General features: G+C 42.8%; 1 protein-coding gene across 1 annotated transcript; it reads right to left on the bottom strand.

The window, feature by feature from the left end:
• Positions 1–29,348: 29,348 nt before the first annotated feature.
• Positions 29,349–59,780, bottom strand: LOC147461714 (calmodulin-6-like). The gene is made up of 2 exons (XM_086509183.1): positions 59,586–59,780; positions 29,349–29,857 (listed from the first exon to the last, which is right to left on the bottom strand). The coding sequence occupies exons 1-2, from the start codon at positions 59,659–59,661 to the stop codon at positions 29,484–29,486; spliced, it is 450 nt and encodes a 149-aa protein (XP_086365309.1). The 5' UTR covers positions 59,662–59,780; the 3' UTR covers positions 29,349–29,483.
• Positions 59,781–72,089: the final 12,309 nt, after the last annotated feature.

Here is a 72,089-nt window from a genome sequence, read left to right as displayed (position 1 = left end):
CAGTTCATAACCGGATTTACATGGAGCCGGTCCCCGGTCCCCCCTCCAAAAGGCTTTGTATTATAGGTTTTCCCCATCAAGAGAGACATTTTACAATACAATTCTTTGTGTTCCTTCAATAACTAGCTAGTGCAATGAAGATGGAAGCTTCAAGCACTAAGCAAAACACTTATAAAACACAACATCAATTCCCTCACGGTCTCAGGCCCAAGACCTCACACACCTTCGAAGATGGTGAGAGTTAGTGGGGTATGAGAGTAGATTGAGAGGAAGAAGGAGTAGTCTTACGAGAAAGATGTACATCTCCTCACATAATCACTCATATTAGCATAGCATAGCTTAGTAATTAGCATGGTAGAGGAGATGAGCATGCATTAAAGCTTGGCTCTTGGTCGGATTTGCATCACAAAGCCAAGAGTTATTGGTGTAGGCATCCCTTCTCACAAGCTTGGACTAGGTGATAAGCTTTCCATTAAAGCTTGAGAAGGAGAGAGAGAGAGAGAGAGAGAGAGAGAGTCTTCTTGCTTCAAACATGAGCTAGTGTGAGTATGTGTGGAATAATGCCTTTGAAAATTCATCCCCCTCTCTCTCTTGGTCGACCCCTCTTCCATTTTACTCATGCACGCACCCCATTGGCCCATGCTAGGCTTAGCCAATGAAAATTGAGAGGCATAAGTGATAGCCTTCTGACATGTGTCCCCCTTTCCCCTTTTGTGAGAGCTTTAGGTAATTAATTAATGCAACTAAACTCTCATTGGACCCCTTTGTCTTCTGGCCCCAATAAAAATTAGGCAAGCCATTGGGCTGTTGAATGCTCATTGGACCCCTTGGGAGACTGTTCAATAGTCTTCTAGAGAGCTTAATTCTTATTGGTATTAAGTGTTTTCAAATGAATTAAACTAGATTTACTCTAGCCTAATTCTCATTGGTCCACCTCCATGGCCATCCAATAGGATTTGAGTGCAGCTTCTTGTGGGCATCTGGGCTAGGGAGCTGACATGTGTCCCTCATTCCCTTTGTGTAAAGGAAGCTTGTGAGTGTGTATGTGTGTGTATTTGTGTTTCTCTCTCATCCCCTACTTCTAGGGCTCGCCCCCTCCTATGTAGGATTCATGAAGATCATGAAGATTTTTTGTACACACTCAAAGCATCCAATTTTCCTAAGCTTGACCATTGGACACAACCTTTGAATTTTGGAACCTTAGCATTTTGGAAGTATTAATGGACTGAGCCTTAGGGTCTTTAAAGCCCGTTGTTGCACATTGCTCTTTTGCAGATGGCCCCCCCCCTTTGGATCCCTACTGTGGCGGTCTGCCAGCTCAACCAATATTCTAGCTTTTTCTCCCCTGGTACTTCCCCATATTAAATGATCAGTTTAACATGAGAAAATCATTTAGGAGAATTAGATATTAGTTATTATGACATTAGTCAACAAGAACGACAAGCACCTCATGCACCTTAGTTAGCAAGCACGAGAAGAACCTCAAGCTTGGGCAGGGTTCCCACCTCAAGCTCAGCCCTAGCTTGCCTAAGGTCCTAGGTCTAAGAACTTTTAACACTAACCTTTGGAGGTCTTTAATGAAGCTAACCCTAAGGTCTTTAAAGCTCCATTAGTTGGAAGTGATCTTTGCTAGACCATCTCCGATTTGGACCCATTGCCTTTGGTTGTGTTCTGAGATAAATCTAAAAGCACATGTCTATATTCTAACTCTTGTTCCCATTTATTCTCCCACATTAAATGATTAGTTTAATATGAGAAAATCATTTGGGTTAGTTAGATATTAGATTTTATGACATTGTAGATATTGCTTTGATTAGAAGACCCTCTCTTAACTTTTTGTACACATTGTCTAAGACGCATGGGCACAACTTCTGGATCCTCCTCTACATATTCTATTTAGTTTTTTATGATTGAAGGCAAAGATTTTACTAACTCTAAATATAATAAAATCTTCATTACTCCTTATGTTACAATGCCTAGTCAAACAAAACCAAAATCTTTGAGTCTTCTCAAAGACTAACAAGCTTGCAAAAGCAAATTCAAAATCTGATTGAATCCCTTCCTTCTTCCTGATCTAGCTCTTTCTTTATCATCCTCTGTACAATTATTGTACTTCTCATTCATCAAGCCCTCTTCACATTCCAAAATTGGTTAATCTACTAATTTTATTTCTTTTGAATGTTATGAAATATGATGACCTATTATCTAGCTCAGCTAACAAAGAACCAGGGTGGGAGATTGGGAAGCCACTGAGTGGCTTATGAACAAGCTATAAAAAGAGCTTGTCTCCCTCTTAGTTTGAGTCAGGGGGAGATTTTTACACAATTTCTTAATGTCACAAAAATAACAACAAACTCATCAACAACACATGCAAAGTTCCATCCAAAGTCCTAGAAGGTGTATCAATTGAATCGATTGATTATGAATGGGATGAAAATGCAGGTAAACCCATATGAGATACGGCTAATGCAAAAACCAAAGCAAGAGTCAAAGATTGGTTTGAATGCATAATGGAACTTTTCAATAACTTTACTAATTTTATGAAGACTCAATTTTATAATGGTCTCCAACTAAAATGTACTTTCACAACAACATCCCATCTCCTCCTTTTGGCTATGAAACCTAAAATGGTAATGATTCATGTGAATCAAAAACATATGAAGAACCTCAAGCTCCACTACACATGGAGAAAGATGGAGCATAGCATCAGCAGAATCGTCCTCTTCATAAGAGCATGTATACTCATTGTGTCCGGATTCATACCAATATCTCTTTCCACCACACTCAAACATGGGGCACTTCACCATAGCCACAAGAAACCACCTTTACTTGTATGTCTTAGTTTGTAGGCATGGATACTTCCACTTGGTCTATGCCCAACATATGTGCTTACACTTTCCCTTGATCATCACACATATCTACCACATCTTTATCCAAATGCAAGAGATCACACTCTTTATACCTCGAATAGGAAGAATCTATCTCCTAAATTGTATCCACATCCAAATATCTGCTATAGCCGGTCTCATCCTCCTCTTCTATCTCAAGGTCAAGAACTTCATCTACCTATACCGATTCAACCTCATCGGAAAACCTTACTTTTTGATCATGACCACCAACCAAAGGAGAGTGGCTAACCATACTTGAGCCCTACCATACATCCTCTCTCTTGTTTGGAGCTACCAACACCCCTTCAACCATTGGAATCTCTCTAGCTGGCATCTTGGACATAGGAACAACACCATCTCTCTGCAACCAACGAACCCTTGGCTCTTCATGCATTGGTAGACTCTCTTTCATTGGCTTCCACCACATCAATTGGCCTTGACACCACTGAATTTGACAAACCCCACCTTGCTTGACACTTCTTCAAAATCTTCTTAGTAGGGGTAGCAGGAAAAATTTGTAAATGGATACAAAAACCTAGAAGATTATGTTCTTCAAGAATGATCTTATCTTGGGAGGAAAGAGATGGATAAGTCAAGCCATCCTAATATGTACTCAAATTGTCCAATTCTACTATTTTAGAGACATTTGGAAATCTAGGAATCATGGTATCTTAAAAAATGACCACTCGATGGCCAGTCTCAAAGATATTATTCAAGAATGCAAAGAACCGATCATCTCTATTGGAAAAAACAAAAAATTTTAAGTGTGGGAGAAAGTAATCAAAGCCATCATGGATCTGGTATCAACCAACTCCATGTAATTATCTAAGTAACTCACTTCCATAAGGGGTTGTGCCACTGTGAAACATGTGTTTTGTCCCCTCAAGGCACCTAATGTGCTTGAGAATCATTGTACTTTACTTTTTGTGTTAATATAACACCTTCACTCACAATGGTTGACCTTTCCTGACAATAATCAACTCCTGGCAAGGCTTTTTGTGGATGATTCCCTACTCTTCTTGAAAGCTAGACCTCACATAATCAGGAATGCTCTAGAGATTGTTCAAATGTTTGTCATAGCCTTGGGGTCAAAGTGCAATATTGAGAAATCAAGACTCGTCTCACTTTAAAAAAATGACTCATTCAACCCATCTATTTAGATTGGAGAGATTGTGTCAAAAGGAAAGATTTTCCAACACTATGCATTAGGAAGAGTATGGGATCTAGGAGGGCCTCTTTATTTGGTAGTTTAAGGGATTCAAACGTCTAGAATTAAGAAAGCATTCAAAGGACAACTTTTGAATTCAAACAGCTAGTTTATTTGAATTTAATTTTCTCTCCCAAAATGAAATTTAAAATCGAGAGGGCAAAACCAAATCATGTAACATATCTACGAAAAGAGCATTGCATTTAAACTACAGATCTATAATCATCACTCAAATTGGAGATCATATGTAGGAGTTATGGAAGGACAAAAATGATAAAGTTGTCCACCCCCTTTTTAAGGGAGGGAAAGTGTATCCTTTGACCACTTTTACACCTCTCTTACACACCCACCATTCTGCACACATGGTGTGCATCTATTTGTCAAAATTCTAATCATGTCCATAATCTTATGGAAAATAGAGAGACCCTCCTAGGCCCCATCCTCTTCCTAATGGGAGTCCCACTGGGGGTTGACCTCATACACAAGCAAAGTTCCAATGAGCAAGATGCAAAGGGGGGAGTATATGTTGCTTCCCTTTGTGAGCAGGATGAAAGTGATTAATTCATTTACACTCCTATACATAGCCTTCACTTGTTTGCTCCTAAAGATAGCCAAATGCAACTAGAAAGAATTCTTGAAACTCGTCAAAATATTTTTCTAGAAAAGTCACACCAAAGACCTAGCAGTGGACCAAATGGGAGTTTGTGTTTCTGGACCAGTGGAGCATGGTGGTATCAGGATCCTCAACCCTGCTATTCATGGAGAGGCCTATTGTGCAAAATTCTTGGTCTCAATCGCAAAGTTAGACAAGACATGGGCCATGATGACAGGGATATGATTGACAAGGCAAAGATCTTTTCTCAAAGTGGCCAATGGAAAGAGTTAGGGATGCACGACAACTTGTTAGTTCCTCAGTGGGCCAACCTAAGATTAGGTGGCACAATGGGCGAGCTGGTATGTAAGTGTACCAAGGCAACAGAGGCACTAGAATGGGGAGAGACAATCATATATTTCCAAACTTTCATAACACATTGGTCCATGTGGCTCTCCAAAGCAGAAAGCAAATTATTGAACCCATTTTGGAGAGATATTACCAGAAAGATCAATAACAAAGGTCTTCAAAGATTGGCCCATTTTTGGAACAAGAACAACAACAAGAGCTAGACAAATACAAATCAATTGGATACCCGGTGTGACCTCAATGGTACTAAAAGACATTTGATTATTAATAGAGCTATAGAAGGGCTAGACAATTGCTTGATGCCTATCTATGAGTCTCCATTCCAATGGAAAGCCTAGAAATGGCCCAAGAGCAATCAGTTCTATAAACCGCAAATCAAGGATACCTACCACACTCTAATGATAAAGACAAATTGGTTCTCCCCCCTCAACAAGCAGCATAAGCAATGTCTTGAAGCAAGAGGGTGGAAATAACAAATAAATGTTAAAATTAGGGTTTCAAAGAAACGCACACAGCTTGGAGAAGACGAAGGAAGCTCAAGGCACACAATAGAGAGTGTGTTATGGAAAGATAAATAGCCCTAGAGTGATGGGCGCATATACAATGCTCGGGAGAAAAAACCTCCTAAAGAGGGAAAAAATGCCCAGGCGGTCCTAGTATGTTCACACACATCACTACCACATGTATATGGTAACAAATCCTCCCTAGAGTGATGCGGTGAACAAGAGCTAGCACATGAGTAAAGGGAAGTACCATGCCCAAAGAACATGATCAGTCCACAAAGGGGAGTAAGCCCAAAGCTTTGCGGAAAGCTTCAAGCTTCTCACGAGACAATGCTTTGTGAAAAGATATGCAAGGTTGTCCTGTGTTGGCACATAAGCTAAGCCAATCTCTCCTGCTGAGAGCCTCTCCCTGACATTGGTGGTAATGCACCTCAATGTGCTTTGTGCGAGCATGAAAAATTGGGTTCCTCGCAACTGCTCTGACTGTCAGTGTACATAGTGTTGGCAGTGTCATGTTCAACACCCAAATCAGCCATAAGGCGTCTGAGCCATACACACTCAACCATAGCTATGAAGACTGCCTTGTACTTAGCCTCACATCTTGAAGTGGCCACAGTAGGTTGCTTCTTGCTCAACCATGATATACATGAACTGCCAAGCATGAAACAAAAACAACTTGTGGACACTCATGTGTCAAAACAACCAGTCCAATCTGAGTCCGAAAAAGCATGTAAGTCTGGCGGCAATGATCCCCCTTGGGATAAAACAAGCCAAGATGTAAAGTGCCACTAAGGTAGTGGAAAATCCTCTTGACGGCCTGCCAATGCTTAGACCCTGGGCTATGCATAAATCTGCTAACCTGTGAGACTGTAAATTGAATATCCGACCTCGTGTTGCATACATAAATGAGGCAGCCAACAGCAGTTTGATAAAGAGTGACATTAGCAGGATCGTCAACATCATGTAGACTCAACTTCAAACCTGTTTCCATGGGAGTGGCAATAGGTTTGCAATCCTCAAGTCCAAACTTACATAGCAATGTCTCTACGTAAGGCAATACCACCATCACACTGCTTAAACAGTATACCCAAGCAATGATGCAACAGCCCCAGATCTTTCATCTTGAAAGTAGCATTCAAATCATCCTTAAATTCAGCAATATGTCTCTCATTTGGTCCAGTGATATGCTAGCAAATCATCGACATAAAGAACCACAATGATAAGTACATCACCCTCACGCTTTACATACACTGTGCTATCTGTTGAACTGTTACGAAAGCCTCGTTCGACCAAATGAGTGTCAGCTTTCTCATACCAAGCACGAGGAGATTGCTTTAGCCCATACAAAGCCGTCTTACATCTGCACAATTTGTCCTCTTGTCCTTTTATGACAAAACTGCGAGGCTCCGTTAAATAAACTTCCTCAAATATGTCACCATTCAAGAAAGCAGTAACAATGTTTGATTGATGTACATCCCAACCAAAATGAGCTGCCAATGCACATAGAAAATGCACAGTAGTCATACGACAAGTGGGAGCAAAAGTCTCTTCATAATCTATGCCTTTTTGTTGTGCATAACCCTTTGCAACAAGTCGAGCCTTATGGCGATCGATCTCACCATCCGGCTTGCGTTTCAACTTGTAAACCCACTTCGTACCAATGGCCTTTTTGCCAGGAGGCAAATCACATAAAGTCCATGTGTCATTTTCTATAAGTGCATCATATTCTGATTGCATGGCAGCCATCCAATTTTTTGAATTATGTGCTTCATCCAAAGACAGAGGCTCCTCAACATCATGTAAGCTAGACACAGCCAAAGCATAACAATCTGATGCATAAGATGCATGGCAAGAGCCTGAACAAGTATGACTAGACAAAGGTGCATCCAATTTACTGTCATGCAAAGTGTGCACCAGCCATTTTGGCATACCTCTAGCCTACTCATTTTCAACCCTTTCCTCATCAAGTACATCATGTACATTTGCATCAGTAATAGGCTGATCTGTAACATTTGCAGAAACCCCGATAGGCTGTACATTTGCCTCATTGGAACTTACATTCGTATTTCCACCACTGAAAAGAGGCAACAAAGTGTCATAAATGTCTTGTGAGCTTACATTATTGTCTCTAGTACATGACAGTAAGGGCTGAACAGAATCTTCCACAAACACTACATCCCGTGAAACCAGAATACGTTTTGTTTGCGGATGATACAACCTGTAACCTTTGCTTTCAGCACTGTAACCAACAAAAATACATTTGACAGCCTTATCATTCAATTTTCTGTGTTGTGTTTGTGGCACCAAAGCATATGCCAAACAACCAAAAACACGCATGTGCTCAATAGAAAGCTTTCTATCATGCCAAGCTTCATATGGAGTAATAGACTGCAAAGCTTTCGTAGGACACTTGTTTAGTACATAAGTGGCACACATGATGGCATCAAGCCAAAAAGAATGCGGCAAAGCTTGACTTTTGACCATACATCGTGCCATTTCTGTAAGTGCCTGTTTTTCCTCTCAGCAACACCATTTTGCTGAGGTGTATAAGGCACTGTACATTGGTGTTTTATCCCACGACTAGCCAGAAATGCATTGAATTCATGAGACATATACTCCCCCCCTCGATCGGAACGGAGGGTGCCCATAGTACATTTCGAGACATTTTCAGCCATAGTTAGAAATTGTTTGAAGCACATAAAAACTTCGGACTTTGCTTTAAGCAGAAATACCTATGCATGCCTGGAGTAATCATCAATGAAAGTCATGAAGTAAAGGTAATTGCCCAAGGACCCAAGGACGGAGTTTGCATGGGCCCACAAACATCACTATGCACAAGCTTCAACCTGCATGTGGCCCGAACTGAACCATCCTTTGGAAACTTAGAACGTTGCATCTTACCCAAAATACAGCCTTCACAAACATGTTTGACAGGTGCTTCAAGAGGCGACAAAGAAGCAACCATATCAGATTTTTGCAAACACAGCAAACTGGCAAAATTCAGATGACCAAAACCTGCATGCCAAAGTTTTGCATCTGAAATAGCCCTTGAATCTGCAACTGCATTTGCAAAATTTTGTCCACACTTGTCATACAAAGTGAGCTTATACAGCCCACAGCACAAAAGCCCAGATGCAACAATTTCATCACCAAAACTGAGATCATGAACTATACATCTGTCATCCCCAAATTTGACTACAAGTCCAAGTCTAGCAAGTGCAGATACAGACAAAAGATTCTTCTTGATCCCAGGTACATAAAGTGCATCAACAAGTGTGAAATAACTACCATTTGTAGCAATAAGCACAATCTTTTCAACTCCCTGAATCGGATAAGAGGCATTATTGGCACAAGTGACTGAATTCCCATGAGGGACAGACTTGAGAGAGGTGAACAATTCACGATGTGAGGTAATGTGCTTTATAGCACCACTATCGAAATACCACACATGTGAATCTACAGCAACTGACAAGCATGCATCATGTACAACAGGGATTGTAAGTGCATTATGTACCAAAAGCCCATTCTGCATCAACATCATCATTATAGTCTCCTGTTACAGAAGACTCAACAATGGCTGCATTTGTAGTGGAACCAACATTTGCAGTGGAACCACCCTCTTTCTTCTTAGCCTCTTTGGCCTTCAACTTAAGACACTGCTTGATCAAGTGATCATTAGCTTTACAATAATGGCAACGCATCTTCTTTTTGCCCTTACCACCAGAATTCCAGACGAATTGCTACCAAGAGAAGCATTAGGATCAGAAGTTTTGCCACTTGCAGCAGAACCATAAGAAGTGGCTGCATTGCTGTTACCACCCTTTCTTTGAGAAGCAATAAAAGCCTGTTCAATTGCACACTGCCTAGTCCTGTTTTTTCTAGAAAGTGACTCTTGCAACAACACTTTTCATAATGCATCAAACTTGACAACTTCAGGATTTCCTTGGGTCATCAATCTCCAAGTACTAGCAAAAGTCGGGTAGGAATCTGGTAAGGCATCAAGGACAGTCTGCACAAGGGAACTGTCTGAAATGACTTCACCCACATAAATAAGTTGCTCATTGATATCCTTGACACCAGCAAGGAAAGTGTCCCTATCATCTTCCTCATCCATAATCTTTGACTCCAGCTCTTTACGCAGCAAAGCAATTTTAGCCTCATTGCGACTTGCATAAAGACCAGCCAATTTATCCCAAGCCTTGTTTTGCAGATTTTGCTGAACGGATGTGAGGAACAATTGTGCGCTTCACAGACAACGCAATAAATGCATGAGTCTTCGCATCCTTTACATCCCAACGAGTTTGTTCTGTCCTAGGCAAAACAACTCTAATAGCAGCAATCCTTGCAGCAAGACCTGTAGCATCGTCAACATCACCTACATCCTCAGAACCACGACGTACATCAATGCCCTGCACAATATTCCAAACGCCCTTTGACACAAGAACATGTTGCATCATGTAAGCCCACATAGGGTAATTGTCTCCATCCAACCTGTCCTCAGCAACAAACATCTTGAATACATCTGTGTTGTTGTCAGCCATGGTAAATGATGCACCTGATGTGAAAACTGCCCGAAAAGAGGAGAAACGAAGCGGAAACAACACGTGCTATATAGCACAAACCATAGAAGACTGGATGGCACTTGTTATGCAGAAAATGGCATTGACAGAAATTTTGCACAAAATGACGAAATAGCCTGTGCAGACCTGCCTGTAGTGGAAATGGAGGCCAAAATGAGCCCGAATCAAAAATCTGAGCAAACGCTTGCCAAACCTCACTGTAATCGGAGAAAGTGAGAAGGCGTGTGCTGGAGCAGCTAGCGACTAAGCCCGGGAGGACGTAACCTGCTCTAATACCAACTGTTGGAATTAGGGTTGCAAAGAAACGCACACAGCTTCGAGAAGACGAAGGAAGCTCAAGGCACACAATAGAGAGTGTGTTACTTAGTGTGCAATGGAAAGATAGATAGCCCTAGAGTGATGGGCGTATATACAATGCTCGGGGGGAAAAACCTCCTAAAGAGGGAAAAAATGCCCCACGGCCCTAGTGTGTTCACACAGATCACTACCACATGTATATATGGTAACAATAAAATTTGGAATCCATAGTGGCCTCTTTCGATGAAGATTTTTTGTGAAAGATGCTATGGGGGGCTATGGTGATTGTCATCAAAATTTCAACCAAAGTTGTTGGCTCATATCAGTGCTCGGAGTGCAAATTGACAAGTTAGGATCTCCCTCACTTATTCAAGGAATGCCCAGCTATCATAGACCTTACATGTGAGAAGGAAAGGTGGTGAAAATCCAAGCACTTTTAATTTGTACCTAAATTGTTACTATTCTCCTACTTTCAACAAGTTTGGAAGGCTAGGAATTGTCACATATTCAAAAATGACCTCTCAATAGCTAGCTTCACGATCATTGCAAAGAATTGATTATTTTTGTTGGAAAAAGGAAGAACTCAAGTGAGTGGAATGGGGCAATTCTTGCCATCATAAACTCAACTCGCTAGTGGTGCATAAGGGATCGTATGAAATGGTGGGGCACGAGCTTGAGGGTACTTTGTACATTTCTTTATGGTGGAGAATCTAATAAATCCACTCACATTGTGAGTTTGAAAAAAAACACTTCCACTCACAACTGTGAGTACGACAACAAAAAAACAAAAAAAAAGTTAATGCTCAAAGGTAAGGCATAAAGGCTTTTCACGTTGAAAAGGTAAGGGGGTTTTGACACTTAATTTCTTCGAGGCGTAAGTACCGTTGATTCTTTTTTAAATGCTTGGTACCACTATTGGGAGAAAAGTTGCCATTTCTTCAAGCTCTCAACACACACCTATCATACCTCTCACTATCTCTCCTTTTCTCAAGCGCGTGCACGCACGCGCACGCGCACACAAGGAGACAATGACTATTACAGACAAATATGCATGCACATAAACATAGTAGAGATGGTGAAAGCTTGTAAGAGAAAAGATGCCATAGCCTAGACAATTCTTCTCCAAGGGAGGATCCAATCCCTTTTCCCATAGCACACATGGGTTATAGTAGTGAATCTAATAGAGAGGAAAGTGTTCCACTCACTACCCGAGTTTAGGGAGATGAAGAGCACTCCAATCCCACCAAGGGAGCAGAGGAAAGCAACAAAGATTCCAATGAGATTCGACCTCATTCCAAGGAATTAGGAAAATACCATGGCTTGTTATTATGGGAGATGTCGACAAGATGGAGTATCGACGTCAATTGAAGGTTGACACATGTGCCAAGCAGATGATCAAGTGCTCCAAGGACCCAAAATACGTAAAGTATTTGAAGAATCACCCACTTGACAAGGTTCATTTATATTGCGAGATTCCATCCATTCACCTCTTGGATGGGGATACTACCCAATGTGGGCTTATATGATGACACATGTTCTTGTGTCAAAGGGCTTTTGAAATGTTGTGCAGGGCATTGATGTACGTCCTGGTTCTGAAGCATTAGCCACTTCTCACTTTTGAAAAACCACATGTTCCTAATGCTTCTGTTGGCAGCACTTCGTCTAGGAATTCTGGTGAAAAGGAAAAAAATAAGATGTGTTGCCATTATTGCAAGGCTAATGATCACCTGATAAAGCAATGTCCCAAGTTGAAGGAAAAAGAGGCCAGGAAGAAAGAGGTTGGTTTCATTACAAGTGTAGCTATTGTAAAATCTTTTGAACATGGAGATTGTGATGTAGATGCAAAGTGGGAATTTAGTGCAAATCTCCCTCCACCACGAATGAATGCTGTTCTAGAAGCACCGGCTTGATGTCACCATTACCCCTGTCACTCGCAAACTGCGGTTGCACTGCCAAGGGTATCAAGGGCATGATGACTTCTATGTCATGTCACTAGAGGGGTGTGATCTACTCATTGGAGTGCCCTAGTTCTACAAGAAGCATGTCGTGGTTGATTCTTGGGCAAGCAAGGTTACATTGAAGAATGAGAAAGACTAAGAAATCATCCTCAATGTAAAATTAAAGGGTGTGTGTTTCCTAAACCATGCAGCCACTCTCGTCCTAACACTACATTAGCACGGTTCATGTTCATAGCTTGAAAATCAAGGGTCGTTGTATGATCTTGAACAATAAGCTCAACCCCTTGAACTACCATGTCCCATACTTCTTTATCATTTCCATACATCTATTCTACCACATACTTATCCCAACGGGGAGTCTTTGTAAGCTTCAATTTCTTGACTAGCTTATAGTTTAGTAAGGTATGAGTTGCACCATCATCCACTAAAATACGAACACGTTCTCCCTTAATAGTGTCATGCATGCAAATCAACTCGTGTGGGCCAAAGGTGGGCTGCCACATTGAAGCAGGCACACAACACTTGTGCTTTTCTTCCATACGAAGAACCTCTACAACACAATATTTAGGAGATGAGTCTAATGTGAGGTGTTGCACCTTGTGCATGGCCTCTTCTTTGCCTTGCAAAAGAGGACAATCCTTCTTGTTATGCTGGTCCAAAAGACATCTTAAACACAAATTGTGTTTCTTTGCATGCTCAAAATCGATAGTGATGAGAGACCCAAGTGGAGTATCTCATGATTCTTTAGGCTTCTTAGCCTCTTGTGAGTGCAAAGTGGTAGATTGTTTCTTGTTCCTCTTGGAACGTGTGGGAGATCTACCTCGCCATTTTCTCTTAGCAAAAGTATTCTTAGAGTAGGGAACATTTCCCTTCCTCTCCTGGTCATCATCATACCTGATCGATGGCTTCTTCCAAAGCTTTTGGATGTTGAGTCTTGACATGAAGACGATAGTCTTTGTCAAGACCCCTATTGAAACCCCGTGTCTTTTGGAATTCATCTAGACCTTGTAGTTTTAATATGATTTCTCGATACTTAGAAAGATACTGAGTAAGAGAGAGGCCAAACATGTGGCATGCATCCCATGCTAACCAATTCTTATCTTCTTCATTGGAGTCCAAAAACTCTTTGGAGAAAGAAACTTGAAACGTAGCCCAAGACTGAGGATGAGCATCTATTGGAAATGTCATCCACCACTTATAGGCCTTGACTTTAAGAGAGAGAATTTTTTCCACATCTATCTTAATATATGGGTGTGTCTCTCAGCCTATGAATATCACTCCATTTTTGTAAGAACGTATTGACCGGTAATGCATTGCTACCTTTTGCATTTTTTGAAGTACTTGCCTCATGGACTCCTTGAGTCGTGCGAGCTTGAGTTCCTTGAATCGTGTAGTTGCGGCTCCTTGAGCCATCTGTGAATAGCTCAGTAAGGTTTGTAACATTTTCATTTAGTACAGAGAGGTTGTGTTCAAGTACGCTTTGGCGATTTTCCAAAGTCTTGAAACTAGCCATATCTACAAGGCCATGATCTCCTAGATCATCATTGTCATACATATTAATGTCGGCAGCGCCCATGGGTTGTGCTCAAAATCAAAAGAGTGTGTAGGTGGGATATCCCATGGTAAACACACGCTAATGTAGAGAGAGAGAAATTTCAACTTGTACCTTGTAAATCTTGAAGATTGTTTTTTTAATGCTCAGTGACTTTTGCATTGCATGCGATCCTCGCCTTGCAAAACTTATAGTGCTTCACGTCTTGTTCTTCGTAAAAACACCTTCATTGATTCTTCACAAAAACTTGTTGTTTTTGTGAAGGCTTTTGTTCACTTGTGAAGGTTTTTCTTGAAGAAAAAGGAATTTGGGAAGAAAACTTGCATTTCTCTAAGGAGTGAAAAGTAAGGGTGAAACTACATCCTTGAAGTTTGTAGCTTTCCTTTCCTTCTAACTTTCTTTGTCAACTCAAGTATGCTACTTTTCTTGTTGATACACAACAAGGTTCAATAGCTTGAATGATAGGGTGTTGGCCTCTTACCCTCACGGAGTGGGTTCAACCCTCCATGTAAGGGTTTAGAGGGCCTTCCTACGTGCACAGCCAACGGAGCTTCGGTATCGTAGAGATGTCGTTCGAGTTTGCCTTGGTCGTGCATTATGGAGGACGTACCTGAAGTGGCTGCGGTTGTTGCTCACTATCTGTACTCTCGTGCTGTGCACAAAACCTTGTGTTTCTTTTTTTTGTTGCGTTGCGGGCCGTCGTCTTCCTCACATGTCCCCTGCAGATCATGGGAGAGGAGATGTGCGTCGCATGCACATGCAACCTGCTTTTCCCTTTCTTGAAATAGCTTTGATACCAGTGAAAGGATGAGAGTAATGTCGTGTGCTAGTCTCCACCCAACCATGCTATCTTATAGCCTCCCTCTAGCATACACACTATCCGGCCATTGCCCGTAGAACCGTGTCCTTACAAGCTACCTCTTGAAAGACCTGATGATTTGATACCCGACAGAATGCCACCGAACTAGCCACCTTCAAAGTGACCAAATCCCAAAATGAGAAAATAATGAAATAAGTAAAATAATTTCACGAAAAGGGTCTAATACAACCTACATCGCCTTTTTGTCGTGACTAGTGCTTCTAGTTTTGAACTAAGGAAGAGAGAGAAAGAGAGAGAGAGAGAGAGAGAGAGAGAGAGAGAGAGAGAGAGAGAGAGAGAGAGAGAGAGAGAGAGAGAGAGAGAATGCATGCATGCCATGCAAACTCCTCATGAATCAATGAAAACTCCATGCCTCTATCACTTCTCCCAATCTTATTTGAGCTTTGATACAACTGAAATGCCACCAGCCTTTAGGGTGCCAAAGAGCACTCCTCCCAAGCACTAACCCCCCAGCTTTGGAGCCATGGCTATAGCCCTTGGTTTAGGGAGGGCCCTCGTGTGGTTGTCTTAGGCCGTGTCCACTAGTCAAAACATGCCTCTATACCCCGCATAGGGAGGAGCGTGGGATTCATACATGAATTTCTCACGAAGGGAGTGGGTAACACATAGCCTATTGCCATGGAGAAGATAACCATCCTGCAAGGTGAATGGTTCCTCTTTCTTCCCCAAAGCAAGGGCTGACATTATGTCTTTAAAATTAGGGTCAGTAGCATACTCATCTATCATAGAAGATAGATCATTGTGAGTTGCTATTGACACAGCATTAACTTTTGGTCATCGTGAAAGTGCATCAGCCACTTGATTGTGCTTACCAGCAATGTGAGCAATGTGGAAATTAAATTGTGAAAGAAAATTTGCCCACCTCATTTGTTTGTCGGAAAGCTTTGTTTGCGTCATGAAGTACTTGAGACTTTGATGGTCTGTTCGTAAGATGAATGGAGTCCCCAATAGAAAATGTTTCCATGTGTCTAGGGCATGTAGAACAGCTAACAGCTCTTTCTCATAAATGCCTAAGACCCATTCATCCATGTTGAGCCTTCGTCTCTCATAGGCTATGGCATGCCCTTCTTGAAGCAAGAGTGCTCCAAGGCAATCACCACAAGAATCACATTGGACCTCAAATGGCTTTGAGAGATCCGGAAGCATAAGGACTGGTTGGGAGATAAGCTTCTCTTTGAGCTTGTCAAAAGCACTTTGCTCCTTAGTAGTCCATGAGTACTTAACGTTTTTATTTGTTAAGTCATGTAATGGTCCTACTATTTGAGAGAATTTTGCTATGAAGCGTCTATAGTATGCACACATACAAAAGCTTCTTAGCTCATGTAGATTCCTTGGATTATGCCATGCTTTTATTACCTCCAACTTTGATGGATCCATACGGATACCATCTCGAGAGATAATATGACCTAAGTATTGAATCTCTTGAAGGAAAAATTCACTTTTCTTTTGATTGAGAAAAAGCTTATTCTCCCTTAATGCTTGAAAAATCACTTGGAGATGTTGCTTGTGTTCCTCCAAGGAATTGGAGTAGATGATGATATCATAAAAAAACACTCCAGTGAATTTGCGGTAGGGTCAAAAAAATTTCTCCATTAGTTGATTGAATGTAGCTGGTGCATAAGTCAAGCCAAAAGGCATGACTAGATATTCATAAAGGCCAAACGTTGTACGAAACGCAGTCTTTAGGATATCTTCATTCACTATCCTTATTTGATGGTAGCCACTTTTAAGGTCAATCCTACTGAAGTAGGTAGAGCCTTGTAGCTTATCAAACAGATCTTCTACCCGGGGTATGGGAAATCTATTTTTGATAGTGATATGATTTAGTGCACGATATTCCACACACATGCGGTATGTTTCTTTTGCACTAAAAGGACTGGAAAGCAAAAGGGAGAGGATCTAGGCCTCACCATTCCTTTGTCTACCAATTATTGTACTTGCCTCATGATCTCCTCTTGTTGAGCTTGTGAAACTCGATAGGGAGGTTTGTTAGGCGGTGAGCTTCCTGATAGGAGCTCAATTCGATGGTCATCATCCCCTCATTTTGAAGGTGAGTCCATAGGGATATCATCAATGAATACATCTTGGAATCCTTTTAGAAAGTTAGACAAGTCTAACTCTTCTTGATTCCTACCATTCACCTTTGATGAAACATTAGGATCTTTTTGGGATTCTTTGACAAAAATCATGTACACAGAAACTGAGTTTTTCATTGATTTATCAAGGGCGAGAGGATTTACAAGTGGTATAGTACAACCAGACTCATTAGCATCTATATACATATTCTTTTCCCTATAGGTTAGATTCTCCTTTCAGGGAACTTCATGTTGGCAGCCATGCGGTTGAACCATGGTATCCCTAGGATAACATCCTCATGTTGGAGAGGAGAGATGAAGAAGTCTTCTTTGTCGACATAGCTTTGGACATGAAGCCTCAACTTCCCAATCAAGGGAGTAATGGAGGCTTGTTGTCCCTTGAAAGCGGCATCGGCCATTACAGCATCTCCCATCTCAAAAGCTTGAATGCCCAACTTGGTGGCCAACTCCATTGATATGAAGTTGAGACCAGAACCAGGGTCAAACAGGATGAAAGCATCATGCTCCCATACCTTTCCCCATAGGAGAGAGGTGATCCTTTGGAATGAGTATCCTCTTTTGGAGCTTCAATAGTGGAATCTCTAGGAGTCTCATTGCGAGAATTTCTTTTTGGGCAAGAACGATAGCCATGTCCTTGCTCCCCACACTTAAAACATTTGTGATCCTTGCGAAAAGTTTCAAGCTCTTCAGGAGAGAGTTTATTTTTACCCCTTTCTCCTTGGACCGATTGTTGTTGTTGTTGTTGTTGTTGTAATGGCCGTGGGAAAAAAATTGGGCATTAATTTTTCCCCTTGCATCACTTTTGTCTTTATTTTCCATGGGTTTGACATTCCGTCTAACCCCTTGTTGGAAATTGATAGAGTCGGGCCGTTGAGAGTTGACATACTCGGCCATCTCCTCAGGTAATCCCGCACAGAATTGTTGTTTTTGCTCAGCAAAGTCTATCTTTTGAAAGACAGTAGCCTTGAGATGTAAATCCCAAAACTTGTCCACATATTTGTGGATAGACTCATGAGAGAGAAGTCTTAAACTCCGCCATTCGGTGAGCACTTTGTCCTTTGCATCACTTGCAAGGAATTGCTTCATCATGGAAATCGTAGAGTTTTCCATGTCTTTGGTGCTTTGCCATTGCCTCAAAGACTAGCCCACCATTGACGAGCCGATGTTTGGAAGTGCATAGCTACATGGCGTAGCTTGGAGGACCCCATGAAGCCCTCGTCTCCAAAGGCCACATCAAATTGTTGGATGAAGGCCAATACTTTGTCGGTAGCACCAAAGGTCCCATCATAGGTGAGAAAAGAGATACTCTTTCCTCCCTCTTTGAAATTCTTAAGCTTTTGTGACCTTTGCCATGCAGGGTAAGATTTGTGATGTCCTCCCCTCTTATATTCTCTAGGAGAATAGCCATAGCTTTCATCGGTAGAGGAGGAAGGTGAAGAAGAAGGAGAAGAGGGTGACCTCTTTCTTGCCCTTTTCTTCCTTGGTTTCCTCTCTTCCCTTTTGGAGTGACGAGGAGAAGGACTATGGGTTAACCGTTTCCTCTTGGGAGGAGTTGCCGATCGTTTAGTCCTCCTTCTTTGTGGAGCCACATCTTCGGAGGAATTTAGGGATTCATTGCTTTCTTGATCTTTGGATTCCTCCTCTCGTATGGGAGAGAGTCTTCTTTTGGGGGTCTCTTCAAGAGGCCTCGTAAGCTCTCTCTCTCCTCTTGGAGAGGAAAGGAAATCCCATAAGCACGAAGTTGTTGAGTAACTTCGGCTTGCAAAGTGGGGTTGCCCATAGCTTGTTGCAACCTAGTGACAAGATAATTAACAAACATGGGAGCATCATCATTGGCACCTTCATGTGCAAAATCAAAAATATCAATGTTCATTCTCCTCTCTTGATTATTGTCAGCCATGCTAATTAAACTTATGTATTTACTTAGTGTATGTTTTGGCAATTCAAAACCTTAGTTGCTACTCCTCTTAGCCTTTCAGAATAGGCACTTAAGTATCTACACCCACGGCTCGAATTGGTTAATTATAGAGAGTAGTGGAGTGAGTCTAACATAGCGAAGTTGTCGAGGGATAGCTCCTTTCAGACTTCTTATGGCTCAATAATGGTGAAGCCGTAGGCAAGTCTAATAGACTCCATTATTAAGTCCAAAGCTCCCGAGGTGTGCACCATATCCCACATAGTGAGCTCAACAAAACCGATAATAGATCCCAGTCCCACTTACCCTAATATAATTAACAAAATCAACCATTAATAGGCTACTTAAGGACCTCTCTTCTTAAGCAAGAAAAGAGAAACCAAATGCTCTGATACCAATGTAATGGAAATTGCCTATGAACTTTGGAAGTAGCGGAATTAGGAAATTAGGTGAAGCACTTTTAAGAGATTACTTTGTGAGCATAGCGGGTGAACTTAGTTGATGGTAGAAACATAAACATGATACTTATTTAACTTGGCATGAACAATACTTTTGCAAGAGAGAGAGAGAGTTTAGAGAACATGACAATAGTTGAGGACCGGATTCATATGGAGCCGGTCCCCCCTCCAATAGGCATTTGTATTATAGTTTCTCCCATCAAGAAAGACTTGGTACAATACAATCTTTGTGTTCCTTGTGACCTAGGTGATGCAATGAATATGGAATGCCTCATGCATCACAAACATAACATAAACTTGAAGAAAGCATTAACTATCCCAAGCCTCAGTCCCAAGGCCTCAAACACCTTCGAAGGTGGAGAGAGCTGGCGGGGAATGAGGATAGGGAAGAGGAAGAAGAAACATTCCATAGGAGAAAGAAGTAGTTCCTCACTTATTATTACTCTTCTTGCTAGCATACATAATAGCATAGTAATGGAGATGAAGAAGATGGCAAGCTTAAGCATTGAAGCATGACTCTTGGTTGGATTTGCATTCCATAGCCAAGAGTGTTGGTGTAGTCTTTCACTCTCACAAGCTTGGAGAGGAGGTGGTGTTCCTCAACTTTCACCAAGTGAGAATGGTCCCTCAAGTGAGTGTGTGTGATGGTGTATATCCTCCTAGTACCCCCCCTCCTTGCTTTGGGCAAAAATTCTACTTGCTACAAGCTCATTGGACCCCTCTCTCCTTAGCCAATCACATACAGCCTGTAGTCAAGCACATGGGTAGTCTTTTGACAAGTGTCCTCCTTACCCCTTAGAGAGAGAGAGAGAGAGCTTGAAAATATCTAGATATTTGTTAGGTGGAAGTAAAAGCTCATTGGACCCCTCTTTAGCCCAACCAATAGCATTCAAGCACCCATGTGGTTAAGCTTAGTGAGAGTCTGACATGTGTCCCATGTGCTCTTTTAGAATTCCCCTAACTTTGAGATTTTTATGCATAGGAAGTTTCTGAAGCAACTTCCTCATTAAGTGAGTAGGTTCTCTTTTTGACTCAAGCATCTTACCCCCCATGCATAGGAAGCTTCTCAAGCAACTTCCTCATTAAATGTGACAAGTACCTCAAGTAACTTAGTCATCAAGCTTAGGTGGAGTTCCCACCTCAAGCACAGCCCTAGCTTGCCTAAGTTTAGGTCGGGTTTCCCACCTCAAGCACAACCCTAGCTTGCCTAAGTTTAGATCGGGTTCCCACCTCAAGCACAGCCCTAGCTTGCCTAAGGTTCTCACCTCAAGCACAACCCTAGCTTGCTTAAGGTCAAAAGGACTTTTAAACACTAACCATTGGAGGTCTTTAATGAAGCTAACCCTAAGGTCTTTTAAGCTTCATTAGTTAATCTTGCTCTTTGACAGACCATCTCTCATTTGGACCCCTTTACCATTGGCCCCGTGTTGAGATAGATCCGTAAGCACATGTCTATATTATAACCCTTGTTCCTGTTTATTATCCCATATTAAATGATCAGTTTAATATGAGACAATCATTTGGGTTGGTTAGATATTAGATATTTGATGACACTAGCAATGCATCATGAATTCTCTCCCATGTAAAGGTCTTGTGTAAGGCCACAAGGCTTCAAGGTGCAAGCATTGGTGATTGCATTTTCTTTCCCATTGAAGTTGGTAAAAACAACCCAAAAATTCCTTACCATATCCATGTTGGGTATAATCTACAATCAACACGTTCCAAGAGGAAACATTTAAAGCAGAAAGCTCTACACAGAGAGTCCTATACCGGGAAGTCCCTGAGCAAGATGCCACTCTCTCATTTCTGGCATGGGATCTTCCCAAGGACGATTCACATCCTTTGGGATGGAATCAAGCATGTTCATTTTACTTCTCTCATAACTTTCTCCTTTCTTTGGTGTGAAAACTTTAGATGAAGTACCCAATAAGCTCAACATGCATTCCCTCCTAACAAACCCACCCACAAAAGCCACATGGTGAGAGAGCTCACAATGATCGTTGTGATCGTAAAGAGAGAGCTCAACATGCATTCCCTCCTAGCAAACCCACCCACTAAAGCCACATGATGAGAGAGCTCACTATGATTGTTGTGATCGTAGTGAGAGAGCTCACTACAATCATTGTGATCAACATTTTCTCACATCAAGCAATAAGCTCTAAAAATTCAAACGAGACATGTTGCAGATCTTTGATTCTCCCTTTGTCATCCGTGACAAAATGCCTATGGAAGGCTGAATCTAAATGCTCAGTTTTGTGTTTCTCCTTGTCTGAGGTCTTGCTTTTAAGGAGAAGAACATGTTGGTGAGAAAAGATTTGACAAAGTACTCAAGAAGTTTAATGCCATTCTCTTTGATGCTTTTAGCAAACGGTTTTGGTATCTCACTCTTAACTTCTGGGTGAGGTCAACGATGAACTTTGCTAGCAATTTGCAACAATAGCTGATGCTCTCTTCTAGCTCTATATAGACCTTCCAAGTGGGGGCAAACCTTAAAAACAAAGGATAGTACTCTAAAGCGTTCAACGCATCAGAACTTTTGGTACAAGGTGGCTCTCATTGTCATGTGCACACTAACCCTATGTGCACGTGAACAATCTACTGTAACTCCTACTTCTAGGGTTTAGGATATCCTTGGAAGTGTCTCGGAATCCTTGTGAGCATGTATGAAAGATGTGCATGACCAAGCACTTTAGCATAGTTTAATGCCCTCTAATTGCACATCAGCATAGATAGTGTTTGCTAGGTGTAGTCATTGGGGAGTGTTTGCATAGTCTAGCATCAATATCCAAGCCTAGGTAGTATCTACATATGAAGCACCCCTTCAATGGATTATTTTATTCACTAATAATCAAAATTAGCATGTTTACCAAGTCGTCAGATTTTTGGAATCCGCTCAACCCAACAAGATTTACCTATTTAGGTGACTCTGGGGTTCACCTCTCTAAGAAGTCAAGTACATGCACTACAACACCAGCACTCCCTTGGCATTTACCCTTGGTCAATTTCATCAAAATCCCTTCCACCTTTCTTTTTTGCATCCAACCTCAACCCTTTGTGTTTTAGGAGTTGAACACCACATTTTTGCAAATCAGCCCTAGCGTTACCCTTCCACACCACAGAACCAATGTTTCCTAGTTTCAACCATTAGCATCATAGATCCAAGCATCTAGATCAAGATCCCATCAGCATTTGTGCAATCTAAAGCAAATACCTCTCTAGCAATTGGGGGGGGGGGGGGGGGGGCTTGGAGGGGATTTTTAGAACCCATATAGTGTCTTCTCTCACACACAAAACCCTTCACTCACAATATCATTCTCTCTTCTCTCTCATGGAAGTAAAAGGAACCTTGAGTATGCATTAAGAACTCTGAGTTATCACCTTAGATCACAGTCAAAGCTCCTTGGTAATGTTCAATATTATCACTAAAGAAAATGAACTTGAAGAACCTCTCTCATATTTTTTATAAAAAAAGTTTCGTGTCCTTGCCTTGGACTTATTAGCCACTCTAACCCTTGGTCCATCATGAATCGGGTGCGCTCCCATCTTCATCGCTTGTCTTAGGGGGCATTAACTCGTAAAGAAACAAAAAGAAATTCTTTTGTGATTGTTTGAGATTGCACGTAACCCAAGATCACTTGGGTGTGTTAATCCCTCTAATATGTGTTTTTGAAGAGTAGCAGGTAACCCAGAAAAGAAGGGCTTGTCTAGCAACCCCTCGTTTTTCTTTTCCAGTCATCAAGAGCGGACCTTACACACTGCAGCAAGCCAATCAACGTGAGATGAGAGGCCACCAAAATAGGAAGAGGGTGGTAGACACACTCTATACCCTTAAAATAGTACGTGGACAAAGTAGTCTTACACCAATTGATGGCCTCTTACCTAGTGAGAAGGAAGGAAGGATTGGGCGGGGGGGGGGGGGGATCTGGAACCTCCTTTCCCTCCCTTTTTGACAAGGTTATGAAAAAAACCCTCAAATTTCAATTTTTTTGAAAATTTTCAAAAATCATAATTTGTATCTTAAAAGCCCTTCCAAACCTTTTTTGTGGTCAAAAGTGTAAATTTTGACCTCTAACAGTCAATGACGTGCACCAAAAAGCCAAAAGTTAATAATTTTATCAAAATTTGCAAAACATCACTCTTGCCTCTCCAAAGCTCTCCCTTGCCTATCCCATAGCTAAAAAGTGATATTATCTCTCTAGAAACCCTTTCCCAAGCTCACCATTTCTCATGAACTCACATTCATTCCTTACTCCAATGTTGTCTCTCTACTAGATCCCTCTCACCCCAATGGAGCACCAACCAAGGTTCTCCCCCTCCTCTCTCTCTCTCCCACCTCCATTGCCACAGTAAGCAAGATTCTCCTCCTCCTCACTTTCCCACCTCTATTGCCACAACAAGCAAGGTTATCTATCTTCTCCTACCTCCATTGCAATACCAAGTAGCTTCATACCCTTCTTCCACCTCCATTGTAGTACCAAAAAAGTTCCTCCTACTTCCCTTTACTCCTACATTGCAACCTCTTCCTCCAAAGATAGCCAAAGAATGAGCTCACCAAATTTCAAAGTCACAATAGTAAAGGTGTAGATAAAGAGTGGTTTCCGCGAGAATTCTTGGGTGCACAAGGTGGAGGAAGTGCAACTTGCCAAACACATCATGTCCTTGTATGACTACCCTTACCTTGCTATCAAGGACAGCATGCCTCTCAAGAATGACTTGTTATTTCTAATAAGCCCCAACCTCTTCAATTGAAGATTTTACATCATGATAATGATGATACTATGTAGAATGTGTAACATTATAATAGATTTCTTATTTCTACTATAATCTTGTCTTTATTGTGTAGGCCAATTCTATGTTTGTTTATCCACAACATATTATATGTTCTCAAGACAACATATACCTATTAGCATATGTGCATTGTATCAAGAATATTCCATTGTTCCTGGAAATGATGATCAACAACATATTATACGTTCTCAGACCAACATATACCTATATAGCATATGTGCATTGTATAAAAAATAAGCCAATGTCCTTCCGATGATGATGATCAATGGTGCCCATATGTAGACAACTCAAATAGTCAATAAGCTAATGTTCTACCTTAATGTCTCTTCTTTAGCACAAAGCATTCCTTTTTTACCTCCATGGACCAAATCAAGAACCATTCTGAGCCACATTCGTGCTTATGAAAAGCATTTTAAAGTCATTGTATCGCTATAGAAGAGCTTGAATGTGCCAGATGTACACAAGATTGGGCTTCAACAAGGCATCGGGAACAACCAAAACTAACAAATTTAGGACTTACATGTCAAATTATTGAAGCTTACCTCATTTTAACACAACTTTTTGTTTCCTTGTTCGCAAAGAGTTACGTAATTGGGGTCACAAACTTACCTCGTTACTTTTGAGAAAATTATTTCATTAGGGCTTTCATTTCACTTTATTTGTTTATGTGCCAAGTCTTAATTCAACCAAATTGTAAGAGACTATAGTATATAGATTAATTTGTTAATCTCTCTCAATCTTTATGGCCAAATGGTGCCTCCTTGTCGCCCCTCTTATTGAGGGATCCCAGGGCCCTTTTTTTCATGGACAAATTCAATTTAAGCATTTGAATCCAACTTCCTCCTCATGAAGACCATTTTGAAATGATACCTTGAGAAGTCTATTCTAGAACAGCTTAAAAATGCAACATACACAAGATTGGGATACTCCAAGTAGCCCCTAAGGTCTTTGGAGACATCCAAGGTTGATGAATTTAGGTCTTACATATCAAAACATTGAGTCTTACATTATCATAGCACAAGTTATTTCTTTTTTGGTTTCAAAGAGTTACATGATTGGGCAGAACCTCACGTCAAGATTACTTTGAAAAGATTAGTTTATCAAAGCTTCTATTTCACTTTATCTGCCTATGAGCCAAATCTCAATTCTGTTAGAGTCCACTAACTTGTAAGAGACTACAATGTATAGGACCAACTTGTCGATCTCTCTCTCTCTATGTCTCTCTCTCCATGTCTTTGTTGCTCTCTAAGAAGAAATCAAGTACTAACATAGAAATTCTTCTTTGACACAAACAAATCCTTCTTGATATGTAATCAAGCAGCACAATTATATTAAAATGATGTGTGAAGTTTTGATGCCACAAGTGCATGGTGGAATTCTACCAAGGTTTATTCCTTAGATGTCATTGACCATACTCTATTATGTCTTCTCATGTACAAAATTGCCCAAGAAAAAAGATATTCACACATTAAATGTTAAAAATCTAATTTCAGCCTACCAATAAACTCAAAATACGGTAGAGATAGGGTGGGTGCTCTTGCACAACAACAAAAAGAATAGAGTCCAAATTTATTCTTATCTATCTTGATCAAGGGGCAGCGTAGTCATAGTTCTTGCATCCATTCCATGACATAGTGTGCTCATGGTAACCTATGACATAAAACTATCTATGGTGGTTGGGGTGTTCCATGTTAGGAAAGAATGTCTTTCTCATGGAAAGATTTTTAATTTTCCTACTAAGGATCCACATTCGATTATACAATGACATTGGTTGAGGAGAGTTTTATGCCACCATAGGAGAGTCATGTTATGCTAGGAGCTTGAGCCGTTGTTGCAAAGACCACTCAATGAACATCGTAAGAAGCCACCTTGTACCATGTCTTGCTTTTGAGACCTGCTCAAACAAAAACATGCATTAGTTCAACATTTGTAATTTGTACAATAATCAAATTTACCTCTTTTACAGAGAGTTTCGCCTCCCTGACATAATAATAATGCACCTCAATGTAGTTTGTGCAAGCATGGAACTCGGAATACCATACCTACCAAACAAAAAACCCCTTGTAATCATGTGATCAAAGAGGTGCAAAAAACCAAAAAAAAAACTTGCTTAAAGTTGTAGCATGTGGGCTCATTGATGCATCTTGTGAATACCTTCATGACGCTGACAATGCCTCATTAAATGTAGTTGAAGCATCGAGAGGGAGATAGAGTTGAGGTAGAGACGAAAGACCAAAGGAAAAAGTAGAGAGAGAGAGAGAGAGAGAGAGAGAGGGGGGGGAGGGGGCGGGGGGGGAAGTAGGGAGGAAAGAGAAGGAAGAGACCATAGAGATAAAGAGAGAGGAAGAGGGGGGGAGGGGAGAATTCAAATTTTGAATTCAAAGTGGAGGGATAATTGGATCGTTTTACGAGGAAAAAGGGATCATGCTGAAAAAGTCAAAGTTTGACACCCCCTTGACCCACGCGCGATGATGTGGCATAGTGGATAGCAACCAGCCATGTCACAGCTTTTCTACTTCCTTATTTAATGCCCCACTATCTTTTTCTCTTTCCTTTCAAAAAGATAGTAAGAGAAAAGGACTTCTTAGGTCTACATCCTATGTCCACATCCTACCAAGGCCTTAAAAAAGGCTAGAGAAACCTACTAAAAAATAGCCTCATGAATGCACTTGTCCCCTTAACTCTTCACATGATGAGTTTTAATCACTTAAAATTAGGGATCCTTACATAGACCTTGCAAAGTCCATATTTTTCCTAATGGTGTGTGCACAAGATCACCAAGGAGTGCATTCACAGGAATAAGTTGAGCTTGGGTAAGAGAAAAGCCTTCTTAAATGCAGATTACAAGCTATTCCAAGTACCCAAGAAACCAAAGTATCCCAGTACCCGGTGCATGGTCATCACCCAAAGCAAAACGGATACTTTGTGTGAAAGTGATGAGTCTAAAGTTAGAGAAGATGTCTCTACACCACCAAGAGGACCATTGAACCCTCCTCCATCTCATCTACACTACGGATTGCACCAAATTCTATGGAGGCTTTAGTAAAGTCCATGATGGAGATGATGCTACAGCAAGAGACTCAACAAAATGGAAAGGGAGGCTTAGTAGGCCAAAGTTGAAAGGCAAAAGGAGGCTCAATCAGCCGCAATAGAAAAGGAAAAAGAGGCTCAATGAGCTACAATTTAAAGGGAAAGAATGGATCTAGAGAAGGAACTCAAATCTTAACGCAACTAGATGCTTAATTTTCTACTAACAAGAAAAATACTAGCTGTACATTTTTGACAGCTGCCATGTATCTCTCGAGAGATGCCATTAATTGGTATCAAGCGTGGTAGGAGGCATAGATGGCCACAGATCTTGAGCGTGCTACAAATAGAAAACCATTATCTTACAATTGGGTTGACTTCCAAGACAAACTCAAGGCTTGTTTCATGCCACTACAGTACCTTGATTGGTTGAAAAGGGATTGGAGAGCTGTCAAGAAAAATGGGACTCCCATTATGTCTTTTTCTAACTGTAATTTGCAGATCGGGTCATAAGCCAGACAAGGATTGCAAGGAGGCTTTCCTTTTTTATTTGGACAAGTACATCAAATATGACATGAAAGTCTTACAACCCACTGACTACAATGACATTGTCAAGATTTCTTTCGAGGAAGAAATGAAGCATAGCAAAGGTAAGCCCAAGGAAAACAAGTCGTCTTCAAGTACCCTGAAAAACTCTCACAACCAATAGAACGGTAAGAATGGTGGTAAGACTAACGGTAATACTTCTTCATCATCCCAATCTCCTTTACACCTAAGGCACAGAACTCTTCACCTAATAGTGATAATAAAGCAAAGGCTAAAACCTAGGAAACCCCTAAGTTGATACATGATGAAAAATTTGCTAAAGGAATAAGTAGAAAAATGGTTAAGTCTTGAAGAACGAACCGCTTTACAGAAAAGAAGGAAGATATTTTAAGTGTCATACTAAAGGTCACATGAAAACAAAATGTCCTAAGGAATCACATAAGAAAGGACCCACGTCTTCTATAAGTGTAATGCATGAGCAAGGTGGTGTGTCCCAAGTTTCTGAGGATTATCCTTATGAGTCTTTCATCAAGTCTCATGGTCATGTGAATGGCCATGGTCTTGTTTGATTCTAGCAATGGGCATGATGTGATTAGTGAGACTCTTGATGAGGGCATGCTTAGAAGCTATTCCATAAATTCCCACTACCGTCTCTAGATTTGCTCCTGGCATGGACTCTTCAATGACTAGTGAGTTAGTCTCTGCTCAGCCAGCATCCTTTCATCGCAAGTGTGTTGTGTCTCCTCTAGCTGGATGTGATATGATTTTTGGAATTAAGTGGTTTTGTGAGCTTGATCCACTAGTCATTTGGAAAGAAAGCATGCTCACTCTCTCCCTTGAGGGTGCCTCTCCCATGGTCATTTGCGACGAGCAAGGCATCAAACATTTGCCACTAATCTCTCATGTGCACGCTAAGTGCAAGCTACGTTGAGGATCCCAAGTGGCATTCATTTATGCCAATCCAATGCCTCAAGACTATAGAGTAGTATTAAGGTTTGTTTAAGAAGTATGAACATCTATTCTTGCATGATAATCTCCCATCCACCAACATCGAGAGGATCATTGAACTCAAGAAGTGTAGCCCATCACCAAGGCTCCCTACTGCTCAAACAAATCTCAAGAAGAGGAGTTAGAATGGCAGCTAACCAAGCTAGTGGCCAAGGAATTTATATAGCCTAGTGTAAATCCTCTTGTTGATCCTAGTTTTTTTATCTGCAAGAAAGATCAAGTAAGGGTATTTTTGTTTGGATTGAGCGAGGGCAATGGAAGTATGTTGTTATTCCTTTTCAAATGACAGGTTCTATAGGTACTTTCAACTGTCTCATGGTAAGTTGTTTTGGTGACATGATCGGCATATGTGCATTTATTTTTCTAAATGGCATTCTCATGTTTTTAGCATCACGCGAACATTGATACCACAAAGCTTGAAGAAACTCCAAAAACCACAAAAATCACTTGTGATGATCGCCACCAGAACTGCTGCATCCTGATATGTTAAGACATTCAAATAGATAGTCAAGAGGCATTGCCTAGCAGTAAATGCGGGGGGATTCAAGCGCGCCTGCTATGGTTCAACCCCTGCAACATGCAAGTGTGGGTGTGGGCACATGAAGCATCAAATTGCTATAATATTTTATGTTTTTTTTTTTTTTTTTTTGTGAAGCACATTCAAATAGACAATAGCTACAAAACTACACCAAGAACACCTCCCTTCATACATCCAAACATGCCTACAATGACTGAGTGACCAAAACAATGTTGAGAGGATCATCACCATGACTAATTTTATAGAATCAAATGAATCTCAAGGAACAAAAAGTAAAGCCACTACTTGCCCAACATCATCTTAACAAATTCTTCATAATTAATCTGGCCGTCTCCATCAACGTCTGCCTCTCTTATCATCTCATCAACTTCCTCATCACTAAGCTTTTCTCCAAGGTTAGTCATCACATGGCGAAGCTCTGCTGCAGAAATAAAGCCATTCTGATCTTTGTCAAAAACACGAAAAGCTTCTTTGAGCTCTTCCTCAGAATCTGTATCCTTCATTTTGCGCGCCATAAGGTTGAGAAACTCAGCAAAATCAATGGTTCCATTTCCATCTGCATCAACCTCATTTATCATGTCTTGTAGCTCAGCTTCAGTGGGGTTTTGACCCAATGATCTCATGACTGTTCCTAGCTCCTTCGTAGTAATGCAGCCTGCACCAATCAAGAACCAAATAAGTCTACTTTAACGCTGCTTAGCACTTCGATTCATCTAGAATCATAAAAGCACTACAAAAATTGTAAGAAAAACAGTTCTTTCAATTGCATATACATAATAATCTCACTTCCCCTCTTTGTTCACATCGGCTGGAAAATAAGCTTGATTATTATGCATAAATGTTGGACAGCATAACCTCTTTTGTAGAGCTAGAAAGGGCTAAAAAGAGAACCCTAGATGACTATCACGATAGCCTTGTGCTAGTGATTTGAACACACCTGCTGCCTTATTGCCTATAGGCATCAGCTAGGTCTGTTCAGTTCGAAAATCTTAATGTCCAAAAATGGTGGTCATCAAAACTGCTGTCCAAGACCAGGCTTTTATCCTCCAAATTTTTTGCCAACATTCAGCAGCAGGCTACTCAAATCAGATCTTTACGTCTCTCATGCCTATCTGATGTTCTAGTGAATGACAATCAACCCAGCAAATCCTCATGATGTATTTTCTTGCAATGACTTTTTTTTTTTGCGTTTTTCACTCATTTGGGGTTGGTTTTGGCTGTAGTGGGCAGATTTCCCTTCTTCTACCTCGAGATCGCCTCTTCACATGCCCAAGTTCTCTCACAGGATGGAGAGGAGTCATGATTCCGACATGAATTCAGTCCGTGATAAATAAGTACAACTTGAGGTAGCTACTGGTGGTGGTGGTGAACCACCCATCAACGAGGAGTGGGGAGATCGGTCCACTTCTACTCCGATGTAGGTGATCAACCAATCTAGATACCTACCCTCCCTACCTTTCCTCGAATTGGCAATTGAATGGCAACAACTATGCCACTTGGAAAGAGACCATGATAACTCTTACGAGCTTGGAGGCTTTGTTACGAGCGAATTTCAAAAGCTTGGAGGCTTTGTTACGAGCGACTTTCAAAAGCCAAAGGATCCTACAGGAGAGCAAAGTTTTGGGAGCGTGTCAATGCTCGAATCCAATCTTTCATAATCCTCAAAAGAACACCATCTGTCATTAGTCCCATCCAATTAATGAAGGACGCGAAGTTGATTTGGGATCGGCTTTCTTCACAACATGATCGAGTCTCTCCAGTTGAAGCGGATAGCCTTACACGTGCAGTTGAGGACCCTGGATGCGAAGAACTTACTCATGAGGGATCACATCAACAAGATGCAAGAGCTTCAGCAGGAGATACTTCATATGGGAAAGCTTATCAATTCAAAGGACATTAGTTTCTATTCTTTGTTGATTACTGCGGGCGGCTGAATACTAACGAGATTGTTCCAATGGTGTTGGACCAAGAGGAGCGATTCAATACAAGGAAGAAGTTAGGCTCGGAACCCTTGGCTGGTTCTTCCAACCATTAGGAGATTTCCGAGCTCTTTTAGAGGGCCATATTGAAGAGAGAAAAGATAGCACATCCAATGAGCAATAAGACTATGTAGCATAGAAAATACATGAAACAAATCAAGAAATAGGATAAACCATTCTAAAATGGAAAGAATCTGAAATTATTTGGAAGGTAACATCTCTTTTTACGACGTTGGTGGTATCAAAATGTGGACCCGCTGCTAAGGGACTTTGATAGCCGTCAAGGTACTAAAAGATAGTGACTTATAAGCTATCATACTCTCGCCACTAAAGCTATCCCTCTATTAAGAAAGCATTCAAAACTCATGCTCCTTCCATTACAAGCTATCTTTCTTTTTACACTCTGTCACAAAGTGATGACGTGTCTGCCCGGGAGCCGAAACCATGACTGCTATTGAAAACCCTAATTCTGCAAACCCTAACCCTAAAACTTGCAAAACCTAAAAATTGTCAGACGCAGAGTCTGAGAGTGAAACCCTAACCACTCTCTTGTACTTTGAACACCGAAAGGCGCCAGTCTTTGGGGCCAATATCTCTAGGCACAGAACTCCACCGGCCAGTGCAAATCTATTGTGAACTGTGAATTGTTTTGAAGTGGTTATTTGGTGCTGTCGTGATTGATTCTTGACTTGGAGTGTCCAAGTCTGTTACAGTGGTATCAAAGCACGGCCGATTTCTCTTCTACAGCAAATCCGATCCCCGATTTTCTTTTCCGCGGAACCTATGGCTTCACGCAAGGATCAGTCGACTCCCTCTACATCCGGAGATGCGGGCAGGGATCACAACGAAGATTCCGACAAAGTATGGCCCGCCTCGGCCCACTCAAGCGGAGCAACAAGAGATGAAGCGTCGTCAATTGATCGGCGATGCAACAAAGATGATGCTCAGTTTTGCGAAGGACCCGAAATTGGCAAAATATATGAGCGAGACCTCTTTTCAAGAAGTGCATGCGCAGTGGCCGAAAACCACAACACCACCCCCAAAACCCGCTCTCAAGAAACCTTCTGATCACAAGCAATATTCAGATAAGGAATTAGAAGAGGTGGTTGATACACGGATTGCTCAGCTTTTTAATGCGCACAAGAAAGACAAAAAGCACGGTAAAAAGCAGAAGAAAGGCACTGACTTCCCGGGTTATTTGGGTCGTCAATCAACATTTGACAAAGCAAAGAAACAGAAGAAGCGTGTTCGATTTGAAGAAGTACCCAATTCTTCTTCTTCTTCTTCTTCTAACAGATCTTCTAGCTCTTCAGATTCGAGCGAAGAAGACAAAAAAGGTCAAAAGAGAAGCAAGAAACAACGCTTCGGAAAAGGCAAGAAAAAGGCAAAGAAGTCTAAATCTCGCCCAATGAGTGACAGTTCTACAGAGGACTCGTGTACAGATAGTTCAGACTCTGATGACGGTAAATTTTATGCGAACAAGAAGAATTTTTATAAAGCCAACCAGTATGACTTTCTGGAAGATAAAAGCAAGAAAGTCCGAGAGTTTAAGGAAGGTGGACAATCGATTAAATTTGACACCTTTTCACGATACGAAAATGCTTCGAAGGCATTGTCTTTTATACAGCATTTTGACATCGCTTTCGCAGGAGGACGCTACTCAGAGCACTTGTTGCTAAATTAGCTTTATCTGACAGAAAAATAATTCTAAATGAATTATTGGATTTATAAGTGGGAGAGTTTTCTCGCTTGGAACACCAGGAAAAATAATTCTAAATGAATTATTGGAATTTTAAGTAAGAGGGTTTTTCTCATTGGAGACATCCGAGTACAGAGTATTCCTAGTGCGTCATTGAAAGTAATGACGGGAGCACTGAGAACGGGAATATCTGTAAGGCCACCAAGAACGGATACTTCTGATGTGTCACAACGGATGGGTGACAGGGAGCATCAATAAAGAAGTATCCGACCATCCGGGAACGGACATCTCTGATGCGTCATAGGATGGGTGGCAGAGCATCGTGAAGGAGATTGTACCGTAAGTTCGGTAGGAAAGGACTAGGTGATGGGTATTCCTGATGGGTCACAAGGTGGGTGACGGGTGCATCGGAAAGGGATGGGTGGCAGAGCATCGTGAAGGAGATTGTACCGTAAGTTCGGTAGGAAAGGACTAGGTGATGGGTATTCCTGATGCGTCACAAGGTGGGTGACGGGTGCATCGGAAAGGGGATATCCATAGTCGAGAGAAAATCCGAACTGGAAAGAGGAATACGCGTAAAGACAAGCACAAGAATAAAGATGGGTTCTGAGAAGCTTTTCTTAAAAAGCGGAAAATTTGAACAAGTTTTCCGGGAAGAGCAAACGCTTTCCCGCGAGGAATCTATGTCTGCATTGCATTTGTGCATGTGGTTGCATCCAGGGACGCCTGGGAAGTGCTGTGAAAGCATTGTTTTTAACTTATAAGGTTTTATTGAGTTTTTGGGTAGGTTCATACCAATTTTAAAATATGCCGGCCGTCCACTTAATAAGTGGGCAGCCACTTAGAAAATAAAGCAACAAAACCAGCCAGCAAATTCTCTCTCCCTATTTCGGGTAGAACAAAAAAAAAAAAAACGACCGCGATCTCTACACGAGCAGCTATTCGTGCCGTGGTCAAGGAGCTATAAAAGCACCACATGCCCTCGCTGAAAAAGGAGTTACCAACGTCAGCAAGAGAAGACTTTGCCGCCAGATAACGCAAGAGATCGCGAGACTACGAAGCACAAAAGTCGCTTTTCCCGCGCAAGAGCGACAGGTATCTATTGTGGATTCGCCATACGAATTGTTGTCGCGTGTTTGCGTGTGTGTTTACAGGTACTTCATCGCGAAGGAGAAGCGAGAAGGCTTCGGCCTACGCTTGGGAATTCCGGAAACGGAATTCGGAAATTGTCTGCGGAGTCTCAACCCCGAGTACAGACGGAAAAAGGATTGAGAGCTCGTCTCTCGGATTTCCCTTACGGGAAGGAACGACCATCGAGTCAGAGAATTAGAACAGAGGGGTTTTCTCCAGTGCTTGTGCTTGTAAAAAGATTCTCCCTAATAAAGAATTGTCTTTAAGGGGGGGGGGGGGTGGACCAGCCCATCTTCTGATCCCCAATACTGTGTCAATCTTCTCACTCTCTATCTCTCTCCCTTTATATCTATTTCTCTCTATATACTTTGGCTTCAGTATTAAGTGATAAATTCTATTTATCCGAATGTATTTTATATTGTTATGCGCTCCCGTTTGTGACAGTGGTATCAGAGCATGGTCTCCTCTCTTTCTTTGTAAAGGAGGACGACTCTGGGAAGATACGGGACGAAGCCATGACAAGCCAAGAGAGAAGTAAGCAGGCAGAAACCTAAGTCCTGTAGGAAAAAGCTCGTAGAGTTGGAATTCTTTTCTCTCTGCAAGAAGTCGACACAAGACTTGGGATTCTTTGAGAAGGCAACAAGAGCATAACGCTCAAGAACCTAAAGAATCCAAGGAGCGGAATGCTCGAGATCCTTCAGAATCCAGAAAATATCCATGAACATCAATCCATAACCATAGCCAAGAAATCCCGTCATTCCGAGAAGGATATGAAGAAGGTCTTTAGACCTCAGAACACTCCGGTCAAGTTTGATACTTTTGACGGATGGGAAGATGTCCCAAAAGCTAACGCTTTCATTTGACAATTTGAAGTTGCCTTTGCAAGCGGCAATTTCTGAAAAGCGTCGAAGGTGAGGCATGTGACCAAACACCTCAAGGAGGATTGCAAGTACTTGGTGGTATACCAAAGCTTTGCAAGGAACTTACAACAAGACTTGGATTCAATTCAAGGCTGAATTTTCGGACAAATTTTTTTCCTCTACGCTTTGAGGAAGGCATTCAAGAAGATTGGGATTGGTTTGCCCAATAGGAACACGAGCGAGTCAAAGCAAGTAGTGGTTCACTCTTGCCAAGGTAGCTCCATTCTTGATCCTCTCTGAGGAAGGAAAGATGAACAAATTTAACGAAGGACTTTTGCCCGAATTTTGTAAACCCATCTACAAGATACTTTGCAGCAGATGGTGGAGTCGGCAATAAAAGCTGAAAGTGTACACCTTGATGTACATAGAATACAATCCCCGCAGTGGGACGAGAACCATTGAACACAGAAACAATGAATTTTTGTTACCTCTCCTCGAAGGATACATTGCTATCCGGAGAAAGTTTGGAGTAAGGGAATTCAATCTAACTCCTGAGTTTTTGACCCTCAAACTTTAAGTGAGAGGACAGGTCTTTGATCAAAGTTAAATCTTTGAGGAACTCATAAAATGCGTATTGCTTTTATGCACGAGATATGCATGTGTCTAACCAGGACAATCACTCTCGAGTATTTATGAGAGTAGGATCAATTTGAAACATTGTTTTCTGAGATGAATTGGTTTGCTCAACCATCCGGAAGGTCAACTATTGATCTCGTATCCGGTAGTTCACAAACAAATTACCTGCTATTGCGGGTAGGACGACAGAAAGGAAGGAACCATTCCGAGCTTTCGACCAAGAAAAGCTTTCACTAAGCTTATGAACAAACACCCCCTACCCGCTCAAGGAAGACATGGTAGTGCTTTTCGCACAAGTGAATGAACACTCTCTTTACGAGGGAAGGAACAAGTGACGACTACGGCCTGTGCTCGAGGAATCCAAGGATTGAAATCCTAGTTTATTTGATGAGCGGGTTTTGCTCTAAGATCGAGCCAAGGGATCGTCAGGTTGAGTGTCTTCGCTCTAAGGATCTTACGAAGGGAAGTAAATTTCCAAGGTTCACCAAAACTCTAACACAGCTTAAGAATTATATACACCTTTGAGTACATGGATAACACACGAAGATGCAGACCTATGCCAAGGAACTGGATGAGAGTATGTTATACTCTCTTGAGCGCCTTTTTGCGCGCAAGGATATTCCGACACGAGAATCTCTATTTGAGATGTGTTCGGTAGAAGGAATTTGAGTTTCTTTACGGAGAAGAGGTTTTCTTATGGTCGTTGATCATTGAGTACGCTATGTGCTTTTACCATTACAGTAGCAACATTTGGTTGCGGTATATGTTTCTCCTTGAGCAGGTCAAGTAGCATTTACATGCTGCTGGAATAAATTCGAACTATTATGTTCGTAAGAATATAGTTCGCCAACCGTTTCAAAATGGTAAGAATCAAAGAGGGTTCGCTCTATCGTGAACCGGGTTTGAACGTTGTCACAAAGTGATGACGTGGCGGACAGCAGAAACCCTAATTTCTGCCAGAAACCCTAAAATTCCTGCAAACCCTAATTTCTGCCAGAAACCCTAATTTCCGGAAATCGCGGAGGCTGAATTTTTTTTAATTTTTTTTTTAAAAGGAAAATGATGAGCGACGCAAATTTCGCTTTTTCTCTACTTAAATGAGAAAGAGAGAGAGAATGCTTTTGCTTTCATGTTTTGACTCTCTGTGAGAGAGAGAGAGAGAGCAATTGTTTTTGATTTGAAGCTTTTGGGGCTCTGCTTTTGGGCATCCCTTGTAACCTTTAAATTAGTGGTGAGGGCCTCACTTCTCAGGGCATCTGGACGCAGAGTCTGAGAGTGAAACCCTAACCGCTCTTTTGTACTTTAATGATTGATTAATATAAAAAGAAATACCGAGAGGGGCGCCAGTCTTTGGGGCCAATATCTCTAGGCACGGAACTCCGTCGGGCCAGTGCAAATCTATTGTGATCTGTGAACTGTTTGGAAGTGGTTATTCGGTGTTGTCGCGGTTGATTCTTGACTTGGAGTGTCCAAGTCTGTTACAGTGGTATCAGAGCACAGCCGATTTCTCTTCTACGGGAAATCCGATCCCCGAAATTTTTTTCCGCGGCACCTATGGCTTCAGGCAAAGATCAGTCGACTCCCTCTGCATCTGGAGATGCGGGCTGGGATCACAACGAAGATTCAAGCAGAGAGTATGGCCCGCCTTGGCCTACTTAGGCGGAGCAACGAGAGATAGAGCGTCGCCATTTGATTGGCGATGCAACAAAGATGATGCTCAATTTTGCCAAGGACCCGAAGATGGCAAAATATATGAACCAGACCTCTTTGAAAGAGGTACAGATGGAGTGGCAGAGAACCACAACACCACTCCCGAAACCCGCTCTCAAGAAACCTTCTGCCTCCAAGAAATATACGGAGAAGGAACTGGAGAACGTGGTTGATGCACGGATTGCTCAGCTTTTTGACACGCAAAAGAAAGCCAAAAAAGCACGGCAAAAAGCAGAAGAAAGGCACTGACTTCCCGGCATATTTGGGTCGTCGGTCGACATTTGACAAGGCAAAGAAATTGAAGAAGCGCGTCAAGTTTGAAGACCTACCCAGTTCTTCTTCTTCTTCTTTTGACAGTTCTTCTAGCTCCTCGGATTCGAGCGAAGAAGACAGAAAAGGTAAAAAGCGAAGCAAGAAGCAACGCTTTGGAAAGGGCAAGAGAAAGGCAAAGAAGGCTAAATCTCGCCCAGAGACTGACAGTTCTACTGAGGACTCGTCTACAGACAGCTCAGATTCCGATGACGGAAAGTTTTATGCGAACAAGAAGAATTTTTACAAAGCCAACCAATATGACTTTCTCGAAGATAAAAGCAAGAAAGTCCGAGAGTTTAAGGAAGGTGGCCACTCGATCAAGTTTGATACTTTTCAGGATACTCAGATGCTTCGAAGGCTTTGTCTTTTATACAGCAGTTTGACATCGCTTTCGCGGGAGGACGCTATTCAGAGCACTCCAATATTCAGAGAGCTGCCTCTTACTTTAAGAGGAATGCTCGTACTTGGTGGTCCACGCTCCTTTTAAACAAGACTGCGCCAGTTAAATGGCTGAAATTTAAGAAGCTTTTTATTTCTTCTTGGTTGACGCAAGAATATGAACGAGATGTACGAGCTGCTTGGAACCATCTTCGGATGACCAAGAAAGATACAATCAATGCTTATTGTGAAAGATTCTGGAACTCTTTTCTACCCGCCTCTTCATTCAAGAAGATCTCGTTCAAAGAACAGATTGAGCGGTTTACCTTGGGTCTACCTACAGAGATCCGAGATCACTGCTTGGAACAGAAGTCAGCTTCTATTCAGGAGTTGATGAGTCATCCGAAGCGGGGCTTTGCCATTCACTCTGGCAATCTGACCTACCCCACAGATGAGGCCATGACACAACGAGCCGAACAGACTTCTGGGAATGAAAGTAGAAAGAAAAAAGGAGCAACCCAGAGAAAAAGGATGCACGACCCAAGCTTACTTCTGAGGAGAGAGCTCGCTTCATTAGAGAGGGGAAGTGCTTTGGATGCGGGGAACAGGGACATATCTCCGCGAAGTGCCCTAATAAGGCACAGAAAGAACAGAATGATAAAGACGACGACAGGTCTGAGAGTTTGAGAGCAGCTGAGGAATGTGGCAGAAAAGGCAGATAGAAAAGCTGAACTAGTACCACATGGCGTAGGACCTGCACCAAATCTAATGAATGAAAGTACAAACTTTGCCGCTTTCGGGGCAAAGTGAAGGATCAGGAAGCCCTTTTGAAGGAGCCAAGGCCAACTTCTTTTCACTTGGAATTGGCGGCTCGATTTGGAACTACGCCCGACAGACTCACGCCACAGGCGGAGGTAGTTCGACTGGCACCCGGATGGGATGTTGCCATTACACCGAGCATTGGCAAACTTCGTTTGCAATGACAGGGGTGTTCAGGGCACACGAGTGACGTTCTACTCAGGATCCCTTGGTACCACAAGAACTACGTCGTGGTTGACTACCGGGCCGAGAAAGCGACTTTGATAAATGAAGGGCTTAGAGATTGTACTTGATGAACTTCAGTTTTCTTACTCATTCTTTTGGGAGAACTGAACGATGGATAAAGGTTGAATATGTTTTGACCTGAAGAAAAGAACGCCAAGATTTTTTTCTCCACGCTCATGCCGATTGCTTTTGAGAGGGCCTGAAGATCATACCATTGATCTGATATCTGGAAGCACGCCACCGAATCAACCACCTTATCGTGTGAGCCGAGTACAGAATGAAAAGATTATGAACCCAGTGAAAGACCTCTTAGAAAAGGGTCTTGTCCAGCCTAGTACTTCACCGTATTGCTCTCCAGTGTTGTTGGTTTTTGAAGAAAGACGGATCTTGGAGAATGTGCATCGATTATAGCACTCTCAACGAAATCACCATCAAGAACAGATTTCTGATTCCTAGGATCGATGATATACTCGACAAGTTACAGGGATCCTCGTGCTTCAGCAGGATTGACTTGAAGAGTGGGTATCATCAGATCAGGATAGCGCCAGGAGATGTCTACAAGACTGCTTTTCGGACGACTTTTGGGTTATTTGAGTTTTTGGTGATGCCTTTTGGCTTAACCAATGCTCCTGCGACATTTAACCGGATGATGGATAGGATTTTTCGAGAGTACAGGCTATTTGTTGGCACTTTCTTTGACGACATCATTGTTTTCTCCTAGAATGAGGCAGAACACAGAGATCATCTGCTTCAAGTCTTTCAGGCATTACAAGATCACACATTAGTGATTAATGCTAAGAAAAGTGATTTTTTCCTACCAGAGATACATTTTTTGGGACACATTGTGTCAACAGCAGGAGTGCAAATGAACCCGGCCAAGATAGAGACTATCCGTGATTGGCCCGATTTGAGGAACGTCCATGAAGTTAGAAGCTTCTTGGGACTGTGTTCATACTACAGGCGGTTCATACGAAAGTTTGCAGAGGTTGCTTCCCCTTTGCATATCTTGACACAAAAAGGAGTCCCTTTCTCGTGGGGACCCACAGAGGTGACTGCCTTTCGGACATTGAAAGAGAAATTGACTACGGGACCTATTTTGACTTTGCCGGACTTGCAGAAGTCATTTGAAGTATATTGTGATGCTTGTGGTCGTAGTCTGGGTGCGGTCTTGATGCAAGAAGGCCATGTCATAGCTTACGAGAGCCGTTTGTTCTCTAGGCCGGAGATGACAGCACAGATCTATGAGAAAGAGCTTTTGGCGGTTATCCACGCTCTTACTCAGTGGCGGCATTACCTACTCGGAGCGGATTTTTACTGTCTTTACAGACCATCAGAGTTTGCGCTACTTCTTGTCACAGAAGCAGCTTTCGGAAAAGCAGATGCGGTGGGTGAACATCTTGTCACAGTTCCACTTCCAAATTGTCCATGTGCAGGGACAGAAGAATGTGGTGGCAGATGCTTTGTCTCGAAAACCGTTGGTTCTGGCTATTTCCGCGATACATCATAGGAGCTTTGAGGATATGGTCGATCAGTATGCCACAGATACAGATTTTGCAGATATTTTCACACGGATACGAGATGGGGAGACAGTAGCGGGATACTCCCTTCGGGAAGGCTACTTGATGAAAAAGACTATGTTGTGCGTTACACAACCGTTGAGGGAAAAGGTGTCACCAGCATGTGACTACTATCTATCCTTTTTGTTGATTTCTTTCTTATTATCTATTTACTTTCACTTTTTGGAAACACCCCTCGGGAAATCTAACTGCCCTGCATTGCATAGCTAGTGTGGAACTGTCCAGAGGGAGTCCAGGCCTGAGGGCAAAAGAGCACTAAGGTTGGACAAGGACTATGGTTAGCCAAGTGGGGTCATTGACTAGCCAAAGTGGAATCCTTTGCTACAGAGGCTACATTTCAGTTCTGGATGTGGCCGCAGTGTACAAAGAGGGTCGGATGACCTAGAAAGATACAATGGCAGCATCTCCTAAAATTTAGGGAACTGCTATTTTGGGACCTGAAAATGTGTTGGCGTCATTACCTCCGGAATGACAAAGGGAACATTTTCTTACTCTGCCGTGAAGTCAACTGGGCAACCGGTTGGGATATTTTTAGGCGGCAACCCCGAAACGGGAAAATGCTTGTAAATGTGCCAAGTGGCACATTCTGGTGCACTTGCCTCATGCAACAAGAAGTGGCGCTGAATTTGAAGAGGGGAGAGCCTCATTTTCAGATTTGTCACAGGTTAAGAGCTATGGAGTGCTTGCTTTCCCTCTTATGCACAGTGCGGTGCCAGGAGTGATGCCCTGCACGCTACGCATTGCCCTCTCTCTCCCCTTTGGCAGTATGTTATGCCCCTCAAGTGGGCTCTTCATTTGACCAATGTACAGTTGTGTGGGTTCATGCGCAATTGCCGAGGCAAGAGCCTCTTGCACAGGTACTGGATTAGCTAGCGGCTAATCCCCCCGCAGGTACAGGTGAATTCGGAGAGGTTTCACGCCAGAAATCTCGTCCGATTCAAAGGGCAAGTAGCCCTACAGGTGCGGGAGCTCGAGGACTTGCTAAGGATGCGACCGGCACGCGAAACGGAGCCCGAAACAGTGAATTACAGCCTGCTGTGTATTTTTGCAGGTTTAGGGTTTTGGCCCTAAACGGACCCTAATACCCCCAGGAGGTTCGGGGACGCAAGGGGACCGTTGTACAGGTGATCTGGCGCATTTTCAGGGCTGAAAACAGAGAATTCAGCGTGCTGCAGATTCTCGCCAGGTTTTGCAAAGTGCCCGTATGCGTCGGGAAAGTCGGGCAATGCGTGGGAATACTGACTGTGAAGGGTTCTAGTACAGTTATGCTGCCGAAATTGGGCTGGAACAGTGGAAATTCAGCCGAGTTTGTGCGGGGCAGCTTGTAGGGAACCACATCGTTTATTCCCTCTTTTGAACAATAAAGAAATACCGAAAGGGGCGCCTAAGTTAGGGGCCAATCTGGTGTCTGTCTACTCATACAGGTGCAATCTAGCAGCCTGTATCCCTCTCCCCTTTGTTGTGTCTTGAAAGTAAAGGTAAAATAGACGACTAATAATGGGTGAAAGCTAAACCAAGGTTTGAAGTAAAGTCTACCGCCCTTTTTGGATTGAACAGGCCGGTTTCAAAAGGTTATGACTGATTGCCACTGACCACCTTTTACGGGTCACCGCGGCATTGCTACCACCATGAAAGGGGTAGAGAGAGATTTCTTTTGGCGGAGACTGAAGAAGGATGTGGAAGAGTTTGTGCGCAGTTGCTTGGTATGCCAGAAGGTCAAGTTTGACAGGCATAAGGCACAGGGATTGTTACAGCCTTTACCCATACCCACCCGCCCCTGGGAAAATATTGAAATGGATTTCATTTTTTTTTATCTCCCGAGAATACAGAATGATCACGATGATTTTCCGATTACATGGCACACCTGAGACGATTGTCTCCGACATAGACCCCAGATTTATGAGTTTGTTTTGGAAGGCAATTTGGGAGAACATTGGCACGCGGTTGCAGTTCTCGTCATCGTTCCACTTGCAGACTGACGGGCAATTTGAGATTGCCAATTAAGTGATTTTAGATTTATTGAAGTCTTGTATCTCGGATCAGAAGACTCAATGGGAAAAGAACTTACCTTTGGTGGAATTTGCCTATAGTAACACGATACACTCTTCGACGGGGAAGACGCCATGTGAGATTGTTGAAAGTGCTGCGAAGGTTCCATCCTTCTTGAGCACGAAAGATTAGATATTTGAAGCGGATGAATATTCGCGAGACTTGGATACGGCTTTTGCCAAGGTTCGCGAGACTTTGCAGAAGTCTCAAGAACGACAGAAAAAGGCAGCGGATCGCCATCGTCGCGACTGGAAACTGAAGGAGGATGATTGGGTGCTCTTACTTTTGAGAAGGCACGCCTAAGAAAGAAAAAGGGAAAGGAGAGGCTTTTTCCAAAGCTTAGTATGTGATACTACGGACCTTTCCAGATCACTGACAAGATAAATGATCTCTCTTTCCGATTGAAACTGCCAGATACTTGGAGGATTCATAATGCATTGCATGTGAGTCTCTTGAAACCTGTTAAGGGTGATGTGCCTGATGATGGGGAGCCTGATGAGCAACCCAAAGTGGAAGAAAACGAGGAGATCCTTGTTCCTGAACAGATTTTGGCACATAATGATATGAAGAAAGGTAAAGTCCGAAGGCAGTTCTTGGTTTAGTTCAAGAACTTTCCTGCATTTGATGCGAAGTGGATGGAGGAGGAGGACCTAGCAGATACTCCTCGGATTGTGAAACTTTACCTCGATGTTTTGGTTTAGCATAGTCTACTCCAAACGGAACCCAGAATTCAGCTTGGCCGGAGATCTGGTGCAGTGGGATGCACAAGAGGGGAGTCACTCCACTCCTTTGTCAACAGATGCCTCAATTTTGATCAGTCTTAAATGAGAAAGAGAGAGAGAATGCTTTTGCTTTCATGTTTTGACTCTCTGTGAGAGAGAGAGAGCAATTGTTTTTGATTTGAAGCTTTTGGGGCTCTGCTTTTGGGCATCCCTTGTAACCTTTAAATTAGTGGTGAGGGCCTCACTTCTCAGGGCATCTGGACGCAAAGTCTGAGAGTGAAACCCTAACCGCTCTTTTGTACTTTGATGATTGATTAATATAAAAAGAAATACCGAAAGGGGCGCCAGTCTTTGGGGCCAATATCTCTAGGCACAGAACTCCGCCGGGCCAGTGCAAATCTATTGTGATCTGTGAATTGTTTGGAAGTGGTTATTTGGTGCTGTCGCGGTTGATTCTTGACTTGGAGTGTCCAAGTCTGTTACAAACGTACGTTCAGAAAATGCTATGGCTAGAATCCTATCTGCCTGAGATTTTGCAAGGCGTCATTGATGCTCGCAAGGTGAATCATTTTTTATGATTCTGTAAGAAAGAGACTCTAATGGGCGTCGGGAAAACACTGCTCGTGGTAATAACTTGCAAGAGGAAAAGATTGGAAGGAAGTGCCGCCGTGCACAAGGAATCTTCGGATTGGAACCGTCCGCCTACGTTGAGCGATAGCCCGGAACAAGAACCTTCTTTAATGTTATCGCAAATTGTGTTTGTGAAAGAAAGACATCGAGCTTAATGCTGTATGACTTGGGCATTCCCTATGTGGGAGGAGACAAGAGGTTTAATACCCTCTGGACTAACAGGGCAGGATTATGCGCAAGGACATAGACCTAGATTGATTTCTAGGAGGATTATTCTTGTCGGAATTGAGAAGGTAGAATTGAGTTAACAGATTCTCGGATGAGGAAACTTCCAATCTGTTGGAAAGACGCGAATGACGAGTTCTTACATGGCTCATAACTTTAATGAAAGGTGAAGGATATCCTCGAGGTACTAGAGAAAAGACATAAACCGGTAAGGTAAGTATTGAATTATTGAATTATTGTTTAATTTAATTTTTAAGTTCTCTTTTGAGAAAGGACTAGCTCAACTCACCATTGAGCAAGATTTGGAATCTTTCCGGTTTCCCCGACAGTTCAGTTCGACCTCTACAGTTGAGGACAACTGTTTATAAGTGAGAGGGATGTTGCTAAATTAGCTTTATCTGACAGAAAAATAATTCTAAATGAATTATTGGATTTATAAGTGAGAGGGTTTTCTCGCTTGGAACACCAGGAAAAATAATTCTAAATGAATTATTGGAATTTTAAGTGAGAGGGTTTTTCTCAGGAGACATCCGAGTACAGAGTATTCCTAGTGCGTCATTGAAAGTAATGACGGGAGCACTGAGAACGGGAATATCAGTAAGGCCACCAGGAACGGGTACTTCTGATGCGTCACAACGGATGGGTGACAGGGAGCATCAGTAAAGAAGTATCCGACCATCCGGGAACGGACATCTCTGATGCGTCATAGGATGGGTGACAGAGCATCGTGAAGGAGATTGTACCGTAAGTTTGGTAGGAAAGGACTAGGTGATGGGTATTCCTGATGCGTCACAAGGTGGGTGACGGGTGCATCCGAAAGGGGATATCCATAGTCGAGAGGAAATCCGAACTGGAAAGAGGAATATGCGTAAAAGACGCAAGTACAAGAATAAAGATGGGTTCTGAGAAGCTTTTCTTAAAAAGCGAAAAATTTGAACGAGTTTTCCGAGAAGTGCAAACACTTTCGCGTGAGGAATCTATGTCTGCATTGCATTTGTGCATGTGGTTGCATCCAGGGACGCCTGGGAAGTGCTGTGAAAGCATTGTTTTTAACTTATAAGGTTTTATTGAGTTTTTGGGCAGGTTCATACCAATTTTAAAATATGCCGGCCGTCCACTTAATAAGTGGACAGCCACTTAGAAAATAAAGCAACAAAACCAGCCAGCAAATTCTCTCTCCCTATTTCGGGTAGAACAAAAAAAAAAACGGCCACGATCTCTACGCGAGCAGCTATTCGTGTCGTGGTCAAGGAGCTATAAAAGCACCACATGCCCTCACTGAAAAAGGAGTTACCAACGTCAGCAAGAGAAGACTCTGCCACCAGATAACGCAAGAGATCGCGAGACTACGAATCACGGAAGTCGCTTTTCCCGCGCAAGAGCGACAGGTATCTATTGTGGATTCGCCATACGAATTGTTGTCGCGTGTTTGCGTGTGTTTGCAGGTACTTCATCGAGAAGGAGAAGCGAGAAGGCTTCGGCCTACGCTTGGGAATTCCGGAAACAGAATTCGGAAATTGTCTGCGGAGTCTCAACCCCGAGTACATACGGAAAAAGGATTGAGAGCTCGTCTCTCGGATTTCCCTTACGCGAAGGAACGACCATCGAGTCAGAGAATTAGAACGGAGGGGTTTTCTCCGGTTCTTGTGCTTGTAAAAAAATTCTCCCTAATAAAGAATTTTCTTTAAGGGGGGGGGGGGGGGGGGGGACAAGCCCATCTTCTGGTCCCAGTACTGTGTCGATCTTCTCACTCTCTATCTCTCCCTTTATCTATTTCTCTCTATATACTTTGGCTTCAGTATTAAGTGATAAATTCTATTTATCCGAATGTATTTTATATTGTTATGCGCTCCCATTTGTGACAACACTCCAAGATTCGACGAGTTGCCTCTTACTTTAAGGGGAATGCTCGAACTTGGTGGTCCACGCTTCTGCTAAACAAGACTGCACCAGTTAAATGGCTGAAATTTAAGAAGCTTTTTATTTCTTCTTGGCTGACGGAAGAGTATGAACGCGATACACGAGCTGCTTGGAACCATCTTCGGATGACCAAGAGAGATACAGTGGATGCTTACTGTGAGAGATTCCAGAGCTCTTTTCTACCCGCCTCTTCATTCAAGAAGATCTCGTTCAGAGAACAGATTGAGCGGTTCACCTTGGGTCTACCTACAAAGATCCGAGATCACTACTTGGAACAGAAATCAGCTTCTATACAGGAGTTGATGAGTCATGCGAAACGGGGCTTTTCCGTTCACTCTGGCAGTCTGACCTACCCCACCGATGAGGTCATGACACAACGAGCCGAACAGACTTCAGCGAATGAAAGTAGAAAGAGAAAGAGCAACCCAGAGAAGAAGGATGCACGACCCAAGCTTACTCCTCAAGAGAGAGCTCGCTTCATCAGGGAGGGGAAGTGCTTTGGATGCGGGGAACATGGACATATCGCCACGAAGTGCCCTAAAAAGGCACAGAAAGAATAGAATGATAAGGACGACGACAAGCCTTAGAGTTCAAGAGCAGCTGAGGAACGTGGAAGAAAAGGCAAGATGAAAACAGGATTGGTTCCAGATTGTGTGGGTACCAATCCCAACACCATGGACGAGAGTACAGAACTTTGCCGAGCTTGGGACAAAGTGAAAGATCAAGAGGCCCTGATCTTCTTTGAAGTGAAAGATCAAGAGGCCCTGATCTTCTTTGATTCATAAGCATTCCCATCAGAATCCATCAAAATCCTTTAGGGGAATTTTCTAGTGTATTTGACCTATTTTCCCTATTTTTGACATTTTTCACTTATTATTTTTAAGTGACTTTTGTTGGAAAGTAGGTAGGGCAAATTGAGTAAGTTTGTATATAAGCAAACCTAGACTAGCACTAATTGGCAGAAGAGGCAGCAGGAGCACCTTGCTCAACGGGCAACTTCTCAGCAAGACCCTCTCCCCCCCCCCCCCCCCCCCCCCCGGGCAGGAGACTTAGCGTTTCAGCCAAGGACAGCCAGCGTTTTTCTCCATTGCAGATCAGCCCCAGCGTTTTGCATTGCAGACCAACCCGGCAACAGCAAGACACAGCAGAAGCCTAGCATTTTTGCAGAAGCACAGAATTCAGCCCTAGCGTTTTTTATTTGCAAACCAACCTCAGCGTTTTGCAGATTACCGCGACAGAACCTCAAGCAACACCAGCGTTTTCAGTTTTCAGCCTTTAGACATCGCAGAAGAACCCCCGAACCTCGCAGATCTCACCTTCCCGCAGCAGCTCCTCGCCGCACGGTCAATTTCCGCAAGGTTTATAGTTTCAGCCCGGAAAACGCAGATTTCAGCATCTGCGTTTTCAGCGCGTCATCGTCATCGTCATCGACATAGAGTCACAATTCAGCAGATAAAGATTTGCAGATTTCAGACCTTAGCATTTTCAGATTTCAGCCCGTCTCGTCGTCGTCCTCATCGTCATCGACATCGTCGGCAAGTCCAAGCATTGTAGAGATTTGTGCAATCATAAGTAGACCGCTCTTGCCATAGAGAGTGGGGCCTTCGAAGGAGGGTTTTACAACATCTTGGTGTCGTATTCTCTTCTCTCTCTATCTCTCAGTCTCATACACTTGCACGCACAGTGTCCATTCACTTTGTTGTGATCATTGCACTCTATCATTAAGAACGGAAGGCTCTCCCTTCCATAAGAACAAAAGGAACCTTGAGCACAGTTCGGAGCACTCATCTTGAACAAAGTTCAAACATTCATTCCACTGCACCTTACATTGGTATCAGAGCTTTGGCAGTGTTCTGTATCACTCAAGGAAAGAATCACAAGAATTTTTTTTGCTTGTTGCGCAGAATCCAAGTTCGCTTGGGCATGTCGATTCCTAATCGTGTTTTTGAAGAGTGACAGGAATCCCTAGAAAGAAGGGCTTGTCCAACCTCCCCTTGTGCCTCTTTTCACTCATTGAGAGCGGACCGTGGACTTAGCGGCCGGCCAATCGACGTGAGGTGGGAAAAAGCAACCTTGGTGTGAGCACACGGCCGCCAAGGGGTGCGCCGCGGAAAAGAGCAGAACTCGGGTGAAGAGAAGATCCTTCTCTAACACAGATTGCAAGCGAGAGAAGAACCTCAAGACCCTCAAGAACCCAAGAACCCAAGACCCACAAGAACCCAAGTTCCTCGTGAACTTAAGAACCCAAGACCACAAGAACCCACGACTTCAGTGGAAGGTCATCACTCAAAGCGGAATGGATACTTCGCTTGGAGGTGATGAGCATGAGAGAGGCGAAGAAGAATTTTCCCCACCAGGAGGTTTTTCCGACCCTTCCCCTTCCCCATCTATGACAAAGATTGCTCTAACTCCTATGGAGGCTTTGGACCAATTGTTTATGGAACGACGGTTAGACCGCGAAGCACGAAAAGCAGACAGAAAGGCCTACCAAGAAGAACTGGCAGACATAGATCGTGAATATGAAGAAAGCATGGGAGCCATAGAGCATAAGTACGACTTGGAAGACAAAGAAAGTCAAGCCAAATTGGATCGCGAGAACAAAGCTATCAAAGAAAAGAGCGACCAACACATGAAAGAATTCTTGCGACTCTTTTCTATTTTGCAGGTGCAGTTCGTACAAGATCAAGAAAAGGAGACTCTCTCAGTCTCTTCTTCTCCAAAGCAAGACACACATGATTTGCATGATGATGATTTGAATGACAATGATAAGCATGATAATTTGGATGATAATGATGAGCATGATGATTTGCATGCTCAAGATGTGATTTCTCACAAGCATGATGATTTGCATGATCAAGATGTGATTTCTCACAAGCATGATAAGTTGCATGAAGATGATGTGATTGTTCACAAGGATGATGTGTTAGTTGATACTTTCTCTAGTGAAGCTAACCTCATTGCAGATTCAATCAGTCACGAAGAACCAATATTGGCTCTCGAGCCTAGGTCCAAAGAACCCCTTCAGGAAGAACAGATCTTGGCTCTCGAGCCTTGGTCCAAAGAACCCTCACAGGAAGTATTATGTGTTCGCATGATTAGTACGCACGCATTGTACGAGTGTTTCATTCGTGATCGTTTCCTGTATTTTCGTCAACGTCTTTATGAGATCCCTTTTCCTAGGCATGACATATTGTACGTTGAGCACGTTTCACTCATGAATGAGCACGAATGTATGCGGATTGTTCATGAAAAGCTGAAAAGTATGCATTCAAGGAAGTCACATTCCATGTCTCTTCCTTGGCATGACACATTCGTAGAAAGAGCACATGAAAGTATGAGCACCAAGCATGGGCATTTCCGATGTGAATTGCCACAGTTGATTGCTTTAGGTCAGCAAGACAAAATTCGATCTCATTGTTTGCGTATGTGTGGTGAACGGTTTGGCACTCCATCTCTTTGTTCATCTACATTGCATGCACAATCTACTAGGACGACATGATTTTTTCCACTCACTTTACATGGAATAGGTATGTTCATGGTTTTGTTGTCACGTGACACATCCCAACCCTATGTGTCCGTGGACAAGCTACACCACAGCAAGGTTCAATAAGTCCGATCAGTTTAGAATAGCAATGATCTAGCACTTTTCTGAGTCTATTCGTAGACCGTGCATGCCCAGTCACTTAGCATAGATGCATATCCTCCGGTTGCACACAGCATGATCATCAGAATTCCCATTAGAATCCATTCGCATCAGTTAGGGGAATTTTCCATTGCATTTAGCCTATTTTCCTATTTATTGGAATTTTCACTTATTATTTTTAAGTGACTTTCCAACAAAAGTAAGTAGGGCAATTTTGCTAAGTTAATATATAAGCAAATCAAAGTTCACACTTTCTGGCAGAAGAGGCAGCAGGAGCACCTTGCTCAACAGGAAACTTCTCAGCAAGACCAACCCCCGCAACTACTCTGGCGTTTTCTCCACAGAAGACCTAGCGTTTTTGCATCAGATCAGCCTTGGCGATATGTGCACAGCAGATCAGCCCCGGCGTCATCTCACGACACAGCAGATCAGCCTAGCGTTTTTGCATTTGCAGAACCCCGGCGACAGAAGGACCAATTTCAGCCCCTAGCGTTTTTGGATTTCAGCAGCAAATTAAGACCGGCATCATTCACCTAAAGTGTAGCAGATTCAGCCCGTAAAGACCATCGGTTTTCAGCCCTAAGAAACCTCATTTTTCAGCCAAGAAAACGCAGCCAAAACAGTCATTTTCAGCCACCGAAACAGTCTCGAAATTCAGCGATTAGAAGATCTCAGATTTCAGCCGTCGTCGTCGTCGTCGTCATCAGCATAGACCAAGTTGCATAGTCCATTGCATACGCATTGTACACCTTTGTGCAATCAAAGAATAGACCACTCTTGCCGACGAGAGTGGGGCCTTCGGAGGAGGGTTTTACAACCTCTCGGGTGTCGTATCTCTTCTCTCTCCTTCTCTCAGTCTCATTCACTTGCACGCACAATATCCACCCACTTTGTTCGTGATCATAGCATTCTCCATAAGACGGAAAGCTCTCTCTTTCCCTAAGAAATAAAAGGAACCTTGAGCAATAAAGATCACTAATCTTGAGAAAATACAACATTCATTCCGCTGCACCTAGCATTTGTGTTGGAAATGGTTTCAGGAATTTTCAGCCATGGAGATTCTCGAAGAAGAAAGAATCATGACTCTCGACGAAGTTGAAGCATTCAAGGAGACTCAGAAGACTTTGTGTCGCTTTCGGCGCGGCCCAAAGAAGCAAGCGTTGCAGACCTTTATGAAGTTCAAGTACCACACGACCCACACGTCAGAGTGGCCGACGTAGAGTCCCTTCCGGGATTCTGGATGCTATTGGCGATCTCATTCGACACCATACAGTTTGGTACCAGTACCTCACTTTGAAAAGGAGGGGATGTCACGTGGCACATCCAACCCTATGTGTCCGTGGACAAGCTACAGCATGATCAGGGTTCGGTTCAGTCCAGTTAGTCTAGAATAGGAAGTGATCTGACACTTTTGTGAGTCTATTCGCAGACCGTGCATGTCCAGACACTTAGTGTAGATGCATATCCTCTGGTTGCACACAGCATGATCATAAGCATTCCCATCAGAATCCTTCAGGGGAATTTTCCAGTGTATTTGACCTATTTTCCCTATTTTTGACATTTTTCATTATTATTTTCAAGTGACTTTTGTTGGAAAGTAGGTAGGGAAAATTGAGTAAGTTTGTATATAAGCAAACCTAGACTAGCACTAATTGGCACAAGAGCCAGCAGGAGCACCTTGCTCAACAAGCAACTTCTCAGCAACCCCCCCCCCCCCCGGCAGGAAACTTAGAGTTTCAGCCAAGGACAGCCAGCATTTTTCTCCATTGCAGATCAGCCCCAGCGTTTTGCATTGCAGACCAACCCGGCAATAGCAAGACACAGCAAAAGCCTAGCGTTTTTGCAGAAGCACAGAATTCAGCCCTAGCGTTTTTGATTTGTAGACCAACCTCAGCGTTTTGCAGATTACCGCGACGGAACCTCAAGCAACACCAGCGTTTTCAATTTTCAGCCTTTAGACATCGCAGAAGAACCCCCGAACCTCGCAGATCTCACCTTCCCGCAGCAGCTCCTCGCCGCACGGTCAGTTTCCGCAAGGTTTACAGTTTCAGCCCGGAAAACGCAGATTTCAGCATCTGCGTTTTCAGCGCGTCGTCGTCGTCGCATCATCGCCATCAACATAGAGTCAGAATTCAATAGATAAAGATTTGCAAATTTCAGCCCTTAGCATTTTCAGATTTCAGCCCGTCTCGTTGTCGTCCTCATCGTCGTCGACATCGTCGGCAAGTCCAAGCATTGTAGAGATTTGTGCAATCATAAGTAGACCGCTTTCGCCATAGAGAGTGGGGCCTTCGGAGGAGGGTTTTACAACATCTTGGTGTCGTATTCTCTTCTCTCTCTATCTCTCAGTATAATACACTTGCACGCACAGTGTCCATTCACTTTGTTGTGATCATTGCACTCTATCATTAAGAACGGAAGGCTCTCCCTTCCATAAGAACAAAAGGAACCTTGAGCACAGTTCAGAGCACTCATCTTGAGCAAAGTTCAAACATTCATTCCGCTGCACCTTACACACAAGAAATTGCGTAGCTGCTGATAACGTGGCAGATTTTTGAAAATTACGCTGGCTGATGACGTAGCAGGCTGTACGGATTTTCGTCAATTACACTGACAGCTTTTTGGCATTGCTTCTGGGACCAGCAGCTTTTGAGTTTGAAGGCTTTTTACTATAAACTGCTTTTGGGGCCTAGGGCCTTTAAATATAAGGTTAGGGCTCATTCTCTGACATGCTTCCTGGAGAAGGTGCAGAGTCTAGAGTACCGGCTTGTACTGTGTTGATGCAATATAAAGAAATACCGAAAGGGGCGCCAAGGTTTGGGGTCAATACTCTCTGGGGTGGAATTCCACCACTCCGTGTCGCGTCTCTCTCTCACTAGAGGAGCAGAGGAGAAGGGTGCGCGCTTTACATGTGAGAATTTGCGGTCTTAAAGACAAAGGCAATGTGGACGAAGAAGTAAAAGAACTCACAACCTTGATGGGGATTCATGAGCCGACGCACACAAGGGCATGGAGAGTGGGCAACATAAAGAAAAATGGAAGCAGTGGAGAAACCTCAAAAGAAAGAGCACTCATCCTCCGTTTTCCCTCCATGGAAGCAAAGAAGTCATTCTTGAAGAAAAGACCAACTCTTAAAGAGATTGGCATCTTCCTCGGCGATGATCTCACCCTCTCGCAGATCGCTCATATGCAGGAAGTAATGCCGGAGATTAGAGCGGCAAGGGAAAAAGGCAAGATCTCTTTTTACCGAGACGAAAAAGTGGTAATACTAGAACGACGCTCCACATGACGGTGTGAGACTTATGGGACCACACTCAAAGTAGCTCCCTGGAACTGCAATGGATCTATGCGTCTTGATGTGGGTGCCTTTGAGGATAGCTTTACTGGAAGAGACATCATCTTTTACTCTGAGACACACCAAGCCCCAGGGCAATCCATGCCTCACATCAATGGATACAAGTGGGAGACAGCCTACAAACAGGAGACACGCTCAGAGTGCCTCTATCTAGCTATTTGCTACTTTCCCCCGAGTACATCAGTTTATGCATCACCCAGAGGACAGTCCCCTTTCTCTATTTTGGACGATGACATATGGGAGTTCTCTAGGGACGGTGACATTATCATCCTAGGGGACTTCAATGCCAGGACTGCCCATCACCAGGCAGTGTTTTATGATACTTCAGAGGAGATGCTAAGAGAGCTAGATGTTGTAGAGACAGGCCTTTCCAGACTATCACACGATGTGGAATGTACTGAGTATGGGCGACACCTGATAGACATGGGCAAAGCATATGGATTGGCCATCTTGGACGACCTACAGAGATTTCCTGCTTCGGGAGGTTTTACATGCTTCCCACACAGACATGGAGCCAGCACAATAGACTATGTCATGGCACAGCCGAATCTCATCTCTAGTATCCAAGATCTCACAGTTGAGCCCAGACCGATCGGGGTGGCAGTGGATCATGCTCTGGTGTCGATGACCATCTCCTTCCAATTCAGTGTAGCACACAGGCCACGAGTAGCAGCCCCTACTCGCTACACATTCACACGGGAGACGGATTCTGTATACGTGGACGGAATCTACAGACGCCTATGCACTGAGGACCAGGGGCGACCTCTGGAAGAGCTAACTACTATACTGACACAGACATTACATGAGGCAGCAGTAGAAGCATACCCACACACCCAGCCTGAGCATAGCCGCCGATCAGGGAGCATGCCTCAGAACAGCTGGTACAATGAGGAGTGCCGCCAGACTAGAGCCAGACTTCAGAGGGACGTCACTCACAGACAGTCACAGATTGACTTCCGACGCCTGGTGCGGCGGAAGAAGAGGGCTTTTTTGGCTCAACTCGAGCAGGATCTATATCAGCTATTCTTGAGTCAGGACTCGCGTGAGGCGTGGCGGCTCTTTCATGAGCAGTCCCCCCCCCCTGCTATTTCCTCCACAGAGACCTGGGGGCAATACGCATCATCTTTGTACACAGTACCTGGACAGTCGGCCCTTCCCAACCCCCCCGATCCATGCCCACACGCATGTGTCTTTTTCACCGCTGAGATGGTGAAGAAAGCTATTGACAGGATGAAGACTGGGAGAGCATATGATCATGATGGCCTAGTCGCTGAGCATTTCATGCATGCCAAAGACCTACTAGCAGAGCTTCTAGCAGTTATGTTTAATCGGGCCATGTGTGAGGGCCTACCAGACTCTTGGAGCCTATCTACGATCGTACCTATCTTCAGATCAAGAGACCCCATGGAGCCTGGGAATTATCGCACTATTATGATTGGGCACACACTGGCACGGTTGTATGCATCCATTCTGGAGCAACAACTGAGTAGATTGGCAGAGAGGGAAGGGATACGTGCAACTGGGCAGGCAGGATTCAGGAGAGGCTTCTCTACTCTTGACCATATCCTAACACTCAGGGCCATCATCGAAGAAGGCATATCTCATGTGAGACGGATCTATTGTAGCTTTGTGGACTTCCGCAAAGCTTTCGACACGGTACCCAGAGCTAGACTGATGCGCAGACTACAGGAAATGGGAGTACCCACAGAACTCATTTGGGGGATCATGGCATTGTACAGATCAGTAGTGGGGCATGTACGCACCCCGGAGGGACTTTCTACAGCGGTTCACTCCACTATTGGGGTGAAGCAGGGCTGCCCGCTCTCTCCTACTCTTTTCGGTATGTATGTGGATGAGGTTTCTGACTACATTGACAGCGATGGGGATAAAGATGCTCAGTTGGCAGGGACATGGATTCCACTTTTGTTATATGCTGATGACATAGTGTTGATCTCCAAATCCCCAAAAGGAATGCAACGTCAATTGGATGCTTTGCATACGTTTGCCCACGAAAGTGGTTTGTCTATCAACCTGGGTAAAACCAAGGTTATGGTGTTTAATACCACCCCACAGTGGATCAGGAGGTCAACACCTACATTCACATACGGCCAGGAGACTGTGGAGTACACAGACGCTTACACTTACCTTGGAGTGGTTTTTAGCGGACCTGCATTCTCACTCAGAAGAGCAGCAGAGACCAGACTGACTAGAGCCCACGCAGCATTGGGTAGATTGGAGAGGATGTGTTCGCAAATTCAGTTTCAGGAGCCCCGGACGAAGCTCTGGCTCTTTGACACCGTGGTGGCTTCAGCATTGCTCTATGGGGCTGAGATATGGGGACCTTCACTGGATCACCACGGGAGGCCGGGTCGCTCAGACGGATGGGGGAACATGGAGAAACCTCTCGTCTCTATGATCTCGCGGCTCATTAGAGCCAAGGCATCAGTACCACGGGCCATTATCCGAGCAGAGCTAGCGGCCCCCCCACTAGTGGTAGAGGCGCTCACCAGATCAGTCTCCTTCATAAACCGCACATGGGAACTCCCCAGAGACAGATATGCTCGCATAGCACTTGAGTCCTCTCGACAGTTAGCCATACAAGGAGATACAACATGCTGGTATGGGGAGATGACATCATGGTTTCAGGTGCATGGGTTCAGCATAGACAAGCTGCCACCATTCCAGTACTCATTGGATGCACCATCTCTCATTCTTACACAGTCAAAGACCACCAAGCTCATCCGCCAAGACCTGACCCAGCTAGACACCAGGAGGACATGGATACAACCAGCACAAGAACTGGGCACGAAGATGGCTTTCTACAGAGACCACCTTCTCCGGCTTACGGAAGATGGTTTTGTGATGAGACCCAGATACATGGATACCCACCTGTCTCATGGGATACGGTGTGCTATTGGCCAGTTACGCACATCGTCTCACCAGCTGCGGATTGAAACTGGGAGATACAGCGGAGTACCAGCAGAGGCCAGGACATGCCCCTTGTGTGACATGGAACCTGAGACAGAGCTGCATTATACATGCCGCTGCCCCGTCTACTACGAAATTCGAGGCCGCTTCCATTGCTTGTTCAGAGAGGGTTTTGGACCACTCTCAAGAGTAATGGGATACGAAGATCAAAGATGCCTGGGTTTGTTCTTGCTCGAGCTGCGCAGACACAGAGAGAGCCTGATGAATGGTGAGGCTAACCAGTCTCAAAGACGGATTACAGACTTCTTTAGAGCAGACACGGGAAATCCGCAAGAGCCACTCTGATCGCAGACTTTGTTTGTGAAGGAAGATATCGAGATTAATACTCATGATTTGGGCATTCCCTATGTGGGAGGACACAAGAGGTTTAATACCCTCTCGACTAACAGCGCAAGATTATGCGCAAGGACAGATACCTAGATTGATTTCTAGGAGGATTATTCTTCTCGGGATTGAGAAGGTGGAATTGAGTTAACAGATTCTCGGATGAGGAAACTTCCGATCTATTGGAAAGACGCGAATGACGAGTTCTTACATGGCTCATAAGTTTGATAATTGGTGAAGGATATCCTCGAGGTACTAGAGGAAGGACATGAACCGGTAAGGTAAGTATTGAATTATTGAATTTTTGAATTTCTATTTAAATTAATTTTAAAGTTCTCTTTTGAGAAAGAACTAGCTCAACTCACCATTGAGCAAGATTTGGAATCTTTCCGGTTTCTCCCCGGCAGTTCAGTTGGACCTCTACAGTTGAGGACAACTGTTTATAAGTGAGAGGGATGTTGCTAAATTGGCTTTATCTTACAGAAAAATAATTCTAAATGAATTATTGGATTTATAAGTGAGAGGGCTTTTCTCACTGGAGACATCCGAGTACAGAGTATTCCTAGTGCGTCATTCAAAGTAATGACGGGAGTACTGAGAACGGGAATATCTGTAAGGCCACCAGGAACGGGTACCTCTGATGCGTCACATCGGATGGGTGACAGGGAGCATCGGAAAGAAGTATCTGACCATCCGGGAACGGACATCTCTGATGGGTCATAGGATCGGTGACATGGAGCATCGTGAAGGAGATTGTATCGTAAGTTCGGTAGGAAAGGACTAGGTGATGGGTATTCCTGATGCGTCACAAGGTGGGTGACACGTGCATCAGAATTCATCCATAGTCGGGAGGAAATTCCGAACTGTGTTAGAATTGTGCACAAGGAAAAGCAAGCACTTGAATGAAGATGGGTTCAGAGGAAACTTTGAGGAAAAACAGATGCTTTCTGAGAAAGCGAGATTGCTTTTCGGGAAAGCAAATGCTTTCCCGCGAGGAAGTTTATGTTTGCATTGCAATTGTGCGTGTGATTGCATCCAGGGAAGCTTGGGAAGTGCTGTGAAAGCATTGTTTTTAACTTATAAGGTTTTATTGAGTTTTTGGACAGGTTCATACTATTTTTTTAAATACGCCGGCCGCCCATTTAATAAGTGGGCAGCCATCTGATAAATAAGGCAACAGATCAGCCAGCGTTTTCTCTCTCTTTTTCTAGCAGAACGGAAAAAAAAAAAAAAAAAAATATATATATATATATATATATATATATATATATATATATATATATATATATATATATATATATATATTATTTATTTTTATTTTTTTCAGAAACGGCCGCGATCTCTACGCGAGCAGCTATTAGTGCCCGTGGCTAGGAGCTATAAAAGCATCACATGCCCTCACTCAGAGAGGAGGACCAATCTTTGCAAGGAGGAGATGCTGCTGCAGATTTCAGCCGTAAAGAAGACGTTGCAGGTGATGCCCATGGCTGCCCCAAGTGTACCACATGTCGCCAAGACCCAGTGCGCGAGTTCCCTCGCGAAGAAGTGCCTACGAAGCGTGTTTCCATCGCGACAAGTTGCTGTTTTTCTCTGTTTTCAGCCCTTAAACGTTGCAGACGGGGCTGATTTACGAGAAGGAACCCAAGAACACACCTCTTTTGTGTGTAGGATTGGAAGAGAGGATTTTCTATGGAGAGATCTCTTCCGAGGAATTGCTTTTCGAGAATCGAGTTGCGTTTCGAGCGTCGAGACTTTGAAGGCAACGATTTTCATGTTCTGATCTTTGAGTATTTGATTGCAAGTGTACTTCCTCTTCGTGAGGGAGTAGGAGCAAAGGAAGGCATGAGCCTCTGCAGGAGAAAAGCGCTCTGAGGAACTAGAGCCAGATCAGCCCAAGGGTTTCGTACCCGAGTTTGGGAAGTAGATCCACGGATCGGAGAGAGGTAGTCTCTCAAGTTGTGATCCGGAAGTTGAGATTCCCAAGTAAGGACTTCATGTCCGGGAAAGCAGAGTTGTTCTGCGGGAAGAGGACTCTGGAAAGAGAGTTGGAAAAGAGTTACAGGGATGCCATGCCCTGAGTCTGGAAGGTGAGATCCAGAGGCGAGAACCTTGATTCTCGAGGATTTGGAATAAGGAACAGAAGTTCCTTGGAATAGGGTTTTGCCCTAGGAATCGGAAGCTAAGGCTTCCGGGAAACCATCAAGTCTTATTCTAGAACGAACGTGGTAATACGTTCGGTTCAAGTGCTTGTATAGACTTCTCCGCAGTAATAAAGATACTATTACGAGGGGGGGGACCAGCCCATCTTCTGGTCCCCAGTACTGTGTCGATCTTCTCACTCTCTATCTCTCTCTCTATTTATTTCTCTCTATATCCTCTTGCTTCAGTAATAAGTGATAAATCCTATTTATCCGAATGTATTTTATATTGTTATGCGCTCCCGTTTGTGACAGTCAGTGGTCTCACAAGAGTAAGGTTGTACCTTGACACTTCTAGTTAAATAAAGAAATACCACCAAGGGCGCTCCACTTAAGGGCAAATGCACTCTGAAAATGAGCTACGCTACTTCCATGTTGTCTACAAAGTGCAAGTGTGATTTGATTTGGATTCTGTTCAGTTTCACTTTCTGTGTACGAGTGGATCATCCAACCCACGGGTGATTACACAAACACATTAAAACAGAGCCTCAGTGTGTTTAGATCCACATATCTTGGCAGTGCCCTGGTGCTTTCAGCTTTGCCAGAAAATGTACATCTTTAATAGTGAGTCTCACCTCTATGCTCTAGAATCGATGTTACTATACCAAAATTCTCAAAAGAAGCATTGCATACAGAAGTTTAAGCAAGTACAGTTAGCTAAAGCATGAGACTATCAACTATCTAGGTAACACCACGAAGCTCGCATGTGCTATCCCCTAGGTTCCTTCATGCATTTCCACACATTGTGATCAGCCAATCGGCTAGAACAAGCTGGATTGAGATTCCTATGGAGTAAAAAACGAAGCAAACCCTAGATCACGCAGAATGCCTGCACTCATTAGCATCAACTTTCTTCTTTTCATTAGCGGTTCAAGTGAGAGGAAGCAAACAGGAAACCTAGATTTGACAAAGACACACACACACACACACACACACACACACACACAAAGAGAGAGAGAGAGAGAGAGAGAGAGAGAGAGAGAGAGAGAGAGAAGAAACATACCGTCCCCATCCTTGTCGAAGAGGCTGAAAGCTTCTTTAAACTCTGAGATCTGGTCTCCAGAAAGCTGCTCGACCATCTTCGTTACCGCACTGCGAGCTCTTTGAGTCTGTGCTTGCAGCTGCTGGCGAGCTCAACGATGGAGTTGTCTTGTTCCAGTCAATTCCACTTCCCCTTTACGCCAACTTTTGCCATTCGTGATTTAAACGGACTTGAAGAGGGTGATATTACGTGGAAATTTCAACACACAAAATCTCGACTAAATAAATGACACCGCATGGTCTCTAAGTGATAAGTATAAATATAGGCACATTGCATGACTTTGATATAAATATAAATATTCTAAAGCCTTTGTGAAGGTCATGGTGAGGTTTTTTTTCTTTTTGGCCACACTCACAATTAACATCCAAAGAATACAATTGCCCTAAAGCACTACATATGCCTTAAGGTGGAATAGATTCCATAAGGGGCTCGCCGCTTGGGCACAGCTACAATTGACACCAAAACAGGAGTGCTACAATATATCTTTCAAGTGGTCTAAGCAGCTCAATGCATGGTGTCACTCTTTGTCATTAACTGTATATCCTCTTTTAGCTCCTACAGCATAAATGAGCTCAGTGCTTAGACACTCAATGTCAACAAATTAGGCTTTTTTAAGCCATGCATGGAAGGCTTTGGTACGTTTACACGATGGATCGTGTTTGTTTGGGATCCCCATTTGCAAAGTTGCTAGTGGTTACATATGGTGTGGATAAAGGTGTGTTATTAACCGAGTTGGTGTGATAGTGTTTTGAGCCAGTTCAAATTCAGTCTATGCACATGATTTTTTATGCATCGTTCTTTCCCGAGAAGTGGCTATATGATGAAATATTGTCAAAATTAATCTTTCCATCATGTGGTGCCAAATTCCAATTCACTTTTAAAAAATTCCTTGTGAGCTTGCCATAGTCTCCTGCTTGATAGTGGCAGTGTCTATGTCAGAGACATGAAACGCTTTAACATTACAAATTTTGATGGTAGAAACTTCTCGAATAGATACACGATGTTCTTAATAAGCAACTAGAACTTTTGAAAGTATTAACAGCTAAGCCTGCTATAATGTTTGAATCATTGTACTTCATTGTGGTCGATGAGACGACCATAGAATCACTTTGGAGAAATTTATGCATCACTTATAAGAAAGAGACTATTTCTAACAAGGTCTACCCTATGAAGAAGCTCTTTGCCTTGAGAACAAAATAAGATAGCATTGTTGCCTCACATTCATGAGTTCAAGCATATTTTCAGCCAGTTGGAAGCTAAAAAGTTCAGGAATATTTTCAACCAGGTGGAGGCTCAAAATTGAGCTTAGATGTGGAAGTTCACGCTATTATATGCTTGTTATGCTCTCTAGCTGCATCATGGGACTTGCCATTAAAAATTTTAAACTTGTTGGGAGAACTTTGATGATGTGGTTAGCGGCTTGTTGATAGAGGAGATTGGATGGGAGTGTGTTTAACAAAGTAGACATATTGGAGTCCTCCCTATTGATAGAGATGGAAAGCATGTGCAAGGGAGGATTAGTAGCAGAACACTCTCTAATCTTCAATGGTGAGCCACCAAGCTATGGAGGGTGAAGCGTCGAGCTCACCATTGTGTTAGGTTTAGAGAAATGAAGATTAGAGTTAGGGTTGCGCTTAGAGCAAGAGCATAAAGGTAGAGTTTAGACACAATTATAGGATTCAAAAGTGCATAGATTCATTAGAAAAGAGCCTCCTAAATAATCTTGGTGCTTTACAATCATTGGCAAATGTTATTGCACGCTCTTGCTATTGGGCCATGTCATTATTTCATCCTTCCTAGGTGGCTAGGTAGCTTTGCCATAGGAGCCACAAGTTGGGCTTATCCCAACAATCAGCCCCTTAAGCCAAACTTGGGGCTTTTACAAAGATTATGTCCTGGTGTCATAGTGCCTAGGACTCTTGTTGGATACATATACAAGGTTCTCATGATACATCATGGCAATTCTCACGGGATTTAACACTTCATGGTTCTCAATTGGATACATCGTGGCTATTCTCAGTGGATTTAGCGACCATGGTTCAATCAAATACCATATCTAGGGTCTCACGAGAACTTAAGCCTCATACAAATCTTTGTGTATAAACAAATTCATATGAAGAGGATATTGGGTCCTCTTCTCGCATATCATGTTTGTTGATGATGCCCTTTGCCTCGTAATATTCTTCTTCAATGTTGGTCCATTTTGTCAAGGATGAAATTTCCATAGTCGATGGTGAAAGACACGTATACATTTCAAATGTGATGCTTATGTGTGTGCATAAGATAATGGTGGTCTTATCTTAGAGGATGTCTCTGGAACCCAGTGAGAAATGGCACATTGATATTATCATAGCAAACATTTTTCCTTTTGTTTGTCATCGTTTGGAAGGCTTGAGAAGTGGCCCAGAAGCCTTAGAAGCTTGGTAGATACCAATTGTTGGAGTGGATCTTAAAATAAGACCCCATATAAATAAACAAAAAAGGTGTTGACTACAGGTAGCAGCGTAGGTAGTGAGCAGGTTGGTGGGGTTGAGGGATCTTGAACAGGAAAGATGATAGGCAACCTCAGAGTGTCTGCAGCAGACACAATAGTGAGCAAGATGTCATGTGATAGTACCGGGTTGGTAGGTAGTGCTTCTTACTCATGTGCTACAATAGGGATTAATTGGCAAGTGGCATAGAAAGTTGCCAATTCAGGTTTCAGATATGAAGACCATGGCATCAAATGTTGGTGGGTTGTACTTTTATTGAGATAGCAAATGCAACAATTGTTGTATGAAAAAGTGCTTATGCTTGAATGGGTTGGACGGTGTTGTAATTACAGATGGCTATGGCACTTGTGTGAATCAATCCGAGTGGTTGATGATGGATACAATGACAAGAAAGCTACTAGTAGTGCTTGCTACAGGTTGGGCCGAGGCACGTGGGTATGAGCCAAAAGGGGATAAAAACACCTTTGTATCCACCCAAGGGTGGCTCCCACCAATATACACACACGTACATACCCACCCTTGAGAGTCCTTAATTGCACAAACATAGTCCTTAATGGCTCTGTTAAAAGCTGAGACAAAGGGCTATTTTGAGAGCTCAATTGGAGAGTCAAATGATATGTGATTTAGGCTTTTGATAGACCTATATGATGACCTTGAAGAACACTCCACACACACACACACACACACACAACTTGCATAATGAAATGAGGGATATAATGAAAGCTAAAGTGATGCAAATTTGGCAAAAAATTGAGTACAATTAGATGCAAAATGTGCTAGGAAGAAATCCAAACACTAATTTCACTTGGAATTACCATCGATTGGCCCTAGACTTGTGTAATCACAAAGGAGAAAGTGTCAGATGGTGAGTGCAAGCTTGATTGGCAAAAGGGGATTATGACAATGCAACCTGATTGACAAATGCACAAAATCATGCAATGATGGAATTCCACTAATCACAAGCTGACTAATTAAGAAGGGTAGTGGCTCATTGAAATTGCCAAGGGCATGCCCAAGCTTAATTGATGACTCTAGTGATTAAAGAGAGAGAAACAAATAATGGAGAGCATCACCTTGGCTTTGATACCAACTGCAAGGGAGGATTAGTAGCAAAGCATGCTCTTCAAGCTTCGATGGTGAACTATCAAGCTATGGAGTGTGTAGCCTCAAGCTCACATGGTGTTAGGGCTATAGTAATGAAGATTAGAGTTAGGGTTGCGCTTAGAGCAAGAGCATAAAGATAGAGTTTAGACACAATGATACGATTCAAAAGTCCATAGATTTATTAGAAAAGAGCCTCCTAAATAGTCTTGGTGCTTTACAATCATTGGCCAGTGCGATTGCACCCTTTTGCTATTGGACCATGTCGTTATTTCATCCTTCCTAGGTGGATTTCCCATAAGAGTCAAAAGTTCGGCTTATCCCAACAGCATGCAGTTTAGGGGAAAGTTGCACAAAAGAAGTAAGCCTTCTGGCAATCACAATAAATCAAGAGATAGAAAGGACATAAAGGCCTATTATTGTAGGGAAAAGGGCACATAAAGAAGAACTATTATAACTGAAAAGAGGAAAAGAAGAAAGACAAATCATGATGATGGGCAAGAAAGTGGATAAGATAAAGCCAAATTTGAAGAGGTTAATGTAATCACTCGTGATGACATTGATATATTGGTTGCCTCTTCCTTCATTGCATGCTTCTTGATGATCATATGTGTGTTGGAATTAGGGTTGCAGAGAAACACACACAGCTTGGAGAAGATGAAGGAAGCTCAAGGCACACAATAGAGAGTGTGTTACTTAGTGTGCAATGGAAAGATAGATAGCCCTAGAGTGATGGACGTATATACAATGCACGGGGGAAAAAACCTCCTAAAGAGGGAAAAAATGCCCCGGCGGTCCTAGTGTGTTCACACACATCACCACCACACGTATATGGTAACAAATCCCGCCTGGAGTGATGCAGTGAACGAGAGCTGGCACATGATTAAAGGGAAGTGCCATGCCCTGAGGACAGGATCAGTCCACAAAGGGGAGTAATCCCAAAGCTTTGCGGAAAGCTTCAAGCTTCTCACGAGACAATGCCTTTGTGAAAAGATTTGCAAGGTTGTCCTGTGTTGGCACATAAGCCAAGCTGATCTCTCCTGCTGAGAGCCTCTCCTTGACATAGTGGTAATGCACCTCAATGTGCTTTGTGCGAGCATGAAAAACTGGGTTCCTCGCAACTGCCAATGCGCTCTGACTGTCAGTGTAGATAGTGTTGGCAGTGTCCTGTCCAACACCCAAATCATCCATAAGGCGTCTCGGCCATACACACTCAACCGTAGCTGTGAAGACTGCCCTGTACTCAGCCTCACAACTCGAAGTGGCCACAGTAGGTTGCTTCTTGCTCAACCATGATATACATGAACTGCCAAGCATGAAACAAAAACCACTTGTGGACACTCGCGTGTCAAAACAACCAGCCCAATCTAAGTCCGAAAAAGCATGTAAGTCTGGCGGCAATGATCCCCCCTTGGGATAAAACAAGACAAGATGTAAAGTGCCACTAAGGTAGCGGAAAATCCTCTTGACAGCCTGCCAATGCTTACACCTTGGGCTATGCATAAATCTGCTGACCTGTGAGAGTGCAAACTGAATATCTGGCCTCGTGTTGCATACATAACTGAGGCAGCCAACAGTAGTTTGGTAAAGAGTGACATCAGCAGGATCACCAGCATCATGTAGACTCAACTTCAAACCTGTTTACATGGGAGTGGCAATAGGTTTGCAATCCTCAAGTCCAAACTTACATAGCAATGTCTCTATGTAACTTTTCTGACACAAGGCAATACCACCATCACACTGCTTAAACTGCATACCCAAATAATGATGCAACAGCCCCAAATCTTTCATCTTGAAAGTAGCATTCAAATCAGCCTTAAATTCAGAAATATGTCTCTCATTTGGTCCAGTGATCAGCAAATCATCAACATAAAGCACCACAATGAGAAGTACATCACCCTCACGCTTTACATACAATGTGCTTTCTGTTGGACTGTTACGAAAGCCTTGTTTGACCAAATGAGTGTCAGCTTTCTCATACCAAGCACGAGGAGATTGCTTCAACCCATACAAAGCCTTGTTACATTTGCACAATTTTTCCTCTTGTCCTTTTATGACAAAACCGCGAGGCTGCGTTAAATAAACTTCCTCAAATATGTCACCATTCAAGAAAGCAGTAACAATGTCTGATTGATGTACATCCCAACCAAAATGAGCTGCCAATGCACATAGAAAATGCACAGTAGTCATACGACAAGTGGGAGCAAAAGTCTCTTCATAATTTATGCCTTTTTGTTGTGCATAACCCTTTGCAACAAGTCGAGCCTTATGGCGATCGATCTCACCATCCGGCTTGCGTTTCAACTTGTAAACCCACTTCGTACCAATGGCCTTTTTGCCAGGAGGCAAATCACATAAAGTCCATGTGTCATTTTCTATAAGTGCATCATATTCTGATTGCATGGCAGCCATCCAATTTTTTGAATTTTGTGCTTCATCAAAAGTGAGAGGCTCCTCGACATCATGTAAGCTAGACACAGCCAAAGCATAACAATCTGATGCATAAGATGCATGGCGAGAGCCTGAACGAGTACGACTAGACAAAGGTGCATCCAATTTACTGTCACACAAAGTGTGCACCAGCCATTTTGGCATACCTCTAGCCTGCTCATTTTCAGCCCTTTCCTCATCAAGTACATCATGTACATCTGCATCAGTAATAGGCTGATCTAGAACATTTTCAGAAACCCCCATAGGCTGTACATTTGCCTCATTGGAACTTACATTCGTATTTCGACCACTGAAAAGAGGCAACAAAGTGTCATAAATGTCCTGTGAGCTTACATTACTGTCTGTAGTACATGACAGCAAGGGCTGAATAGAATCTTCCACAAACACTACATCCCGTGAAACCAGAATACGTTTTGTTTGCGGATGATACAACCTGTAACCTTTGCTTTCAGCACTATAACCAACAAAAATACATTTGACAGCCTTACCATCCAATTTTATGCGCTGCACTTGTGGCACCAAAGCATATGCCAAACTGCCAAAAACATGCATGTGCTCAATAGAAGGCTTTCTACCATGCCATGCTTCATATGGAGTAATAGACTGCAAAGCTTTCGTAGGACACCTGTTAAGTACATAAGTGGCACACATAATGGCCTCAAGCCAAAAAGAATGCGGCAAAGCTTGACTTTTGACCATACATCGTGCCATTTCCGTCAGTGATCTGTTTTTCTTCTCAGCAACACCATTTTGCTGAGGTGTATAAGGCACTGTACATTGGTGTTTTATCCCACGACTAGCCAGAAATGCATTAAATTCATGAGACATATACTCCCCCCCTCCATCAGAACGGAGGGTGCCCATAGTACATTTCGAGACATTTTTCAGCCATAGCCAGAAATTGTTTGAAGCACATAAAAATTTCGGACCTCACTTTAAGAGGAAATACCCATGCATGCCTGGAGTAATCATTAATGAAAGTCACGAAGTACAGGTAATTGCCCAAGGACGGAGTTTGCATGGGCCCACAAACATCACTATGCACAAGCTGCAACCTGCATGTGGCCCAAACTGAACCATCCTTTGGAAACTTAGAACGCTACATCTTACCCAAAATACAGCCTTCACAAACATGTTTGACAGGTGCTTCAAGAGGTGGCAAAGAAGCAACCATATCAGATTTCTGCAAACGCAGCAAATTGGCAAAATTCAGATGACCAAAACGTGCATGCCAAAGTTTTGCATCTGAAATAGCCCTTGAATCTGCAACAACATTTGCAAAATTTTGTCCACACTTGTCATACAAAGTGAGCTTATACAACCCACGGCACAAAAGCCCAGATGCAACAATTTCATCACCGAAACTGAGATCATGAACTGTACATCTGTCATCCACAAATTTGACTACAAGTCCAAGCCTAGCAAGTGCGGATACAGACAAGAGATTCTTCTTGATCCCAGGTACATAAAGTGCATCAACAAGTGTGAAGGAACTGCCATTAGTAGCAGTGAGCACAATCTTTCCAACTCCATGAACTGGATAAGAGGCGTTGTTGGCACAAGTGGCTGAATTCCCATGAGGGACAGACTCAAGAGAGGTAAACAATTCACAATGTGAGGTAATGTGCTTTGTAGCACCACTGTCAAAATACCACACATGTGAATCTGCAGCAACTGACAAGCATGCATCATGGACAACAGGATTGTAAGTGCACTCTGCGCTAAAAGCCCATTCTGCATCAACATCAGCAACACAGTCTCCTTTCACAAAAGACTCAACAATGGCTACATTTGTAGTGGAACCAGCATTTGCAGTGGAACCACCCTCTTTCTTCTTAGCCTCTTGGGCCTTCAACTTAGGACACGACTTGATCAAGTGATCAATGGCTTTACAATAATGGCAATGCATCTTGTTTTTGCCCTTATCACCAGAATTGCCAGACGAAGTACTGCCAGCAGAAGCATTAGGAACAGAATTTTTGCCACTCGCAGCAGAACCATAAGAAGTGGCTACATTACTGTTACCACCCTTTCTTTGAGAAGCAATAAAAGCCTGTTCAATTGCACGCTGCCTAGTCCTGTTTTTTCTAGAAAGTGACTCTTGCAACAGCAATGTGCATAATGCATCAAACTTGACAACTTCAGGATTTCCTTGGGTCATCAGTCTCCAAGTACTAGCAAAAGTCTGGTAGGAATCTGGTAAGGCATCAAGAACAGTCTGCACAAGGGAACTGTTTGAAATGACTTCACCTGCAGAAATAAGCTGCTCATTGATATCCTTGACACTAGCAAGGAAAGTGTCCATATCATCTTCCTCATGCATAATCTTCGACTCCAGCTCTTTACACAGCAAAGCAATTTTAGCCTCATTGCGGCTTGCATAAAGACCTGCTAAAATATCCCAAGCCTATTTTGCAGATTTTGCTGAACGGATGTGAGGAACAATGGTGCGCTTCACAGACAATGCAATCAATGCATGATCCTGCGTATCCTTAACATCCCAACGAGCTTGTTCTACCGTAGGCAAAACAACTCTAACAGCTGGAATCCTTGCAGCAAGAACTGCAACATCCTCAACATCGCCTACATCATCAGAACCAGGACGTACATCAATGCCCTGCACAATGTTCCAGACACCCTTTGACACAAGAACATGTTGCATCATATAAGCCCACATAGGGTAGTTGTCCCCATCCAACCTGTCCTCAACAACAAATATCTTGAACACATCTGTGTTGTTGTTGTCAGCCATGGTAAATGCTGCACCTAATGTGAAAACTGCCCGAAAATAGGAGAACGGAGCGGGAACAACCTGTGCTATATAGCACAAATTGTAGAAGCCTATAAGGCACCTGTAATGCAGAAAACAGCATGACAAAAATTATGCACAAAGTGACGAAATAGCCTGTGCAGTACTGCCTGTAGTGGAAACGGAGGCCGAAATGAGCCCAATCAAAATTCTGAGCAGACCATGCTCTTCGAGCTCTCCCAAAAATTTTGTCGACCTGCGAACGCTCGCCAAAGCTCACTGAAATCGGAGAAAGTGAGCAGGCATGTGCTGGAGCAGCTGGCGACTAAGCCTGGGAGGACGTGACCTGCTCTGATACCAATTGTTGGAATTAGGGTTGCAGAGAAACACACACAGCTTGGAGAAGACGAAGGAAGCTCAAGGCACACAATAGAGAGTGTGTTACTTAGTGTGAAATGGAAAGATAGATAGCCCTAGAGTGATGGGCATATATACAATGCACGGGGGAAAAAACCTCCTAAAGAGGGAAAAAATGCCCCGGCAGTCCTAGTGTGTTCACACACATCACTACCACATGTATATGGTAACAATGTGGCCCATTCACCGAAGATTGGATCTTGAGAATTCTGGTGCATCTTTTGATGTTACTCCTCATAGAGAGTGGTCATGTACTTCTAGTAGTAGTAGACATGGATGGGTACATTTGGGCCATGCTTGTGACATAGTTGTTGTAGGAGACATGCATTTGAGGCTTGCCAATTTATATGCATTTGTTCACAGCAATGACTTGAACATAATCTTACCATGAGTAGTATATTCATTGACCGACTTGATGATTGTAGCTACCACTTAGGCTTTGGCAATGGCTCTTGAAAGATTAATAAGGGATCGTTGATCTTGGCTAGAGGAGATCAGTGTGGTACACTTTACCCATCATAGGTTGTACAAAGTAAGATCATGTTGCAACATCTAACTTATATACCTACCTTTAAGTTTTTAAATTTTGAACTTTGTGAAACTATGTGTATGGTAACTAGGCTAAATTAGCTCATACAAGTTGTTAAGTAAAGAGAATCTTGAGAAGTTAGATAGCTTGCATTCAGATGTGTTTGGGTTGATGCCTACAAGGACACTACTAGTGGTGTCTCCTTTGTTATCTTACTAGATGATGCAACTTATACGATTATGGCCCATCCATGAACCATAAGGACAATTCACTTTGTATCAAACAAACTTGGATACTAGAGGCTCAACAAGTGCCTGAGGATTGATAATGGTTATGTCTACTCCAACATTTTTGTGATACATATGGCATTAAGAGAGAAATTATTGCTCCTCATGTACTAGCCCAAAATGGAGTTGCTAAAAGGATGAATCATATGATTCAAACGAAAGCTTTGTTGCATGTTATCTCATGCTAAGGTGTGAGATGGTTTTTGGGTTGAAGTTATGAAAACCACGTATGATGTTATAATCAATCACTCATGAACGCACTAGATGGTGATTTTCTATTGTAATGTACCTGAGTTTTTTTTCAATAAATTTTGCATCCACTCAAGACTATATGTCTTGAATAACAATCAATTTTGAAATCAGATGACGTATGTAGGAGTTATGTTAATTTTATGTTTTAGGTCTTAAGAAAAAGGGGAAGGTTTTAGAAGCCCCTACTTTTAGAAAGTGGGCAATGAGAATTTTGTTGCCCTTAGATAATTGTGAGCAAAGAACTCCAAAAAGAGAGGCGATTGTGAACCTGTACCTAAAAGCAAAGAGCAGCCAAAGTTAATTGCACAGAAAGCAGAGGGACATGAGCATTGTTCCAGAAAAGTGTCTCAGCTTACAATTGTACTGCTTTGAACTTCAAAAATTCCGATTGAGAGGATGAGGAAAAGGAAAAATCCCGCCTAGATTTTGAAGAAAAAAGTGTAAAATTAGAAAAAATTTCTCAATGAAGATTTCCTCTTGGAAAATCTATTAAAAAAAATTGTGTTTGGTTGCAAAAATAATTTTCCCGAACACTAGGCAAGAGGTGCGTGTTATTATGTATGCGGTAGTGATGTATGTGAACAAGACTGACGAGGCACTTTTTTCCTCACTAGGAGGTTTTTTTCCCCCATGCATTGTATTTAAGTACATTACTCTAGGGCTAACTTATCTTTCTATTTGTACACTAAGCAATACATTCTTTGTTGTGTTCCTTGAGCTTCTTCATCTTCTCCAAGTTGTGTGTGCATCCCTGCGACCCAAATTCCAACATTTGGTATTAGAGCAGGCTGTGTCCTCCCGAGCATAGTCTCCCATGTCACCAAAACCCCCCTTCTCACTTTCTCCAAGTGGGGTAAGCAGTTTGAGTGATACTTCAGATGATCTCATAGTGCTCGGTGTGCTCATAATTTTAATTCGGTCTCATTTCGATCTCTATTTGCACTACAAGCAATATTGCACATGCAATTTTGTCCTTTTGTGTAGATTTTTGTCATTGCATTTTTTGCAAAGCAGGTCCCTTATAGTCCTCTTTGGGTTGTGCTACATAGCACGTGTTAGTCCTACTTCATTTTCCTCTTTTGGAGCAGTTTTCACATCGAGTGCAGTCACTCCCCATGGCTAACAACAACACAGATGTTTTCAAGATGTTTGTTGCCGAGGACAAATTAGATGGAGATAACTACCCAATGTGGGCATACATGATGACATGTGTTCTTGTCTCAAAGGGCTTTTGGAATGTTGTGCACAGTGTTTATGTACGTCCATCTTTTATGGATACAAGTTCTGTTGAGGATGTTGTAGGTCCTAGCGGGTATGTTGCTGCTAGAGTTGTTTTGCATGCATCTAAGCAATCTCCTTAAGATGTTAGAGATGCACATGCTCATACATTCATTGTATTATCTATGAAGCGCCCTATTACTCCTCACATTTGCTCAACAAAATCAATAAAATGGGCTTGGGATATTATGGCTGGTCTTCATGCAAGTTGCAATGAGGCTAAAACTCCATTGCTACATAAAGATCTAGAGTCAAAGATTATGCAAGAGGAAGATGACATAGATGCTTTTCTTGTTAGTATCAAGGATATCAATGAGAACCACATTTTGCAGGTGAAGTTATTTTTGACAACTCACTTGTGCAGAGTTTTCTCAATGTGTTGCTAGACTCTTACCAGACTTTTGCTAGTACTTGGAGACTTATGATCCAAGGAAACCCTCAAGTTGTCAAGTTTGATATATTATGCTTATTGCTATTACAAGAGTCATTTTCAAGGAATAATAGGGCTAAAATTGTGCATCTGAATAGGCTTTTGTTGTTGCTTAAAGAGGAGGTGGTAATAGCAATGTAGCCACTTCTTGTGGTTCTTTTGTGGGTAGCAGATCAACTATGTCTTGTGCTTCTGCTCGTAGCAGCAACTCATTTGGGAATTCTTGTCAAAAAGGCAAGAAGAAGATGTGTTGCCATGAATGCAAGGCTAAAGAGGCTAGATCTACTACCCATGCAGCTATTTAGAATCTTCTGTAAATGGATATTGTGAAGTTGATGTAGATGCAGAGTGGGCATTTAGTGTAGAATGTACTTATGATCCTTCTATCCATGATGCATGTATGTTAGTTGATGGTACTTTGAGAGTGGTGCCACAAAGCACATTACTTTGCATTGTGATTTGTTTGCCTCTCTCAAGGA

This window comes from Adiantum capillus-veneris, chromosome 3, assembly GCF_014529385.1.
Source record: "Adiantum capillus-veneris isolate H3 chromosome 3, ASM1452938v2, whole genome shotgun sequence".
Taxonomy (NCBI): Eukaryota; Viridiplantae; Streptophyta; class Polypodiopsida; order Polypodiales; family Pteridaceae; genus Adiantum; species Adiantum capillus-veneris.
This window is presented reverse-complemented; position numbering and strand designations above follow the sequence as displayed.

Excerpts from the sequence above, each read along its gene's own strand:
- LOC147461714 (XM_086509183.1), bottom strand. The coding sequence starts at position 59,661 with ATGGTCGAGCAGCTTTCTGGAGACCAGATCTCAGAGTTTAAAGAAGCT. Across the intron at positions 29,858-59,585 it reads CTTCGACAAGGATGGGGACG|GCTGCATTACTACGAAGGAG; the intron begins GTATGTTTCTTC and ends TGATTGGTGCAG.